Source organism: Nicotiana tomentosiformis, chromosome 11 (genome assembly GCF_000390325.3).
Source record: "Nicotiana tomentosiformis chromosome 11, ASM39032v3, whole genome shotgun sequence".
NCBI classification, from domain to species: Eukaryota; Viridiplantae; Streptophyta; class Magnoliopsida; order Solanales; family Solanaceae; genus Nicotiana; species Nicotiana tomentosiformis.
In genome coordinates this window covers 103014900-103085606 of record NC_090822.1, presented here as the reverse complement: position 1 = coordinate 103085606, position 70707 = coordinate 103014900, and the positions used below count along the sequence as shown (strand labels likewise).

At 37.4% G+C, this 70707-nt stretch overlaps 7 protein-coding genes and 1 long non-coding RNA gene across 14 annotated transcripts in view; 3 read left to right on the top strand and 5 right to left on the bottom strand.

Moving 5' to 3' along the window:
- Positions 1 to 17277: 17277 nt before the first annotated feature.
- LOC104100477 (serine/threonine-protein kinase D6PKL1-like) lies at positions 17278 to 22580 on the top strand. Its single transcript, XM_009607713.4, has 3 exons — positions 17278 to 17550; positions 18548 to 20508; positions 21527 to 22580. The coding sequence occupies exons 2-3, from the start codon at positions 18767 to 18769 to the stop codon at positions 22386 to 22388; spliced, it is 2604 nt and encodes an 867-aa protein (XP_009606008.1). The 5' UTR covers positions 17278 to 17550; positions 18548 to 18766; the 3' UTR covers positions 22389 to 22580.
- A 415-nt stretch (positions 22581 to 22995) lies between these two features.
- On the top strand, positions 22996 to 28699 carry LOC104100476 (uncharacterized). Its single transcript, XM_009607711.4, has 5 exons — positions 22996 to 23407; positions 24077 to 24212; positions 24572 to 24639; positions 24727 to 24813; positions 28158 to 28699. The coding sequence occupies exons 1-5, from the start codon at positions 23039 to 23041 to the stop codon at positions 28224 to 28226; spliced, it is 729 nt and encodes a 242-aa protein (XP_009606006.1). The 5' UTR covers positions 22996 to 23038; the 3' UTR covers positions 28227 to 28699.
- Positions 28700 to 29221: 522 nt separating this feature from the next.
- LOC104100474 (neutral/alkaline invertase 3, chloroplastic-like) lies at positions 29222 to 35872 on the bottom strand. 6 transcript variants are annotated; one of them, XM_009607705.4, is made up of 8 exons: positions 35635 to 35872; positions 35133 to 35224; positions 34290 to 34983; positions 33148 to 33313; positions 32850 to 33061; positions 31442 to 31935; positions 31294 to 31342; positions 29222 to 29805 (listed from the first exon to the last, which is right to left on the bottom strand). In XM_009607705.4, exons 2-8 carry the CDS (start codon positions 35195 to 35197, stop codon positions 29479 to 29481), a joined length of 2007 nt encoding a protein of 668 aa, XP_009606000.1. In that variant the 5' UTR covers positions 35198 to 35224; positions 35635 to 35872; the 3' UTR covers positions 29222 to 29478. The 6 variants fall into 6 exon arrangements, with proteins under 6 accessions (XP_009606000.1, XP_070044223.1, XP_009606005.1 ...); XM_070188122.1 differs by lacking the exon at positions 35635 to 35872 and adding an exon at positions 35484 to 35628; XM_009607710.4 differs by lacking the exon at positions 35133 to 35224 and having other exon boundaries at positions 35635 to 35869.
- Positions 35873 to 36758: 886 nt separating this feature from the next.
- Positions 36759 to 50035, top strand: LOC104100473 (uncharacterized). The gene is made up of 11 exons (XM_009607702.4): positions 36759 to 37082; positions 44595 to 44789; positions 44881 to 44965; positions 45285 to 45360; positions 45575 to 45748; positions 45969 to 46071; positions 46177 to 46286; positions 47151 to 47240; positions 47370 to 47450; positions 47594 to 48433; positions 49509 to 50035. Exons 1-11 carry the CDS (start codon positions 36794 to 36796, stop codon positions 49599 to 49601), a joined length of 2136 nt encoding a protein of 711 aa, XP_009605997.1. The 5' UTR covers positions 36759 to 36793; the 3' UTR covers positions 49602 to 50035.
- LOC104100472 (uncharacterized) lies at positions 37700 to 41473 on the bottom strand. Its single transcript, XM_018772203.3, has 3 exons — positions 41289 to 41473; positions 40233 to 40559; positions 37700 to 38468 (listed from the first exon to the last, which is right to left on the bottom strand). Exons 1-3 carry the CDS (start codon positions 41328 to 41330, stop codon positions 37968 to 37970), a joined length of 870 nt encoding a protein of 289 aa, XP_018627719.2. The 5' UTR covers positions 41331 to 41473; the 3' UTR covers positions 37700 to 37967.
- On the bottom strand, positions 44595 to 47201 carry LOC138900966 (uncharacterized). The gene is made up of 2 exons (XR_011412371.1): positions 47070 to 47201; positions 44595 to 46540 (listed from the first exon to the last, which is right to left on the bottom strand). It is a non-coding gene; the product is annotated as an uncharacterized lncRNA (long non-coding RNA).
- Positions 50036 to 50612: 577 nt separating the features above from the next.
- LOC104100471 (histone deacetylase 9) lies at positions 50613 to 58079 on the bottom strand. Of its 2 annotated transcripts, XM_009607699.3 has the most exons (14): positions 57886 to 58079; positions 57681 to 57793; positions 57473 to 57590; positions 56861 to 56935; positions 56567 to 56786; positions 55599 to 55662; positions 53980 to 54072; positions 53785 to 53893; positions 53600 to 53649; positions 53426 to 53516; positions 52239 to 52309; positions 51681 to 51779; positions 51108 to 51174; positions 50613 to 51020 (listed from the first exon to the last, which is right to left on the bottom strand). In XM_009607699.3, exons 1-14 carry the CDS (start codon positions 57920 to 57922, stop codon positions 50935 to 50937), a joined length of 1293 nt encoding a protein of 430 aa, XP_009605994.1. In that variant the 5' UTR covers positions 57923 to 58079; the 3' UTR covers positions 50613 to 50934. The 2 variants fall into 2 exon arrangements, with proteins under 2 accessions (XP_009605994.1, XP_033513080.1); XM_033657189.2 differs by lacking the exons at positions 56567 to 56786; positions 56861 to 56935; positions 57473 to 57590; positions 57681 to 57793; positions 57886 to 58079 and having other exon boundaries at positions 53980 to 54155.
- A 10865-nt stretch (positions 58080 to 68944) lies between these two features.
- LOC104100469 (uncharacterized) overlaps positions 68945 to 70707 on the bottom strand; it is a 3677-nt gene continuing 1914 nt past the window's right edge. The window contains exons 2-3 of the mRNA XM_009607698.4: positions 69494 to 69650; positions 68945 to 69410 (exon numbers count right to left, since the gene is read on the bottom strand). Of these exons, the coding sequence (XP_009605993.1) occupies positions 69363 to 69410; positions 69494 to 69649 (204 nt within the window). The 5' untranslated portion in view covers position 69650 and the 3' untranslated portion in view covers positions 68945 to 69362. The remainder of the gene's footprint in view (positions 69411 to 69493; positions 69651 to 70707) is intronic.

Genomic DNA, 70707 nt, shown 5'->3' with positions numbered 1-70707 from the left:
TGAAAGCAACTGCATCCACTACAAGAGAACATGTTTCCATATAATCAATGCCAAGACATTTACGAAAATTTTTGTGTCACCCCACTGCTTTATACTTTAAGGTGTTAGGACTATCATTCCAAAACTTCACGTTTTCCAAGTTAAGTCAATCTTGATTGCGTATTTTTTATTGACCAATCATTTATCTGTCCATATTCTAACAGATTTGAGTTCAAGATCCTCGTCAATATTAATAAAATTGAGCGCTATATTATATTAACAACATCGTCAACGATCATTTTGCATCGGTTCCATCATCACTCAATAAAGACATAACTTATCGAGATCTCATTATTTTCAGGTACCTGAACCTCTCCCATGAGGTCTTATAAAGTTTTATGTCATAGTGCTCTTATAAAGCACTTGTCTCCTTATTATGATCATCTTGAATATTTGCCCCTCTCCATCTTCAAAGAGTTTTATCTTTGGAACCGATTAGTCTATTACGCTTCATGCGTGCCATAAATTCTGTCCATCATGGACGTTATTCTATTTCGAGCATTAGCAGCTGAAATATGACATTTAGTTGGGTCAGTAAATGCGCCTAACAATATTTTACAAATGAATTATCACTTGAACTTTAAATTCACATTTTCTTGTACGAGGATCTAGATGTATTCATAATAATTCATTCCACGTATTACTTTTTTTGTGATGATCTAAAATGTTATCTTTAACTTTAATAATTAATTTTGTGATCTAAGCACTATTTATCATTACTCGACTTACGTGCGCAGTTTGTAAAAAAAATTCGGAAAGTTTTTATGTGAAAATAGATTAAAATATGAATTAGAGCTTTAAAACACAACTTAGTTGACTTTGGTCAATATTTTTAGCAAACGGACTCGGATCAGTGTTTTGACATTTCCGGTAGGTCCGTATCGTGAATTGGGACTTGGGCGTATGCCCGGAATCAAATTCCGAGGTCCCTAACCCGAGATATGAAATTTTGATGAAAAATTTAAAGTTTAAGTTCAAATAGTGATCGGATGTTGAATTATGTGCAAATGACCCCGTAATAGAAATTTGATGATTCCAACAGCTCCGTATGGTGATTTTGGACTTAGGAGCGTGATCAAAATTTAATTTGGAAGTCCGTAGTGGAATTAGGCTTGAAATGCCGAAAGTTGAATTTTTGGAAAGTTTGACCGAGGGATTGACTTTATGATATCGGGGTCGAAATCCGATTCTGAAAATTTTCATAGCTCCGTTATGTCATTTATGACTTGCGTACAAAATTTGAGGTCAGTCGGACTTAATTTGATAGGTTCCGATGTTGTTTATAGAAATTAAAAGTTTCAAAGTTCATTAGGCTTGAATCTATGTGTGATTCGTGATTTTAGCATTGTTTGATGTGATTTGAGATTTCAAATAAGTTCGTATGATATTTTAGGACTTGTTGGTGTATTGGGTTGAGGTCCCGATAGCCTCGGGTGAGTTTTGGATGGTTAACAGATCAAAAATGGGACTTAGCTGCTTCAAAAGCTGCTGCAATATTTCTGCTCGAAATGCTGTCAAAATCGGGTTGCCCGTCAAAATCGGGCTGCCTGTCAAAATCGAACTCCCTGACAAATCGAGCCCCCTAACAAAATCGAGCTCCCTATCAAAATCGGACTCCCTGACAAAATCGAGCTTCCTGACAAATCTGTAAGTTATAAAAACAGGGGACTTCGTCCCATTTGCCTTTTTGACGAATTGGAGCTTGAGGAGAGGCGATTTTGATATATTTTTAAGGAAAAATATTTGGATAAGTGATTCTAACTTGGATTTGGTTAATATACACGAATATATCATTGTTTTCACCATTTAATTAGTGTTTTGAGATTGAAATTTGGAAAATTTTAAAAATCTCATAGAAATGAATTTTTGAGATTTCGGTGTCGATCCGGAGTCGGATTTGAGTGAAACTGGTATGGTTGGACTCGTAATTGAATGGGTTGTCGGATTTTATAAGTTTTGCCAAATTCCGATATATGGCCCCCCCGAGATATGGAATTTTGATGAAAAAATTAAAGTTTAAGTTCAAAAGGTGACCGGATATCGAATTATGTGCAAATAACCCCGTAATAGAATTTTGATGATTCCAACAGCTCCGTATGGTGATTTTAGACTTAGGAGGGTGATCGAAATTTTATTTGGAAGTCCGTAGTAAAATTAGGCTTAAAATGTCGAAAGTTGAATTTTTGGGAAGTTTGACCGAGGGGTTGACTTTATGATATCGGGGTCGAAATCCGATTCTAAATATTTTTATAGCTCCGTTATGTTATTTATGACTTGTGTACAAAATTTGAGGTCAATCGGACTTAATTTGATAGGTTGTTGTTTGTAGAAATTAAAAGATTCAAAGTTCATTAGGCTTGAATCTATGTGTGATTCGTGATTTTAGCATTGTTTGATGTGATTTGAGGTTTCAAATAAGTTTGTATGATATTTTAGGACTTGTTGGTGTATTGGGTTGAGGTCCCGAGGGCCTCGGGTGAGTTTTGGATGGTTAACGGATCAAAAGTGGGACCTAGCTGCTGCAATATTTCTGCTGGAAATGCTATCAAAATCGGGCTGCCTGCCAAAATCGGGCTGCCTGTCAAAATCGAGCTCCCTGACAAATTGAGCTCCCTGACAAAATCGAGCTCCCTAACAAAATCGAGCTCCCTGTCAAAATCGGACTCCCTGACAAATCGAGCTCCTTGACAAATCTGTAAATTATAAAAACAGGGGACTTCGTCCCATTTGCCTTTTTGACGAATTGGAGCTTGAGAGAGGCGATTTTGATATATTTTCAAGGAAAAATATTTGGGTAAGTGATTCTAACTTGGATTTGGTCAATATACACGAATATATCATTGTTTTCACCATTTAATTAGTGTTTTGAGATTGAAATTTGAGAAATTTTAGAAATCTCATAGAAACGAATTTTTGAGATTTCGGTGTCGATCCGGAGTCGGATTTGAATTTAACTGATATGGTTGGACTCGTAATTGAATGGGTTATTGGATTTTATAAGCTTTACCGGATTCCGATATGTGGGCCCCACGGGTAATTTTTGAGCTAATTTCGGATTTCATTGAAAAATGTAATATTTCCTTATGAAATTGATTTCTATAATTTTTGTTGATTGTATCGAATTAATTATGACTAGATACGAGTCGATCGGAGTCGAAAAATCGAGAAAAAAATATAATACTTGGCTAAATTGGAGCAAGTCGAGGTAAGTGACTTGTCTAACCTTGTGTGGGGGAAATTTCCCCTAGAATTGATATTAATGTGATTATTGAAATCTATTTAAAGTCGTGTACACGAGGTGACGAATGTGTACACGGGCTAAATATGAAAGATTATATTTTTAAATTGTGTAGATCATTGTTGCGCATGTATTAAATTATTTTATCTTGTTTATTCTTCATCATTGATCTGAGATATATATTTTAAATTTGTTTGATCTTTTCCTGCTAATTATTTTACCTGTTTAATTGAAACTTGATTTCTTTTATACTGTGCATTATTTGAAGGTTGATTTTATTTAAATTAAATATTATTAATATGAAGTATTTGACATTTTTAAATTTGATATTGAAGCAACGTATTAAAAATTTGAAATATTATTTTTCTGAATTATTTATTCTTGAATATTTTCGTAAGATTTTTTTGGTACTTATTGTGATGGAGCAGTGAGCTATTTATTGTGGAAAAAAATATTATTGTTAGATTATTCTGGCATGAGCCGTGAGCTCTTTATTATTGAAAAATATTATTGTTGATTTATTGTGGAAAATTGAAATATTGGGCACTTGAGGTACAAATTGTGATATATTGTGATATTAATATACATGCGGTAGTATAAGGTCTGGGTATTGAAACGCATGCGGTGAGATAAGGGTGACTTGATACGCGTGGCTAGTAGGGGTGACTACTAGAAGTCATGCGGTATGATAAGGGTGGCTAAAACACGGGATGCTATTTCGGGAAAAATATTTTCTTTAAATAAATCGTGAAGGCTCCCGCGGTGATATAAAAAAATGAGATATTGTGAAATTATTTATAATTTGGGACTACGAGGCGGTACCTCGGTAGTGCCCTTGTTGATATTGATTTATGGCCATAGTTGCCTTCGATTAATTGTTATGAATTTTATAAAGTTGAAAGAAATTCTGTTTTGATTCCACTAGATATTATTTGCAATTATTTGGTGTCATTAAATGTGACATACTATTTGATTCGTTTCCTTAGTCATTTTTTCTCATTATATTGTTTAAACATTTTTTCATGTCATTATCTTTTTTTCAGTAGGGCATGACCTGACCTCGTCACTACTTTACTGAGGTTAGGCTTGACACTTACTAGGTACCGCTGTGGTGTACTCATACTACGCTTCTGCACATCCTTTTGTGCAGATCCAAGTACAACTTACCAGTCTAGACGTCAGCGAGTTACCTGCACACGGAGATTTCGAGGTATATCTGTCAGCGTCCGCAGACTCCGAATTTTCCTTCTATCATTTATTGTTGCTTCCTTATTTGTCTTTAGATCTTGATACATAGAAACATTGAGAATAAATTTTTAGAAGGTTGTGACTTATTTCTACCGGGTTTTGGGAGTTGTAATCATTTGAATTGTAGTTTATTTATTTTCAGATATTTATGATTATTCCGCATTGATAGGCTTACCTAGTCTTACAGACTAGGTGCCATCACAACCTCCTACGGAGGGAATTTGGGGTCGTGACAAGTTGGTATCAGAGCACTAGGTTCATAGGTGTTATGAGTCACACGCAGGTTTAGTAGAGTCTTGCAGATCAGTACGGAGAGGTCTGTACTTATCTTCGAGAGGCTATGGAACTGTTAGGAAATATTCACTTCTTTGATTCCATATTGTGCGCCTTTGTTGATTTCAAAGTTCTAAACAATTGTCTTTCTATTCTCTCACAGATGGTGAGGACACGCCCAACTGGATCTGATGATCAGACACCCGCGCCCCCTGTTGGAGCCGTAAGAGGCCGGGGTCAGGCCAGAGGCCGAGGAAGACTACGTGGTGCAGCCAGAGCACCTGCACGAACTGCTGCACCAGAGCCACCAGTAGCTCCAGTTGGAGAACAGGGACCTGAGACGCCTGTTACTACTCCTGCACTTCAGGAGACTCTTGCCCAGTTTTTTAGCATGTTTGGCACTTTAGCTCAGGCATGATTAATTCCACATGCTCCTGCCACATCTCAGGCTGGGGGAGGAGCGCAGACTCCCACCTCCCGTACTCTATAGCCACGTGCCCAAGTTGACCATGCCCTAGAGGTTATACCAGTGCAACCAGTTATCCCAGTTCGGCCTGATATTAGGATAGCAGTTTCAGAGAGGGAGCAGCTCAGGCTCGAGAAGTATAAGAAGTACCACCCTCCCACTTTCAGCGATTTAGCTTCAAAGGATGCTCAAGGTTTTCTAGAGGAATGTCACAGTATCATTCGTACTATGGGTATTGTGGATTTTATTGGGGTTTCTTTCACGGCATTCCAATTTAGAGGAGCAGCCTACCAGTGGTGGCGGGCATATGAGTTGGATAGTCCTGCTGAGGCATCTTCACTCACTTGGACTCAATTTTCGGATATGTTCTTAAGAGAGTATGTTCCTCAGAGTCTTAGGGATGCATGGCGCGCAGAGTTTGAGCAGTTGCGCCAGGGTTCTATGACCGTGTCAGAGTATGCGGTCTGATTCAGTGATTTGGCTAGGCATGCACCAGCCTTAGTTGCTATTGTTCGAGAGCAGGTTTGCAGATTTATTGAGGGTCATCACCCTAGTATCAGATACAGTATGGACCGAGAGCTAGAGATGGACATCACATACCAATATGTGGTGTCAATTGCTAGAAGATTGGAAGGTATGCAGACTCGGGAGAGGGAAGAGAGGGAAGCTAAGAGACCCCGAGATTCTGGAACATATAATAATTCTCGTGCCCCAGTTGCAGCCCGTCATGGTAGAGGTTATGTGAGCCGTCCTATTCATTCAGCACTTCCAGGTTCCAGTGGTATTCCGACTACTCCTAGACCTCAGGTTCCATATTATGCACCACCAGTGTCTTCTGTACCTCATGTACGGGGTGCTTTCAGCAGACAGTCTAGTCGATCATGCCCGAGCCAGTCCCAACAGCCACGTCCTCCGAGGGCTTATTTTGAGTGTGGTGACACTCATCATTTTATGAGAGATTGCCCCAGATTTAGGAGGGGTGCACCTCCACAAATTTCCCAGGCCCCACCTATTCCACAGGGTCCTCAGGCTTCTCAGGCCATGATTACTGCACCAGTTGCCACTCCACCTGCACAGCCAGCTAGAGGTGGAAGTCGGGCAGGTAGAGGTCGCCCTAGAGGGGGAGGCCAGGCTAGATATTATGCCCTTCCTTCTAGGACAGATGCCGTTGCATCCGATTCTGTTATCACAGGTATTATTCCGGTCTGTCATAGAAATGCATCAGTTTTATTTGATCCAGGCTCCACTTATTCTTATGTGTCATCTTATTTTCCCCCGTATTTGGGCGTATCACGTGATTTCTTGAGTTCTTCTATTTATGTATCTACACCTGTGGGTGAATCCATTATTGTGGACCGTGTGTATTGGTCGTGTTTAATTGTTATCAGTGGTTTTGAGACCAGAGCTGATTTATTATTGCTCAGTATGGTGGATTTCAATATTATTTTGGGCATGGACTGGTTGTCGCCCTATCACACTATTCTTGATTGTTACGCCAAGATGGTGACATTGGCTATGCCAGGTCTACCGCAGCTAGAGTGGAAATGTACCTCAGATCATGTTCCTAGCAGGGTTGTTTCATTTCTTAAAGCTCAACGAATGGTTGAGAAGGGGTGTGATGCGTATCTGGCCTATGTGAGAGATGTTAGTATTGATACTCCTACTGTAGAGTCAGTTCCTGTAGTAGATGTATTTCCAGCAGATCTTTCGGGTATGCCACCCGACAAGGATATTGATTTTGGTATTGATTTATTACCAGGTACTCAGCCTATTTATTTCTATTCCACCATACCGTATGGCCCTAGCAGAGTTGAAATAATTAAAAGAACAGTTACAAGAATTTCTTGATAAGGGTTTCATTCGGCCTAGTGTATCGCCGTGGGGTGCTCCTGTCTTATTTGTAAAGAAGAAGGATGGTTCTATGCGGATGTGTATTGATTATCGCTAGTTGAACAAGGTTACAGTGAAGAACAGGTATCCATTGCCATGTATTGATGACTTATTTGATCAGCTTCAGGGTGTCAGGGTATTCTCTAAAATTGACTTACGTTTAGGCTATCATCAGTTGAAGATTCGGGAGCTAGATATTCCGAAGACTACTTTCAGGACTCGGTACGGTCATTACGAGTTCCTTGTGATGTCTTTTGGGCTGACAGTGTATTTCAGCCCTATCTTGATTCCTTCGTCATTGTGTTTATTGACGACATTCTAGTGTATTCCCGGATTCGAGAAGATCATGAACAACACCTGAGGACTGTGCTTCAGATTTTGAGAGAAAGGAAATTATATGCAAAATTTTCAAAGTGTGAATTCTGGCTTGATTCAGTGGGATTTTTGGGTCATATAGTTTCGTGTGAGGGGATCAAGGTAGATCCAAAGAAGATTGAAGCAGTGCAGAGTTGGTCCAGACCGTCCTCAGTTACGAAAATCCAGAGTTTCCTTGGTTTGGCCGCCGATTTGTAAAGGGTTTCTCTTCTATTGTTGCATCTATGACCAAATTGACCCAGAAGGGTGCTCCGTTCAGGTGGACCAAGGAATGCGAGGAGAGCTTCCAAAAGCTCAAGACAACTTTGACTACAGCCCCAGTATTGGTATTACCTATAGGTACAGGATCTTATATTGTGTATTGTGACGCGTCGCATATTGGTCTCAGCGCAGTGTTGATGCAAGACGGTAGGGTGATTGCCTACGCGTCCAAATAGTTAAAGGTGCATGAGAAGAATTATCATGTACATGACATGGAGTTAGCAGCTATTGTTCATGCCTTAAAAATTTGGTGGCATTATTTGTACGGTGTCCATTGTGAGATCTACACCGATCACCGGAGTCTACAACATCTGTTTAAACAGAAGGATCTTAATTTGTGGTAGCAGAGATGGTTGGAGTTGCTTAAGGATTATGATATCACCATTCTCTATCATCCTGGAAAGGCCAATGTGGTGGTCGATGCCTTGAGTCGTAAGGCGGAGAGTTTGGGCATCTTAGCATATTTACCGGTAGCAGAGAGGCCTTTGGACTTGGATGTTCAGGCCTTGGCCAACAGGTTTGTTAGATTGGATGTTTCCGAGCCGAGTCGAGTTTTGGCTTGCGTGGTTTCTCACTCTTCTCTTTATGATCGTATCAGGGAACACCAGTATGATGACCCCCATCTGCTTGTCCTTAAGGATACAGTTCAGCACGGTGATGCTAAGGAAGTCACTATTGGAGATGACGATGTATTACAGATCCAGGGCAGGCTATGTGTGCCTAATGTGGATGGCTTGCGTGAGTTGATTCTCCAGGAGGCTCACAGTTCACGGTACTCCATTCATCTGGGTGCTGCAAAGATATATCAGGACTTGAGACAACACTATTGGTGGAGGCGGATGAAGAAAGACATAGTGGGGGTATGTATCTCGGTGTCTAAATTGTCAACTGGTGAAATATGAGCATCAGCGACTGGGTGGATTACTTTAGAAGTTAGAGATTCCAGAATGGAAATGGGAGCGGATCACTATGAATTTCGTTGTTGGGCTCCCACGGACTCAACGGAAGTTTGATGCAGTTTGGGTGATTGTGGATAGGCTGACCAAATCAGCTCATTTCATTCCTGTGATTACTACTTACTCTTCAGAGCAGCTGGCTCAGGTATATATTCGCGAGATTGTCAGACTTCACGGTGTGCCGGTATCTATCATCTCTGACCGGGGTACACAGTTTACCTCACGATTTTAGAGGGCAATACATCGTGCGTTGGGTACTCGGGTAGAGTTGAGTACAACATTTCACCCTCAGACGGACGGGCAGTCCGAACGCACTATTCAGATACTGAAGGATATGCTTCGTGCGTGTGTGATAGATTTTGGGGGTGCTTGGGATCAGTTCTTACCACTTGCGGAGTTTTCTTACAACAACATTTACCAGTCAAACATTCAGATGGCTCTGTATGAGGCTTTGTATGGTAGGCGGTGCCGATCTCCAGTGGGTTAGTTCGAACCGGGCGAGGCTAGACTATTGGGTACAGATTTGGTTCAGGATGCTTTGGAAAAAGGTTAAGTTGATTCATGATCGACTTCGTATAGCCCAATCTAGACAGAAGAGTTATGCGGATCGAAAGGTTTGCAATGTTGCATTCATGATTGGTGAGCGGGTATTGCTCCGGGTTTCGCCTATGAAGGGTGTGATGAGGTTCGGGAAGAAGGGCAAGTTGAGCCCTAGGTATATTGGGCCTTTTGAGATTCTTGAAAGGGTTGGAGAGGTGGCTTACAGACTTGCGCTACCACCTAGTCTCTTTGCGGTTCATCCGGTATTCCATATTTCTATGCTTCTAAAATATCACGGCGATCCGTCTCATGTGTTAGACTTTAGTTCGGTTCAGTTGGACAAGGATCTATCTTATGCTGAGGAACCAGTGGCTATTTTAGATAGGCATGTTCGAAAGCTGAGGTCAAAGACCTTTGCTTCCGTGAAGGTTTAGTGGAGGGATCATCCGGTTGAGGAGGCGACTTGGGAGGCCGAGCATGATATGCGCAGTTATTATCCACACTTATTCACCAGCTCAGGTACTTTTTCTAACTCCGTTCGAGGACGAACGTTTGTTTTAGAGGTGGAGAATGTGATGACCCAAAATGTCATCTTTAAATTTGATGATTAATTCTGTGATCTAAGCACTATTTATCATTACTCAACTTGGGTGCGCAGTCCGTAAAAAATTTTCGGAAAGTTTTTATGTGAAAATGGATTAAAATATGAATTAGAGCTTTAAAACATAACTGAGTTGACTTTGATCAATATTTTGAGCAAACGGACTCAGATCAGTATTTTGATAGTTCCGGTAGGTCCGTATCGTGAATTGGGACTTGGGCGTATGCCCGAAATCAAATTTCGAGGTCCCTAACCCGAGATATGGAATTTTAATGAAAATTTTAAAGTTTAAGTTCAAATAGTGATCGGATGTTGAATTATGTGCAAATGACCCCGTAATAGAAATTTGATGATTCCAACAGCTCCGTATAGTGATTTTGGACTTAGGAGCGTGATCGAAATTTAATTTGGAAGTCCGTAGTGGAATTAGGCTTGAAATGCCGAAAGTTGAATTTTTGAAAAGTTTGACCGAGGGATTGACTTTATGATATCGGGGTCGAAATCCGATTCTGAAAATTTTTATAGCTCCGTTATGTCATTTATGACTTGCATACAAAATTTGAGATCAATCGGACTTAATTTGATAGGTTCCGGTGTTGTTTATAGAAATTAAAAGTTTCAAAGTTCATTAGGCTTGAATCTATGTGTGATTCGTGATTTTAGCATTGTTTGATGTAATTTGAGATTTTCAAATAAGTTCGTATGATATTTTAGGACTTGTTGGTGTATTGGGTTGAGGTCCCGATGGCCTCGGGTGAGTTTTGGATGGTTAACGGATCAAAAGTGGGACTTAGCTGCTTCAAAAGCTGCTGCAATATTTCTGCTGGAAATACTGTCAAAATCGGGCTGCCTGTCAAAATCGAGCTCCCTGACAAAATCGAGCTCCCTGACAAATCGAGCTCCCTAACAAAATCGAGCTCCCTGTCAAAATCGGACTCCCTGACAAAATCGAGCTCCCTGACAAATCGAGCTTCCTGACAAAATCGAGCTCCCTGACAAATCTGTAAGTTATAAAAACAGGGGACTTCGTCCCATTTGCCTTTTTGACGAATTGGAGCTTGAGGAGAGGCTATTTTGATATATTTTCAAGGAAAAACATTTGGGTAAGTGATTCTAACTTGGATTTGGTCAATATACACGAATATATCATTATTTTCACCATTTAATTAGTGTTTTGAGATTGAAATTTGGAAAAATTTAGAAATCTCATAGAAACGAATTTTTGAGATTTCGGTGTCGATCCGGAGTCGAATTTGAGTGAAACTAGTATGGTTGGACTTGTAATTGAATGTGTTGTCGGATTTTATAAGTTTTGCCGAATTCCGATATGTGGGCCCCACGGGCAATGTTTGAGCTAATTTCGGATTTCATTGAAAAAATGTAATATTTCCTTATGAAATTGATTTCTATAATTTTTGTTGACTGTATCGAATTAATTATGACTAGATACTAGTCGATCGTAGTCGGAAAATCGAGGAAAAAGTATAATACTTGGTTAAATTGGAACAAGTCGAGGTAAGTGACTTGTCTAACCTTGTGTGGGGGAAATTTCTCCTAGAATTGATATTAATGTGATTATTGAAATGTGTTGAAAGTCGTGTACACGAGGTGACGAGTGTGTACACGGGCTAAATGTGAAAGATTATATTTTTAAATTGTGTAGATCATTGTTGTGCATTTATTAAATTATTTTATCTTGTTATATTCTTCATCATTGATCTGAGATATATATTTTAAATTTATTTGATCTTTTCCTGCTAATTATTTTACCTGTTTAATTGAAACTTATTTTTTTTATACTGTGCATTATTTGAAGGTTGATTTTATTTAAATTAAATACTATTAATATGAAGTATTTGACATTTTTAAATTTGATATTGAAGCAACGTATTAAAATTTTAAAATATTATTTTTTTGAATTATTTATTCTTGAATATTTTCGTAAGATTGTTTTTGGTACTCATTGTGATGGAGCCGTGAGCTCTTTATTGTGGAAAAAATATTATTGTTGGATTATTCTGGCATGAGTCGTGAGCTCTTTATTATTGAAAAATATTGTTGTTGATTTATTGTGAAAAATTAAAATATCGGGCACTTGAGGTGTAAATTGTGATATATTATGATATTAATACGCATGCGGTGGTATAAGGTCTGGGTATTGAAACGCATGCAGTGAGATAAGGGTGGCTTGATACGCGTGGCTAGTAGGGGTAACTACTAGAAGTCATGCGGTGTGATAAGGGTGGCTAAAACGCGAGATGCTATTTCGGAAAAAATATTTTCTTTAAATAAATCGTGAAGGCTTCCGCGGTGATATAAGAAAATGAGATATAGTGAAATTATTTATAATTTAGGACTACGAGGCGGTACCTCGGTAGTGCCCTTGTTGATATTGATTTATGGCCATAGTTGCCTTCGATTAATTGTTGTGAATTTCATAAAGTTGAAAGAAATTCCGTTTTATTCCACGAGATATTATTTGCAATTATTTGGTGTCATTAAATGTGACATACTATTTGATTCATTTTTATACTCATTTTTTCTTATTAAATTATTTAAACTTTTTTCCATGTCATTATCTATTCTCCAGTAGGGCCTGACCTGACCTCGTCACAACTCTACTGAGGTTAGGCTTGGCACTTACTGGGTACCGGTGTGGTGTACTCATACTACGCTTCTGCACATCTTTTTGTGCAGATCCAGGTACAACTTACCAGTCTAGACATCAGTGAGTTACCTGCGCACGGAGACTTCGAGGTATATCTGCCAGCGTTCGCAGACTCCGGAGTCCCCTTCTATCATTTATTGTTGCTTCCTTATTTGTCTTTAGATTTTGATACATAGAAATATTGAGAATAAATTTTTAGAAGCTTGTGACTTATTTCTACCGGATTTTGGGAGTTGTAATCATTTGAATTGTAGTTTATTTATTTTCATATATTTATGATTAATCTGCATTGATAGGCTTACCTAGTCTTAGAGACTAGGTGCCATCACGACCTCCTACAGAGGGAATTTGGGGTCGTGACATTTTCAGCTGCCCATTTTCTCTTTCTAATGTTGGGATCACCAACACATTTTCCAATCTACTTTGGGAACCCATCTTTGTGTATTATGGTGACATAATTAAATCATATAGCATATTCATATTTCTAGATAAAAATTATTTGATTCCTGAACCTGAATCAATTGTAATTGAGAGAATTTATCATAACTTGGCTAGATGCGTACTAGTGCTGTTGTATATTAAATAATACATCTCATACCAAATTTTTATTTGGGAGTTTTGTTCTCATAACCAATGGTTTAGCTATAATTGGCGGCATACAATTGCTGCTAAACCAACTTGAATTTAAGCCAACATTATCAAGATAAATCATCATAATTTTCATTCTAGAATTGCGCTCTAATAATTTGAGCAAGCAACCTTGCAAAAGTCAAGCTGCAAATTGATAACAAGCGCTCATGTGAACGTACAATGGATGCATCTATTAAAATCATATAATAGTAAATAGTGTACATGGCATGGCAATAAATATATCGCCTTTTATTCGTTCCAGAAATTAAGGAATTCAATCCCAACATTAGCTGGTATATCATGAGAATAAGCAGCACAATAGAATTCTTGAAGAATCTTCTATTTCTTCAATATATGCCAATGTGAATTCTCAATCAATTTTTCGCATCATAATTGAACCGGGATGGCCAACTGGTCATGCCAACTAATATTTGTTTCAGTAAACCTCTAGTTTATTTGTGGCATGTGATTTCATCATCATGCTTATACTTGTGTAGTACAAATAGAAGAAAAATTGGGTAACCTTTTATATTTACCCGGTATGATTATAGTAATATAAAAATATGCAATCTTCCTTTCATTTATACTCTCAATATGCCAACCACTTTGGCTAATATATTTGAAACTCAAAAAGTTCCTTTTGAGACTTACTACAATATCAATGTCATGAACAGTTTCATTCATCCGGGTAGTAAAAAAAATAGCTCTTCCGGAGCACTTAATTGATTTTGTACTACAAGACTTTTTTCTCACCATCCATATGGTGTATGTCTTATTCACGGAGAAAATCATATCATAATAATTATCATGGTTAAAATCATCATAAGCAAAATCATTTCTTGCTTAACTTTTTCCTTTAATAACTTTTATAAGCATGGCAAAATAGTTTTGGCGTACCACATGCACGCGACCAATGACATATTCATATAACCACACAATAATGTTCATTATCTTTCTTTCTCTTAAACCTCCCGTAGAGGTAAGTTGTAGTATTTATTCAACCATATATATATATATATATATATTGTAAATGCATGGTTGAATAAATACTACAACTTACCTCTACGGGAGGTTTAAGAGAAAGAAAGATAATGAACATTATTGTGTGGTTATATGAATATGTCATTGGTCGCGTGCATGTGGTACGCCAAAACTATTCACATTCACTTTCAGGAATGAGTCTGCATTTACAATGCTTATCACAAGTCACATTTTCAAGAAATGGACCATAATCATCTGAACGTGCCTCATATTTACATACCACATTAATGGCGAATATTTCCTTCACTTTATGAAGGATTATTTTTTAGAACTCTTATTGTTCCTCATTTTATAATTACCATAATGATGACTATTATTATTTTGGTCTTTGGCCCGTCCGCGTTCATTGGTCAACCACTTGTCTTCATTTAAACTTATTATGCACCGCTATCACATTCACTTCAAGAATGGAGTAAATCAAGTGGGACAAGTTTCATGCCTTTTCATGAAAAATATATTATTTTTCTTTAGTCAGCATTATATTATCAATATGGTGCATTGGGACTCAAACCCAATGCCTTACTCATATAAAGACATGTTAGGCCATAATGAGTTGGGACTCAAACTCGTATCATCATAGCGCATCAGTGGATCCTGATGTCTTACCCTCATGATGTGTTGGAGTTAAACCCATCGTCTTACCCTCAATCAATATCATCACCGTATTCGATCATCATAAAACTTTTAAGTACTATCCCTATCAATGGCTATAAGTATATAGTGATAAATAAAACTTAAGTATTTGCATCACTTTATCACATATTTAATTTGATGCAACCTAAGAACTATATTATCAGAAGAGAAAGCCAATTAGCGGGTATCCATGCAATCTCATATCTCAATCAAGATGTTAAAGCACATCAAATAATCAACCTCGATAGACGATATGTGCATCTAATTAATTATTATGAATCATAATATAATTGACATTATTTTCATGTGCCTAAAGCAAAAGATTAGCGTAATACATTTCCTTTGCCAAAATAGAAAACTAAGTGTAAAGTTTTTCACTCACAAAAGTTTTTCTTTCTCAAAGAAGCAATAGAATCATATCACAAACCCAAACAAAAATCGAAAAGTAAAATTCCAACATAGTATTACGAACAAATTAAAATCCTAGAAGTAATATGGCTACTCCTCCAATGGTCATGTGACATAAGTATTATGAGTTAGAAATCACCATTTCCAGATTAACAGTATTTAGCTCTAATATGCTTGAAATTTAATTTCATGAGAACTCTAAGATATAGTAATTATTACCTTCCTAATATACATGTCTAACTTTTATAGTAATTATGTTATAACTTATAGAACCACTAAAAAGTTATTTAATGGACTAAATATTAGCATCTAATGGTCCTACCTTGTTTCATCCACAACAAACTAATATATAACTCCTGCAATTCATGATAGTAAGTACAACAGTCGAAAGGAATAAATTACATAAAATTTTGAAGGATTTAAGAGTAAGTGAGCAAACCAATAGTTTATTTTTATTTTAATATATTAGTATATCTTCAAGTTTAAGTTATGATAGACCCCAGATGCATACCTCGGATTGCACTATGAATTCACAATATTACCTTTCATTTTCGTGACTAGATATAGAAAGACCATACGAAAATTTTGCTGCAGCGCTTCAACTTGTATGCCGAATTTTGTGGCTTACTTTGAAGTTAAAGAAGACCAAAACATTGTTGAAAAACATAACGTGACTAAAATGGTCAATATAAGCAAACTGATCAACATGGCATATGAAATGCCGAAGGTATATAATGGCTCAACAATCATCATATATCAATGATTCTGGATAGTCCACTTTCCGTAATTCCACCATAAACTTAGTTATCTCTGTCCTTTAGGGATGATATAAATAAAATATCAGAGAATCGTGCTGATAACACTTAACTCAAAGTAATAATATAAAACAAGAAATAGACAAGAATGTAGGGAGAAAGAGATGAGAGGTTCTTATTTCTTCTATGTATTAGTGTGTATAACATCACTTCTCATCCTCTATTTATAGTATTACATGACATTGAGAGGTCCTACCTTATCTCTGCTCCTTTAGGGGATGATATAAATATGACATTAAACATTTGAGATCATGGAGGAAGATCATGGGGAGGTTATGAAGATATGAGAATTACAACCATAATTCCATAAGTATTGGAGTAGTGAGAGTTATGGAGATAATAAAGAAGAGTAGTGGGTATTACTCTTTTATGAGTTATGGACCTCCACCATTAGATAATTATTTATAACAAACATTTAATATTAAGCAAAACTAAAAAAGAGCAAGAACAAACACATAAAAAGGAAAAGAAGACATTTACAAACAAATAATTCTAGTAACCTCCCTATGTCTCCTCGTTCAAACCCACTCTTTACCCCAAATTAAGGCAGACCAAACAACATATACATTCATCATTTTAATCCGCCGTTTGAAGCTAATTCAAGTTTAAATGAATTAAAAAAAACTACATGTTCAATTTTTGTTCTTATATTTTGAAAATAAATTTAGCTGCCCCAAAAATTCATAGCGCGAGCGTGCAGCTGCTTCAGCGTATCGAAATCAATTTTAAGGATAATTCCAAAATTAGTATAGTAGGACGTCAACTTCTAAGAAGCTTGCTTTAACAGTACAACATTTTTATTGTCAAAGGTAAATAAATCAAAAATTGGGGAGCTCTCCTGTGTAAAGACGGAGCTAAAATTTGAAGTTTATGGTTATGAATTTGTTATTAAATTTATACGGTCAAACTCCTCTATAACAGTTTCATTTGTTTCAAATTTTTTGGTTATTATAGTTAAACGATGTTATAAAGAACATATATTATAACATAACATGAGAATTGGTTCCATAAAAAATTTAACTTTTATAACAAATGATTGTTATATCATGTTGCTATATGGAGGTCTGACTGTATTTGTATATATTTTATAATTTTAAATATAAATATAAAATTTAAGTAAAAATTAATGTGTTCCTCCAAATAAGAAGCTAGTGCTTTCCCTCAATGCATGCTCCCATACAAAAGAAAAATATGAACAGTGTGACTTCTCGTGAATTTTCTTGCCAACATAACTCTTTTTGTTTCATTTCCTCTCTTTCCTCATTCAATTTCACCCTCTTTCTCTCGTGCTCTTCAAAGCTTGTTTTTGGTAATAATCGACTTATCTTCCATTGTTTTCTTCTACTTTATCCTTGTATTTCACTTCAACCTTCTCTCCTTTAAACGCATAATATACAGTTGAAATAAACCTACTTATCTTCGGTTCAATGAAATTTTCAGCTCTCCCTTTGCTTTGATCACTTTTCAGGTTGCTCCTTCATCCCTTTCTATATGTATATTTTTTTTTTTCATTTTCTGAATTTTTGCACCTAATTGTTTTGGTTATGCATGACATATTGTGGACAATAACAAGCTTAGGTTGTTTTTTCTTTTCTTTTTTTTAAAAAAAAATTGCTTACAAGAAACCTACAAGTTGGTTCTATTGTACTCATCGTCCTAATTTACGTGAGTGTGTTTGACTAAGCACAATGTTTAAGAAAAAAAAAACTTTTAAAATCTATCATAAAAAAAAAGGGTCATCCCGGTTTACTAAGCTCCCGATGTGCGGGCTCTGTGGTCTAAAGCAAATCATAATATTTATGTGACTTTAAATCATCTCATTAAGGTAAAATAAGATGTTTAAAGTTAAAATTATTTCTAAATATGAAGATAAGGGATGGACCGAAAAGTAAAGAGTCTAACCAAAATTTGGACAGAAGGAGTATTATGTTTTTCTTCTGGTTTTTGCTATTTGTTGATGAAGTTTATTTATTTATTTATTTATTTTTGAGTTGTGAGAATAGCTTTGTTGATTTGCCTTGTATTAATTATGTAGGACAAGTTCGTGTTTATGCAATCAAATTGAAGATAATATTTTGAATGTTTTTTGGCATTCCCACTTTTTCTTCTGCTTCTTTTATGTTGTTTTTCAAATGAGTATAAGTTATATACACCGTCAGTATAAAAAATATTTTTACACCATCATTATGATGGATGATAGAGTCAGCTGATCAGGATTGATAAAATATGCAAGAAAAGTTACATAAGTAGGAAATAAACTTGTGCTCTAAATTTGTGTTTAATATGTTCCCTGGAGGTGGTTGTCTTCCTTAGTAGGATGTAAACTAACAAATTTATCAACATTTATTTTCTTTAACTTGTGAACAGCTAGCTGTAATTGCAATCATAAAATTGATCCTTACAATGTCTTAAAGTGTCCAATTTATTATCTACTAATATTTCTGGACTTTCACTGTTTGCATCAGGCAATGAATGCTGGACGCAAGTACACAGTACTGTCTTTGCTCTCGTTCATCATTTGGAGTTGAATATGATCGCTCGCCATTTTGGAGGGTTTCTGATGTACTGTTTGATGTGTGTACTTCTTTCTCTTGATATTGCTTTGCGGGAAATGGGCTAGGTAGTTACCGGTGGACGCATTAAACTGTGTTTTTCTCGGTCTTATATATAGTTTTCTAGGAAGAATGGCTAGGTTGCCTGGTAGTAGTGAGATTACAGAGTCAATGGAGGATCCTGCATCTAAAATGAGTGAAGATGCGCAAATGCATCATCACATGAAGTGTATGAAAAAATATTGTATTGAAGATGATATTAATAAACTGTTTGAGGCGATAGAGATTAGGAATTGCAATAGGGGTGTGAGTAAGTCGAAAAGGGGTGTCAAAGATGTAATGAGTAAAAGCGCGATGAAGAGGCCAATGAGATCTAGCCCCTCTCGTGCATCAGGCATAGGAATTTCTGAGCCTGTAAATTTGAAGCAGGCCTTGAGAGGATTATGCATCTCTCAGGCATCAGAGCTGGCTGCCGTGAAGAAGCAATTGTCAAACGCATCCAAGTTGTCTACAGTCCCAGAAATGGGGGCTGTCAAGAGACTGTACAGGGCTGTTTTGGTTGAGAGCAAAGGCCCTAATCATCATGTTGATGGAGGCGTAGGGAATTTGATGCAGATATCGCTCGTCCTAGAGAGGAGGATGTCAGATTCTTCAGTTAAAAGTCCTGAATCTGAGAATGTGCCAGCTCAAGAACAATCTACTTTTGTCACTTATACAACCAATCTGCCCGAAGATGCAATGAAACATAAGGCAAGTAAAATACAAGCAGAAAGTGAGGCTTTTTGTCCGGCAATTGATATTGGTTGCGATTACCTGAAAGAAGTGTCTGGCCAGAAAAAGACATTGGAGTTACTACATTCTTCAACTGCCAGTTGTACTGATAAAATGGAATTAGTACAAGATCAGGTGGTTCCTGCTGTAGATGAAGCTCGAACAGCTGCAATTGTAGCTGACAGGGAGCACGAACGAGATTTAAAGTTTTTGTCTCGCTCATCTATATTTAGTGCAGGAAATAAAGTCATCAAGCCTACTTCTAGCAGCCCAAGTTTGATGAACCCAGTTTTCAGAAGCAAAATGTTTTCTAAGAAGAAAGTCTTATCTGCTTTTGTCAGCAGTTCCAAGCAATCTAATGGTGGAATTGATAGTGATTTGGCTTGTCGTACAAGTGAGTTTCCTTGTGAGACACCTGAATATGCTCCGAGAAATAGTCAGAAAGAAGAGGATAAGGAATCTCCAGCTTCCTGTGGTGTAAGTAGCATAGAAGTTAGTTCTTCTGCTCTGAAGTCTGGTGTTGCTAAACTAGTTGTGAGCTCAAGGAGTTGTAACAGAGAAAGAAGTATACTTACAAAAGCTGATGAAAGATCGGGGTCAAAGATAAAGGGGCAGATGTCTCAAAGTTCGAAGAGTAGTATTGGGGATTATAGCAGCACCACAAGCCTTAGCGATGAAAGCTATCTCAGTGGGTCTAGTCGCAGTGGTTATCGGCCTCATATGTCAAAAGATTTAAGATGGAAAGCTATTATTTGTGTTCAGAAGCAGCATGGAAACATTGGCTTAAGGAATTTTAAGCTGCTCAGAAAACTTGGAGGTGGGGATATTGGGAATGTTTATCTTTCTGAGCTAACGGGCACAAACTGTATCTTTGCTGTGAAAGTTATGGATAATGACCTCCTGACCAGCAAGAGGAAGATGACGAGAGCTCAGACTGAAAAAGAAATTCTTCAAATACTCGATCATCCGTTTCTTCCTACACTCTATGCCCATTTTACTAATGAGAAATACTCGTGTTTAGTGATGGATTATTGTCCAGGTGGTGATCTGCATGTACTCCGACAAAAACAACCAAGCAAGAATTTCTCTGAACAAGCTGCCAGGTAATTTTTCTGGCTTAGGGTACTTTAAAGAGGCTGAAGACTTATAAGAGTTAGAAGTGCCTTTAATAAGGGGAAAAAAGTTCTCTTAAACCTCAGGGTTTAAGAGAAAGTGATAAGATATCCTCTTTACCAATTTCCAGGTTAATCTATTAAAGTTGTTTTTATAAGATAATTGGCCAACCAAAATAATCAATTTGCATTACAGCTGTTTGCTTTTTTCTGCTATTCAGTTGAACCAAAAATTGATTTCTTGATTGGACCATACCATAAAAATTGAGATGAAGATTTTCATTCCCTATAACTTTGGATCTTCACACTAATTGTGACTTGGTCAAGGGAGGTAATGAAACTACTTGTTCTAATGAGTGAGTTTCTGTATCTTTAAAGGGTCGGCGTGGCAATTTTTAGAAAACTTCAAGGGATCTAATCTGCCAACCAAAAATTTGCTGCTCTTTCCTTGATGTTTTAACTTCTGTTTCTTCTCCTTTTTGGTCTTCCCATTTTGCCCCATTAAGCATTGGTCTTGTGTCTTTGGCAGAACTCTGTGAATTTATGGCAAGTGTTGCTTTCAGGGGAAGACAATCAATAATTAGATTGCTAAATAGGAGTACTAGCTAATATCAAAACATTTAGCAGCAAAATGATAGAATGCATGTCAGTTGATTCAGTTCAATGTAAAGAGGGGAAAGGAGAAAAATATAGCATCTTAGGAATACAAATGCTGAATTTATGTAGTGAATAGGTGGAAGTAATGAAAATGAGCTTCCATTTCTCTTGCATCCCTTCTTATAACATTACCATGCTTGCATGCCATATCCTAACTGGATACCCACTATATATGGAGATTATTTTCTGGTTAATTAATTTCCAAAGAAATGAGTTGGGATATGCAACCTGTGTTTTGAGCCTTTCATCTCTCCAGATTTTAAGATGGCTTCTTGTGATTTTGTTCAACATTTTAAGGTGAGACATGGTAAGTTATATGTTTTAACTTTCGACTGTTATTTGCTGTGTGCAGATTTTATGTTGCTGAAGTTCTTCTTGCATTGGAATACCTTCACCTGCTTGGAGTTGTCTACCGTGACTTAAAACCCGAGAATGTATTGGTCCGAGAAGATGGTCATATCATGCTCTCTGATTTTGATTTGTCTCTAAGATGCGCTGTTAATCCTACCTTGCTGAAATCATCTTCTCCTGTCATTGAGCCTTCAAAGAAGTCTAGTCAGTGCTCAGTATCCAGCTGCATTGATCCCTTCTGCTTAAATCCATCCTGGCAAGTATCCTGCTTCAGCCCCAGGTTTTTATCTGCTGCAGCAAAGACGCGTAAGCTAAAGGCTGATCTACCTGCACAAGTCTCACCTCTACCGCAGCTTGTTGTAGAGCCAACAAATGCTCGATCCAACTCATTCGTAGGAACGCACGAGTACTTGGCTCCAGAGATTATCAAAGGGGAAGGTCATGGCAGTGCAGTAGATTGGTGGACCTTCGGAATCTTTTTGTATGAGCTTTTATATGGAAGGACTCCTTTCAAAGGGCTAGCAAATGAGAATACACTGGCCAATGTGGTTTCTCAATGTCTTAAGTTTCCAGAAAGTCCTACTGTTAGTTCTCATGCAAGAGATTTAATCAAAAGGTTGCTGCAGAAGGAACCTGAGAATAGGTTAGGAGCTGTGAGAGGGGCAGCAGAAATAAAGCAGCATCCATTCTTTGACGGACTCAACTGGGCGTTAATTCGATGCTCACCACCTCCAGAAATACCTAGATCCTACGACTTGGCAAATGTCTTCCCTGATGCAAACCAACAACATAAGGAGAGCAGTAAGTGTCAAAATGAGTTAAAAAATATAGGTGAGATCAATATTGAGTTTGAGATGTTTTAGCAATACTGTAGGTTTGAAAAAGTATAGGTTTGGTGTTCCATTTTAACATAATGTGTGTAATCTAAGTAACTAATTGATATAGGTCATATAGTGTACATGTTCCACAATAGGTAATGTTTCATAAACTGTGGTATGTATCAAAGCAATGTAACCTGATGCTCAATTGGAATGGAAAACTGAAATCTCTAGCAAGGTATCAAATTTTCCTAGTTCCTCATTAGACAAACCGCGATTGTTTCTATATTTTGTCTCGTTTTAACTTTCATTTGCAAATAAGTGAGAATGTAGGTATAATGTATTTGTTTCAAACAGAAAGTTAACTCTGTCATAACTCTAAATATTTTTTCAACAACAAAAAAATAAATTATGTCTAAAAAGATTAGCAGAGTATCAAGAAGAACAACCTAATAATTAAAGGAAAGAAAAAAAAGTGCGAGACCAACCTAAAATTCACAAAAATAACAACACTTCAATCCCAAAATTAATTGTATAGATTTTTTATATTTATTCTAATTTTCAGTCTAAATTCTAAAATTTGCCTTTTAAAATAATTTCTCATTTCTCAAATATCTTTAGCTTTATTTATTCGTACGTTACCAGAACTTTTGTCCAAGACCAACCACCATTGCAAACATCCAAGGAGCTGAGTGATGAGTTCCTTATTGTATACTACGCTGACTATCCCAACAACCTCAAAATTACCAAACTACCACTACTCTCACTCTCTGAAATTCCCATTTCTAACCTTTCGTCTTCCTTCTAAATACCCATTTCTTCAAAACTCAGACCCTCTTGTAAAAAGCCATAAAAGACTAATAATCAAAGCTTCAATGGCATCCCAAGAATCAAACACAGAAGCAAATTCACAGCAGACTAAACCATTCTCTGTCCTCTTTGTGTGTCTTGGTAACATATGCAGAAGCCCAGCTGCTGAAGGTGTCTTTACTGATTTGGTCAAAAAAAGAGGACTTGATTCCAAGTTCAAGATTGATTCTGCTGGTACTATTAATTACCATGAGGTATTGCAAATTGGGTGTCTGTGAAATTTGTATATTTTTTTAAAAATTTAAAGTTTGGAACTTTCTTGAAATTGATTGTGCTGGTACTATTAATTATCTTGAGGTATAGCAAATTGGGTGTCTTTAAGATTTATAGAAGTTTATAAAGTTAGGAACTTTCTTGGAATTGATCATGTTTAAGATTGATTCAGCTAGTACTATTAATTTTTTTTTGATTTGCACCGGGTGTCCGAGTCTCTTTGAGCCCCGACTAATCCCGGGGTGCACAAGCCCTCGGCAAGGAGTTTTCCGCAAGTGCACCACGGTTAATTCAGGTTTTACCCAGTCCGATGGCCCTCAGAAATTGTTTGCACCCAGTGGGTTTCGAACTTGAGACCTTGAAAGGGAGCAAACCCCAAGGCTCAAGTCAATTGTTACCAGGCCAACCCTGAGGGTTCAGCTAGTACTATTAATTATCATGAGGTTTGGCCAATTGGGTGTCTGTAAAAATTGTAAAATCTAATAAAGTTTGGAACTTTCTTGGAAATTGATCATGTTTTAGATTGATTGAGCTGGTACTATTAATTATCATGAGGTATAGCCAATTGGGTGTCTGTAAAAATTATAAGTTTTTATGGTTTTGAAGCTTTCTTGAAATTGATTTTGTTTATTCTGTTCTTGTTTTTTAAGGGAAATGAAGCTGACCCAAGAATGAGGGCTGCTGCTAAAAGGCGTGGAATTGCGATAACTTCTATATCTAGGCCAATTAGGCCTTCTGATTTCAAAGATTTTGATCTCATTCTTGCTATGGATGAGCAAAACAAAGGTAGGTTTTTGCACAATCCTATGTCAAATTCTTGGAGATTTATTTTTTAGCTTTTCTTTCTTATTGGTTCTTTTCATGCTTTGTTCTACCCTTTGGGGTTGTTTGGTACGCGGGATAAGGAGGATAAGGTGTGAGATTAAATTTATACCATGTTTGGTTGACGGTATAAGTTATATCCCACCTTATCCCATCAAACTTGGGGATTATATTATTCCACCTTCCAGGTGGGGTATAATCCCGGGATAATTTAGTCCACATACCAAACGACCCCTTTATGTTAAGCTACACAACTTCTTGTGATAATGTTGATTATTTGAACATATGTACTGTATCAAGAACTGATATTTTTCCCCTCATAGCTGATATACTTGGAGCTTTGGAGAGGTGGATCCATAGAGAGACATTACCAGCTGATGCACCTGAAAAGGTTTGCTAATATATAGATCTTACGCTGGTATTCGTTATCAAGTGCAATTCTTAAGTCTGTTGTCCTCAAAGTGCATTTAACGTTCAGGTTCGCTTGATGTGTTCCTATTGTAAGAAGCATGAAGAAACTGAAGTTCCAGACCCTTACTATGGTGGAGCTCAAGGTTTTGAGAAGGTAATGTTTGATAATCCGTCTTTTCTTGTTAAGGCATGAGAAATAACCCAAAAGCTGCCTGATTTTCACATTTTAGATGGCTATACAGGAGAAACTCACTAGTGCTTATTTTGTTAACTTTTGGAGCATTATGATATCTAACATAGAAGGTTATGTTCTATTGGCTTGAATTAGGAAGTTAATTCACAAGACTATGCCAATTTATACCTCAAACAATGCAGCAGCAAAAATGAATCATGGATAATAAACACAATTGTTAACTACATTTTCATGGAAAGAATGGATAATAAACAGGAGACATCATTGAGTTTGTTCTCAACGCTTTAGGAGAATGAAGAGAAAACTTAAGTTTTTGTGTTTTCCTAAATTATGAGCCTGACCTACTATACTTAGTTTATGTGTTATCTATAATACAGCCTGCTGTCATTTTCTTATGGTAGAAGACTATTCTCGAAAAACTAGTGCTATTTGAAATATGCACACAATACTTATCTGCACATGCATTAATACCCAATGCAAAAGCAATTTATCTAGCTTCTCACCTCATATTACCTTTCATCTTAATAGCTTAGGCTGCACGGAGAAGAAAGAAACTAAAGAATGTCTCTTGAGTTATATCCCGTGTAGCTAACTATCCCGTGAATTCATTCATTAACTCCCTTATCCTGACATCAACCCTCCCGAACACCTCCTTGTTCCATTCCCTTTTAAGAGCTTCAGTTTGTTTGGTAGACGAAATGACTCCAGTGACTGATAACTTCCTCACCACTGTGACTTCCTACCTCCAAAACCCCTCTTTCAACTACGTGTCAAACGTGAAAGGAGACTGTGTTCTTCTCATTTTGGTAGAGTCTAAAATGATGGATTATTGGTCTGAAACAAATCTGAGGAAAGGTACTTGAACCATGTTTGGCACCATCTCCTCCTAAGTGGTGGGAACCAAGAATCTGTCATCCTGATTTTGACCTTGATCGGTGTTATCAAAGGCGCGCTTAAGCCCTGAAGTGAGGCTCAAAACATGTTGAGCGCTTCACCTCGCTTAGCGGGCACTTTAGTTTTGTCATTGAGGCTCTAAGTCATACTTTTCCTTGCCAATGAGCGTAATCCTGAAGAGGCGACACTAAACAATTGATATTTCACTTTATCGTGAATTTTCTTCAATTTATTTATCCATATATTTGGTATTCATGCTTATTTAATATATTAGTCTTGGACTACACATATATATTTGTAGTTTTTCTCCATTTGCGTCTTTCTCCGTTAAAGCCCATGCTCTATTTGCGTTTTGCGCTTAAAGCCCAACAGACCTTAGAACTTTTTTGCGCTTTTCGCTTTTGATAACACTGACCTTGATTCGTCCACCCTGGTCCACATGAACTTTGCACCTTACGATGGAAGGTCTACAATCGGAGGCACTGAAGTTTATGTTATATACGCTCGAATGAAATCAAGAAACTTGTATATCCCTCTCAATAGTCTTGCACTTCTTCTACTATTGTTGTTCTTTTGTTTAATTTCGTAACAATTTTTAATATGTCAATCTGATTATGCCTGCTATGATCGTTTGCCATTTTTAAAAGAATTTAGTTTTTTTTTATCAGCAGACTTCAGCACAAGACTCGAGACTTTTATCTCCAGGATATCTTTTCCAGCTTTTCCACTTCTTTTAGCTCCATAGCAGCATCAACTTTCTCTGCCATTTCTCAGTTTGATATATCCGTTTCCTCCTGATATTACCAAAACCATTATTTTATTCAGCAAATGTGTAATCTTCTTCTCAGGGCATCCAAAAGGAATTAGTGTTTTGCTCCTCAGTTTTAACTTAGTAGCTTCAGTGTCCTAGCCAAAACATTATCAGGACTCTCCTATCTACAAACAAGTCCCACCAACCGTTAACCATGTGAGCAAACCCCTCGGATTCCACCCTCCATGTTTTAAAATCTAAAGTAGGACTTTTTCCTCTGTCAGATCATACCTCATTTCTCTTCTTGCTTTTCATAGAACCTACATGTATTATGAAATAAGTCCTACATATGCGTCCTGATGCTTGTTTTGTCATCCCATTTTCATAAGCCTTAGTTGCTTATAGGTGTCTTCAAGATAGAATACAGGACAATAGAGTCCTAAAATATACGCTATTGACAAGAATCATTTTGAAATATTTGGTTAGGAAAAATCCAAGGAGGTATTTTGGCGAACTTTTGCGAAGTCCTTGAATTTGTGAAAAGAATTGAAAAGGAAATTTAGATACGATTGTAGTTTCCCAAGGTCTTCTCAATAAGCCGGGAACAATTTTCTTTTCTTCCTGTTGAATGATTTCTAGAGAAAGTGACAGGAAAATAGGCGGATCCAGAATTTAAAATCTATGGGTTCAATCTTTAAGGTTCCATTTTTTTTTTTTGGCAATTAAAGATTTGTCTATTAATTACCAAGAAACAGTACATATCCAAGGGTAAACACCAATTTCCCTTTCCAGTTCTTAGCATTCTTAGCATTGAACCTATTGTACTTTAAACATTATTTGGGTTCAGACATACCATTTCTTGCAATTTTGATGATTTTTTATATATGAATTTATGCTCCGCGCCGAAAGCACTGGGTTCGGATGAACCCAGGGCATCGACTCTACAACCGCTCCTGGCCAGGAAAGCCTTTTCTTTAAAAGCAAAAGCTCCTTTGCAGTGATAAGAATTTCTGCAAGTGGACACTTCTGAAGCTCTTAAAAGACCCTATTAATTTAATATTATGGTGTTTTGTTGCTACTGCCTTTATATTATGTGTCGACATAGTCTATGTTGCTGGGGACTCTTCATTTTAGCATCCAAACCCATGTCGACACGACACTGGTACTAGTAAGGGTGTGGGATTCGTACCAGGTGTGGTCGATCGAGATCTGGTACTTTGACCACAATCTATGGACAAATTTGAGGAACAATGAAAAATGAAGATTGAATTTTAGCTGCTGCCTGCAGTGTATAGTGCCTACAACTTGAGAAATTCTCAAATTGAAAGATTATATTATTGACTGTACTCCATAACCTATAAGTTTCCCACAGAATATCTCTCATAAATTAGGATATTTTTATAGATCAATTTTTAGAATTTTAAATTATTTTTAGCCGAATTCCGTCACTCGTATCCATACCTGGATCCACATCCCTGAATCTTAAAATTTTAGATTATGAAGGATTCGACCTCTAGATATGCACTCGGATGGGATAACCCGCAATCGAGTCCGAACAACATAGGGCAAAGTTTGCTTTTGTTAGCCATTGTTCTTGTGGTTGATGCTCACTGCCAGCAACAAGCATCTAATGCTTAACCCCGCCATTTCTTGCTCACAGGTACTGGATCTGCTCGAAGATGCTTGTGATTCACTGTTGGAAAGCATTGTGGCTGAGAACAAAATTTAGGTTCATAGGTTTATTTTTATCACCAGTATTCTTACTGCCAACTGGGCAGTTGGTTATTCAAAGCATATAGTATGCACTATTTGCTCATTGTTTGAACTACAGGGACTTGTAAAGCCAGATTCCAGTATTCTGGGTATGCAATGTTCTGTGTTTATTGTTTAGATGACTAGGTCAAGCAAAGATCTGTACAAATATACAGAGGTGAATCTTGACACTACTCATGTACTTTGTCCTGTTGCCCACCTCTCCCCTTGGCTCGATCATGAAGAAGTCTTGTAGGAAAGATGATGCATTATCACATGCCAATTCTGCTTCAGATCTTTGGTCAAGAGAATTTTCGTCTTTTGCGCATGCTATTTTGTTCTATAGACATGCTGTAAAACTACTACATCAAAATTAAAAGAGCAAATGTATCTTCTTGACTGTAGCAGAGCATACAAGCTAAATACCATGGTCATGTGCATTTTTATCAAGTCCCAACTTCCATGAAGTGCTGGTGTTAATTTGGTGCTTGCATTTTTTTTTAGCAATTGGTGCTTGCATTTCACTTCCAATATGAAACTTTTTTTTCTTGTCAAGAGAGAGAAGTTTGACAAAATGCTTCTTTTGTTTAACGATTGACCATGCATTTTTATGGTAAAGGGGTTCTTAATGACACTTGTTTAGGTTGAACTTGAGCACCCTAGCATACTTGCCAGTTGGGAGGTCCTTATTCCACTTCAAATACTCCCCGAACAAGTTTTTCAATTTCAAATCCTCTATTTCAAGTGAAAGTTCAAAAAATGGACAAAATTGTAAAACATACATTGACTTGCAAATAATATTTCAATATCAGATAATACATGTGCAAGTGCATACTTAAAAATCCCTGTAATCTGCCATTGGTAAATGTTACTGATTGCTGCCGCGGAAAAGAAAGAAAAAAAGGTTCCCGGTTACTATTGTGGAGATAACTGCTCCAGCAGGGACAGGGAAGTGAAAATGGGAAAAGAAAATCAGATACAATGTGCTGGGATTTTGATGAATTTACAGAGGGAAAGTTGATACAGGACAGCACCTTCATATGCCATGTTGCCACAAATTTTCCATTATAGTAACTATACAAACGCTTTAGGACACATTTACAAACTATGTCTCAATCCCAAGCTGAGTTGGGATCGGATATATATGAATCTTCACTAACCATATCGTTACATTTAAGCTCATCTTAGACCAATATCACACAAAAGCTTAATTAACAAAAAGAAAATTTTCATATGATGAAAGACTGCTTAACTCCTTTTCGTGAACGTTTTCTCCTTGGGTTTGAACTCAGAATGCTTGAAAAGGCACTTAGAAGTTCTGTATCCTCCACATTGATTAAAATCTTTGCAGCTTCTGGATTGGCAATAAGTTGCTTTGCCACTAGATATCCTGCAATAGTCCACGTCTGAAAGAGACGTGCCTGTTTTCCGATGAACCCTCCTCGCCTTGTATCATAGTATTCCGGCCACCTGTCTCTCGCTAAGCGTCTCTCAGCAATCATAATTGCCTTTTCAGATATTTCTGGCCTCTTCATTTTTATGCATGCCACAGTCAACTGAAAACGGTTCACATATAAAATAATCAGCTCATCTTTACTGTGTTCGGATGAATCTCTTCCATGTTCGATTCTACTATATGTTAAAAACATTTATGTGAATGCTCAAATGAGATGACAGAATACTATTGCAGCTACAGTTATATACTTCTAATTTGCCTAGTTCTTATATTACGTCTAACACATGTATAACTCATGTGTTGCACACAGTTAAAAAGCATGACTTCAGTGCTAAAGATACATTTCTTAGTAGATAATCCAAAAAGACATGACAGCAATAAAAAGGGAATCAGTTTTCAAATATTTATGTTTCTTCTTATGCGTTTAAGGTAAAGGCATCTTCAAAGTTAAACCGTAAACAAACGGAACAGACACTTTTCCTTAATTACTGCATTATATGTCACCCTGAATTTTAAATTTTCCTTCCAACACAATGCAGTAAATCAAGCTTGTGAACATCTCTCATACATTTGTGGGTGAAACTCATAGTGGTCAATCTGTTAATCGGAATAAATTGACGGACTACTAAGCAATCATCGGGGCAAATATCTATGATGTTATTGCCTCAACAAGGGGGCGGGGGAGGGATTCACCTTTTACACGTGCATCGAGGCATCTGCCCCATCAGAGTCGGACTCAGGATTTGAAGGAAATCTGTTTTGTATATAGGGTGTCACTACTAATATATCAGTATTTTCTAAAAACATATACATGTATTCGTAGAAATTTTGCCGAACTTTCCTGATGCCGGTGACCCCTCTCTTGATAACATAGGTCTGCTAGGTCCGCCTCTGTGCCCCATGCGCCCATATCAATTTTCTCTCTTAAATTTTTTTAGTAAATATTTGACCCCACACACATATTTGTACAGTTACATACATATAATATTTATACATACGTACGTACGTACTAATATTTATACATACATACGTACGTACGTACATACATATTTAACTTTATATGTACATATATTATATTACATAGATATTTATACGCACACAGACACATACATGCATGTGTGTATAATATATTTTAACAAGATTATGTAAGATCTTGTGACGTACTATGATGTATGTATTGAATGTATGTTGTTAGATTCAGATATTTAACTTAGGTTTCGTACAATTTTGAATTTTGTATGATATTTTTGATGTATTTCCTATTTTTGCAAAATCAGTTTTAATTTATTATTAAATACCAAAAAAATTCATGGAGTTAAACCCCCTGCCTTAAGACTAATACTGCCCCATGATAGGTAAATCACTCCCTACCCTCTCCTTTTAAACAATGATTACCTCTGTTATTCAATAGACTAAACATCTGCCTATCACATGGGTTTGAAGTGAACAGCATTTGGTCAATCACAATCATTTCTGAAGGGAACTTCTCAAAATTTAGTCCCCTTCTTTCTCAGATAGGAAGTGATGGCAGCTATAAGTGCTGAAAGCATGAAATCAGAGGTAAGAATACTGAAGAATGGTAACTTACCTGCCAGAGCAAAGTTGGCCAGGATCCTCCGTTATGGTAAGACCAAGGCCTGCACCACGAGTATAAGAAAAAGTATAAGCGAGGAAAATTACAACGAGGATAGAAAACAATATGCACAAAATAAATAGAAAAGAAAATAAGGCATTACGTGTTTTTTGGATCACCGCCGGTAATAATGCGCCATTCCTGGCCCTCAAGAGCAGGATAACATATCTTCAGTGGCATATCAGCTACTAAGTCTTCCCATTTTGCTTCAATAAGATCTAAAATAGCATGTGACTGATCTATAGTAGCAAGACTGCTTACAATGGACCATAAGTTCCCAAGTGCAAAGAACCGGAAATCCATGTGAGCTGGCTGCAAGTTTCCAATAAGATAGCCTCCTTTACTAGGCATCCATTCCACCAGCCAGGGAGGAATTTGATCTGGATATATATTGAACTTGTTGATCGCATCATATGAATATTCCTCTGTTTTGTATCTATAAATCTCGTTCAATTTTTTCACATCGATCCAGTAGTATTCCCTGATATGAAATGACAATGCAAGCAGACGATTGTTAAGTGCCCTAACAAGGTCTGTTGATACCTCCTCTGGAGCAAGCATCTCTCGTGCGCAAAGTAAGGCTGAATAATATAACGCCTGCAAACCATGAAACATCACGCACATAGCTGGAAGAAGCAATGAAACTGAAAATAGAGTTTGTAACATGTACCCAACATATGTACAACCAATAGGCATGTCTGTAGTTACAGCAAGAAAAAACCTATTAACGGGATATTGACCATGTATTATGATTAGCTTAGAACCTGTAACGAGTATATAAACATGAATAATATGACAATTCCTTTCGTCTCCTTCTGGCCTATTTGTCAATAAAGGTAATTGTATCTGGATATTTATTTCTGGTGATAAACCTGCACTTTTTGCTGAGATCATTCAAATGATGGTGCCACTAACAGAGATTAAATATTGGGGAGGTCACTTACAATGGCATATGTAATCAGAGAGAACATACACCTTTCTTTTTAGAAACTAGAAGGTGAATATCATCCTCATATCATAGCAAAAAATTAGATGTTAGGTCTTTGACATGATTAATCAGAGAGGTCAGTCAGGCCCGACAGGTAAAATGTCAATAACAATGTTTCCAGTCCCAAGAAAGAGGAAAAAGATAAAACAAGATAGCAGCATACAGCTTATGGAGGAAGACAGTAAGGTAACAGCACTTTAGAGTTCAATACATCAATTAGAACTGATATCCTCTCTGTAAGCTAGAAGAAAAGTCATGATAGGAGGCTGGCGCATCTACTAATTTGAGCTCGAAAGAATGAATGAATGACATCAGATAAGTATGTAAAGCAACTTCAGATGACAGAAGTAAGATTTACCGGGAGAAAGAGAGGATAAAGAGAAGAAAAGTAAAACTCAGCCATCACTCCAGGGGAAAGTATAAATTTTTTTTAAAAGAAAAATCAGAATGAAGAAAGAATATATCTGAGGTAAAAATATCACAAATGACAAGCTTGCTTGCAGGCAAGAAAAAAAGGAAGGACCTGAATTTCCAGAGGGTGGCCATGGATTCCCATACGGCGATCTATCATGCAAGAACCATCGGTCACCAACAAAGTTGGAAACATATCAAAACCATCTGCAAGACATAACTTAAGGATCATCTTCATTCCAGTTTGGACATCAACCCTCTCCTGAAGAGAAAGATCTCCAGAGCATTTCCCATATGCTCGTAGCAGTATAATCCACCACAATCCTGGAGTTAATTAATAGAGTAAAAATATTCAGATAACCTTAAATTTTCTATACAAAATACATGCATCAAAAGTTACAAAAGGTCACCTGAATCAACAGGTGCAACTCGACCAATTGCTGCCTCACCAAAGTCTGGATCCAATACATCTTCTGTTGCAGATTCGTCATTATCAAGTGGAACAGTACGCACTTTGAAGCTGGCGGGCATCAGTCCTTGACCTGGACTATAGCAATCCATTGTTTTCTCCCAACTCTGTTTGGAATAGGACGAGATGCTTAGGGCAAAAAACTTATGAGAGCTAAACTTTTTCAACTTCACCAAGTTAAGTAAAGTGAATCTCCTTAATGAGTCTCACACATGTCCAATAGCATTTTTCTTACACATCACATGGGAAAACTACTTCTAACTAATGGCAACCTAAGGCCACATTTCAGGGAATTACTAAATCTATGTGACATCCTAGGAGAATCTCACATCGATAAAACACGGGAGATATGGTGGGTATATAAGTAAACATGCCTTAGACCCTAGTGACGCGTTTTAAAGCCGTGCGGGCCTAGGCCCAAAGCGGATAATATCACTAGTGGGTTGGGCTGTTACATATGATATCAGAGCCACTCCGCGTGCAACCTTGAACGATGGTGGGGCAAACCTCAGCGAGAACGCTGAGTCCCTAAAGGGGGTGTATGTGACACCCTAGGTGAATCCCACATAGATAAAATACGGGAGAGATGTTGGGTATATAAGTAAATAGGCTTTAGATCCTAGTGACACATTTTAAAGCCGTGCAGGCCTAGGCCCAAAACGGATAATATCACTAGTGAACTGGGCTGTTACAATCTCATTGCAGCTAATCGTACAACATGCAACGCCATGGAAGTTAAAGATAGATTATGCATGTTAGGAGTAATTGGTACATACATGAACAAGGAAAATTGCAAAAACTCAGTAAGTAGGGAAAGCATAAATAATGAGTTCACAAAGTTAACTTGGGCATAAAATGGCCAGCAGACCAGCAGATATTACATATAATTGCTTAATCCGAAGGAAATTTGCCAGCAGAATTGGCAATGTAGAGACACTATCTTCCATAGTAAGGAGACTAGTTTGGGATCAGGACGAGCCAAAATTGTCTTTATGTAACAGGCAACACACATCCTGAATCACCATAAACAAGTAAATATGACAAAAGCGACACGTTCCAATATGAAACAGGTAAAGCTGAAACCTGCAACTGAAGTGTGTGAAGTATGAAATTCCTCACGATATCATATTCTCCTTTTAGTAGGAACGCTATCCCAGAAGGTATAAAATCACGTATAAATACTTGATCATAGTTTAGCATAGTTGCTTCACTTGGATCATTAGCAGCTATAGTTCCAACTGGGGTGCCACAGTAATAAACCATGGCTGCTCGCAAGAAATGCCACGCTTCATCTTCAATAGAGTCCGTGTTGGTCCTAGGAAAAGCACTATTAACCGTGGCAGCAGTTTTCAAACCTTTACTGAAAAGCTGAGCTCCATTTTCCTGCTTAATCATCTGTTCATCTTGAGCATGATTTGGAATTTTTGAACTGATTGCGTGAATTGACCTCCCATTTCCATTCTTAATGATTGCCTCATTGAATCTTTCAGGTTGTTGGCAATTGCAGATCAATGATTTGGAGCGACTACGAAGCTTTTCTCCGCCAAAAACACTATGTATGCCGCGAAAAGCATTTAAACTTGAGCATTTTTTCCACTTACTTAAACCCTTGATCTGCTGATACCGCATGTCCCCAAAATTTCTACTTTTTAAACAATGCTCATAGCAAAGTAGAGAACTCGACTTCGCCAAGATTGAACTTGTTCGGAATTGACATGAAAACTCCCCGGATAAAAAGTGAAGGGCTGCTTCTGAAGCCCCCATTTTTAGTAAGAATCTGAAATTGATGATGCCTTCAGCTTTGCAACTATAGTAATAACTTCTGGATTTAATCAGTGCATTTGCATAAAATAGCATAATTTAATTCAGAAAAAGGACAACTTTAACATGAACCAATAAATTGCCTAAAATTGGTGACAAAATTACCCGGTACCTATGTTGGTGAGAGGTAGCCGGTACTCGGTGGAATAGTCGAGGTGCACGCTAGCCATCCAGACACCACTTAAAAAAACATGAACCTATATATTCAAATTGGCAAGTTCAAGAATTAAACAAGCTAAACAGACATATAAACCAATTCTTGCTGTCACAGTTGTTGCTTTTCTAAATAAAATCGGAGTGACAACTGCAAAGGGTCAATACCCTTAAACACAAAGACCCCTTTTAATGGACATTTCAGCAAAATGATGGATAAAACTGGAACCATCATATCAGTTTAAAAGCCAAGAAAACTTCAATAAGCATAAGAAAAGATCACAGTTTTCTCAAAGATCTAACCTTTGGAAACTAAAGAGATATTCTTAAACATGCTCAGTGAAGCAGTCAGATAAACACTGTGATTTTTCAGAAGGGAAAGGTGGAGGAGAAAAGAAGAGAGCACTAATACAAAGATATGTGGTGACAAGAAAAAGGGGTTGAATTTGCTTACCTAGTTTACAAGATTGGAATATGATTATAAAGATGTTTGCTTTATTGGTTAAAGGTAAAATCTTCCAGAAATATATCTTGGGGTTTTCTGAAATTTCTGGGGAAATCTTGAGGCTTAGTTCTCCTTTTCAGTGAATCCAGTAGCTGGGAAGTTTATAGTTTATTTGTTTGATTTTACCGTGAAGCCCACGTCAATTAGCAAGAGGACACGTATAACCATTTACATTATTTTCGATTTGCAAGAATTTTGGGTTTTAGTGTCAATAAATAAGAGAAAATCCTACTGAAAACATTAGAAGTATGAATGAAGGAGAATTACATCAATGTTGCCAATTGACAAATTTTGTTGTGGACCATACAATTGTTTCCAGTGTCTCCTTGACAAAGCTATAATCTTTTTTGGCTTATATAGTTTGGTGAAATTTGAGAAAAAAGGAGAATACATTTTTTGTTTATAACTTTATATTTTAGATATGCAATTGGTCATTTGATAAACCAATTATGTGTTGGCTAGTGGTAGGGTAAAGGTTGTTGGGATTAAAAAAAAGCTGTTTGGGGGGGGGGGGGGAGGGGGGTATAGGATCTCATGGAGGTTTATAATGTTTTAGTTTCTTCATTTTTCTATTTACTTTTTTTTTTTCATTTCCTTCAAACTAATTTATAATGTCATACTTTTTGCATTTAAATGGAACAGAATGTTAAAACTCATTACATGAATATTATTTACTCCATTATTTTACATAAATTGATGTAATATTGTTTTACGAATTAACTTTTCGATCACAATTTTAATATTTTTTGTTACTAAGATATATACATAACTAAATTTAGTAGTGTATTTCATCTTTAATCAAATAAAATCATATAAATAGAAGGCGAAAGTTAAAAAGTCTAAGAAATGTAATATATTCATATTAGTAGAGTAGTAGCATTGACTATGATAATCCACTATTCTTTAGTATATTTTAGGTTGCAAGATTTCTATAAAGTACTTCCTGATGTGAAACGATAAATTCTCAAATTTGCTAACTGATAAAAAAGTTACAATATTATAAATAAAAAGGGGGGGAAAATAAAACGACACCGTTTCCTCATTTTTATCAAGTGTACCTCTCGGCCTGTCGTCTCAACTCTCAACTCTCAACCGCAAAGCTTAGCTTATGTCAATGGCGCGAGGCTTCTTTGTTTGTCCACAGACTAAAAACTCTTCACAGTTACTCTTAACTTCCATTTCTGAAGCTTCACGCTTAACAAAATTCCTAAATTACCCTTCTTCATCTTCCACGACTCACCTCCATTTCTCTCTTTCCACTCCCTCTTCTTCTCGCTTTCTGTGCAGCCGTTGCAGTACTCACCGCCAAGAAAATGTACCAATCGACATGTCAGCATACTCAGACACATTTGCAAAACGTATGGCTATGGCTGGTCTCAAACCCCATCATCGTATTGGTCAGTTTTGCTCCCCTCCCTTCCTTCCCCTTTTTACTTCGTGGGTATTATTAAGAAAGAATAGGCTAAAGTTGGAAAAAATGCAGCTTTATACATTTTCCTTTTAGGGTGTGTTTGGTATGAATCCTTGAAAATATATTTTCCTGGAAAATCAATGGTGTTATCACTTTATTTTCTCATGTTTGGTCGGTGACCTTAAACCTTGTTTCGAAAAATATTTTGTAGTATTTGGTTACAGAGTAGAAAATCTTTTCTTAGCATACTCTCCTCACCCCCACCCTCCCCCAATTCCCATGTTTCCTAGGCTCTCCTCCCCCTTCCAACAATTACATTTTTCTTCAAAAATTCAATTATTCTTCTAAAATATTCACATAAACCCAAAAAAACTAATATGCTTATTTACTTTTTCACACAAGAACGTTGAAATTTGAGCTCTATAGCTGAAAAGAAAATATTTTTTCTTGTTGAAACAAAATGAAAGTACTCTTTCTACAACACAAAAAGAAAGTACTCATTTTGTTGAAATGAGAGAAAATACTCTTTCTATATTATGAAAAGAAAATACTCATTTTGTTAAAATGAAAAAGAAATTATTCTATCTACAACATGAGAAAAAATTACTCTAAACAATATTTCTATTATATAATCTCTTGCAACATATAAGATTCAGGCTAACAACGATAAACGTCTGTACACAGATAAAAGAGAAGAAATATGAGCAACTCCATAATAACCATTCTCAATATAGGAGTACTCAAGAAGCAAGTAGACATGAGAAAAAACATCACACAAGTATCACAGACCATATTAGACAAGCAACAAAATATTTTCCTATAACAATTGCTTCATATTCTAGCTTTGTTCTTCCAACCCCATTTGTGTATTTTAGTGTTGTCGCTTGAATCTTTCCAGCCAAACCTTGCAGAGATTCTGATTTTTTGCCATGAATGCTGTAGCTAACATATCACTTTGCACCAAATAATCAAAAGCTTCACCTAAGAACTCTTCTTCATAACCTTCTGTTGCCATAGTTTCTTCGTACAATCTTGTCACATCTAATCGACTATCAGTTATCTTACTGATTGCCGCTGCCACTTCTCCAAGCTTTGTTGATATATCACCGACCACATCTTGCACATCAGAAGAACGACTTCGTTTACGACTTGCTTTGACTTGAGAAGTTTCACTTACTACGTCTTGCACATCTTTTTCCTTTGATGGCCCTTCAATGTCATTATCATTACCTTTCTCCGAACTACAATCCAAGCCTATATCATCAAACGACTTAGCACAATCACCCCTAGCTCGATCATTCCCACACATGAGGGACATTTCTTCAAACATTTCAATCTTTTTGTTAATGAAGTTCTCATGAGTAGGATGAGCCTATAATACAACGACAAAGCAAAAAGTATAAGAAACGGGACAAGCAAGACAGTAACAGACAACCACCAATATAGCAGCTAATCCAGCTAAACAGACAGTAAACAGGACAAGCAAGGTAAATGTACTACTTCACATGGTAGGGAAAATGTATAAAACCAAGATGACAGACACCATAAATTTAGAACCCCAAAATTGTTACCTTTAAATATAAACATGAATAGTTGTGCTTTCCGACAAGAGAAATCATTCTTGATACCACTTCGCAAGGGGACATCACAATCAACTTGGTATGTGATCACAATCAACTCAAACTCCTCTCACGACTATCTACTGTTAATACCATAATATCTCAACAACAAATGCAGTTCCAGAAGAGCTAAGAAAAAGTGAACGCCTTGGCTTTTTTAATGATGGAGAAATCTGTCTAGGGCCAACCCTTAGGATCAACCCTTAGGACCAACCACGACTATCGTAACTCAATCTTTGCCACTTGAATGCCTTGTTAATATGAGCAAAAAAGTGTTTATATATAAAATTCTTACAAGCAAGAAGTTCCTGTACAAAAACCATGTATTTATTGCCCAATGAAACATAAGGAAACAAAGAATCTACAGGAAAGACTAGCTCCAAACTTCAATCCATCAAATTTAGAATGTAAATTCTAACGTAACAAAATAATCAAATCCAATGCAAGGCTATGTGACCCAACAAACAGACACATGTATTAGGATTAATAATGTTACTCTTTATTAGGATTAATAATGTTACTCTTTATTCTTATCAAGCTAACAAGAAGTTACTAGCAGATTAAAGGAAAAAATTACAAAATGGATAAAACAAAATAATAGTAGTAGTAAGTTCTCATTGGTTGTGTTCTCAGGCAATGTGTTAGCTTTCTCAGCATACTGCTCGAACTCCTCCTGAAGGCGCAAATACATGAAACATTAGCAATTTGATGGGTAACACTAGATACAAATTGCCTTTTCACATAAGACACACTGCAGATAGGGTTCTAAATGGCACCATCATCACAAACACAAATGGACAAATTGATTATGCCATATATACACCAGAGAGGCAGCAGTGTGTAGAAGCAGCTCTGGATTGGATTTGATTTTTCCTGCCCTTTCATAGAGAAACAGATTCCTAGATTCCTTAAACATCAATTATTTACTTTAAAAGGATACGGAATGACTTAATGATATCAAAGTAAAGATAGAGCACTTCCTGCACAAAACCTCACTACCAAGTGCCAAGCATGAAAGTTATCTACCTAGTAAGTAGTAATGCGCACCAAATATTTCAAATTCTTGAATTGAAATTAGCCAGACAAAGACACCATCAAGAGATCACAAGCTCATAAATCAGGATGTCAATCTTGAAAGAGCCACTTAAAGGAATACAATCAATGACTCGAGCTCGAGAATAGGGATCTTCAGATCCATTGGAACAGAAAATATGAATGTTATTGTCATTCAACAAATACTTCAGCCTTGGGCAAAAATACTGCCTATAAACCCAAGAAGCCTTTTTGACTTTTGGAAATTGTTAGTATCACAATAAAGAGAAAGTAATACCATGACTTTGGGATTACAAATTCACGAATAACTTAACAGAATATAAGAATTACTTAAAGTAGTAGTATGTGTAGTCAACAGCAAATTTCATTTCCTATAGAGCTGAGAAAACTATCAGAAGAAAGAGTAATTATTACTACAACTATGTAATAACTATAAGGAAAGTATATATATAAAAACATTTTACCTGAACGTGTAAAGCATAAACTCTAGGACTGGCAGTAATCATCTTCAAGCTATCATCCCATCCAAGACCACTTTTATTTAGTAGAGTTTGCACTGTATTCCATGTACTTCTTAGTGTTTTGAGATGATTCTCCACATGCTTAGGTGTACACTCCTCCATTCCTAGTTGTTGCTTAATGGCATCCGAAACACGATTGAATGAGATGGCCTTAAACTGATTAGTTGATTTATTCCCTTGTTTCACTTCATCATCCAGGATCTCCAACATCAAATATTGCATTGGTTTTGACCACCTAAACTGTTTATCTCCTTTTTTTACCATTGTTAACTGTTATAGGAAACATGCCAAACATGAAATTTAAGATAAATAGAGATAAGACAACTGAATCATACAGAATGTAAAGTCACTATACATAAGAGTATATGGAAACACAAACAATTAAAACCAAGATGACTATAAAAAATCTATTTCTTGATAGACTAAATTCATCTATTCCTCCTCCGATCATAGTTTGTAAACATGGCATGAGCAATATCATCTCTTTTTAATGACCATTCCCTAGCTTCTTCACGTCTTTCTCTAGGTGTCTGATAGGTTTGACTCCCTTGAGAACTGTGAGTAATTTGAGCATTTTGTGTTTGAACTTATGGTTGCCCGTCTACTTCTTGTATTATTATTGGGTCATTTGGCTCCAAATCGATTATGTGATTATGTAAAATGCATGATGCTAACACCACATCCACTTATGTTTTAAAGTCCCAAAAGGGTTCATTATCAATCACACGAAACCGTCTCTTGAGAATAGCAAAAGCACGTTCAACATCAGATCTCAATGATGCATGACGGAGGTTGAACAATTCTTTCTCATTTTGGGGAGGACAATCACTATACTGTTGTAAGTGATAGCGTACTGCATGATAGGGAGGAATAAACCCCTTACAAAGGCCATATCCCGCATCCAAAATATAATATTTATCTACAAAGCAAAATCAAAGTTAATTAATATACATATTTATTTTTTTCTTTTTATGAACTACTTTAGGTTGAATAAGATACCTTGGGGGACTTGAAACCCCCGTGGTCTCTCCAATGCATCATTTAATATGCGCGAGTCATGAGCAGATCCTTCCCAACCAGCAAGCACATATGTGAACTTCAAATAAAAGCTGACAGCAGCCAAGACATTTTGTGTTGTTGTGTCTTTGCGGCCACGATACCTATTTTGGTGTTCGATAGGAACAGATGCAAGCACATGTGTGCCATCTATTGTTTTTACACAATCCTATATGTACAACTAAAGTTAATAATATATACTGATGTTCAAAATTAATTAAAAACTTAATATTTAATATGTTACTCACAGCAAACCAAGGGTAATAAGGATGGTTGTTCCTTATCTCCAACTGGATAGTATCATTCGATAATTTCACAATGGTTGGATAGAGCTTCAAAATTGCTTGAAGTGCAGTGTGGAAGCATCGATGAATAGATTCAAGCGACCTATAAAAATGCGACCCTATCTTGCGAAACCGTTCATTAAAACCAACAATTTCTAAGAAAATTAGTACTTGTTCTTGCACAGACATATTTTTGATTGATCTCAAGAAATTATTTCTTCTAAGAGCATTACACAATTCAAAAAATACGGGTTGGCTCATTCTTATCTGACCTACACAATGAACATTACTTCCATTCAGAATACTATTTATGTAAAATTCCCTCTCTTGGTCCTTATTGGTATAAGGTGCTCTAGGAATGTTACTTTGATTTTCGTAGGCTAAAATAATTGCAGCCCAACAGCTAAGATAGATGTGGCTGCCGCTCCAACTATTGCATCATCTTCGTCGTTCTCAATCGAATCCATCTGTTGCAACCCAACTTTAGAACTTCTACTCATAAAAATGGATGGATAAAAACATTAAAGAGCGTAAAAGAAATCGAACTTGGAACTAGTAAATCACTCAAATAGCCCAAAGATATAAGAATCTGTAGGTTTTTCGTTTCTAGTATACTGTCCATACAGATCCTTTACTTTCATTGGTGTTAACTAAAGAATTACAACCAACTTAATACACATCATACAATCATTCGGAGAAGATTAGGATTAATGTGGGATTAAAGCTGTCACTGAAGAAAAAGTACTGCAAAATATGAAAAGAGTGGATTAAAGGTATGTAACTGACTCTTCAAGAAAAAAGAAGTACCAAAGCCAATTTGCATTTGTACCATTAGTACGAGCAACAGATGCTAAAAATGGTACTACATATTAGAAACTTTAATCTTTCTACACACTATAGAGCAACCTTTCTTTGTTATTATTAGAAATCATAAGAAGAAAAGGAGTGGGTTGCTCTAGTGGTAAGCACCCTCCACTTCCAACCAAGAGGTTGTGAGTTCGAGTCACCCCAAGAGCAAGGTGAGGAGTTCTTGGAGAGAGGGAGCCGAGGGTCTATCGGAAACAGCCTCTCTACCCCAGGGTAGGGGTAAGGTCTGCGTACACACTGCCCTCCCCAGACCCCACTAGTGGGATTATACTGGGTTGTTGTTGTTGTTGTTATATAAGAAGAAAAATGGAGGAAATTTTTTTTAACTTCTAACATTTACTATAGTTTACCAGAAGTAGAGAGATCGACAAATCAGAACACAAAAGCACAATCAAAGATCACAAAGCATTTAGGAAAATAAAGATGAAACAACAGAAAACCAAAAACGAAAAAAACTACATTGCAAAGCATCGACGAAAAATACCGTGTTGTTGCCGGAAAACGGTAGATTAGCGCGGCGGCGAACGGAGGAGAACAGAGTAAAGCTTCGCCAAAACCCTAGATTGGTGTGATGGCGGAGGATCTTAAAACCCGAGACTGAAGACAGAGAAATCGGAGAGAAGCGAGACGCGCGTTTTGTTTTCAGGAAAATGTTTTCCCTTAAAATTTTAGGAAAAACATTTTCCCCCAATTAAAGAAAAATATGTTGATAGGGAAAATATTTTCTAAACTATTTATGTCAACCAAACATGGGAAAATGGGAAAATATTGAAAAATATTTTCCTCCCTACCAAACACACGCTTAGTCTGTCCGAAAAAATGTCACCTTTTTATATTTAAAAATAATTTAACTTTAAAATTCTCATTTTACCCTTAATCATATGATTTATAGTCACACAAAAAAATCAAACCCTTATCGTGTTGAAGATATAATTAAGTAAATAAAAATGTACCCTCTCTAACAGATTTTACATGAGATGACTAAGAAGTTCAACATGGTATCAGAGTCTCATTGCCATCTATTATCAAAAAAAAAATTCACGTATCTATTATCAAAAATAATTAAAATGTTTTCCTCCCTACCAACACACCTTTAGTATGTCCGGAAAAAATGTCACCTTTTTATATTTAAAAATAATTTAACTTTAAAATTCTCATTTTACCCTTAATCATATGATTTATAGTCACACAAAAGAATCAAGCCTCCATTGAAGGGCGTGTTGAAGATATAATTAAGTAAATAAAAATGTACCCTCTCTAACAGATTTTACATGAGATGACGAAGAAGTTCAACATGGTATCAGAGTCTCATTGCCATCTATTATCAAAAAGAGTTTTCACGAATCTATTATCAAAAATAATTTTCACGGGCATGTCTAATAAAAAATCAGGGCCGTACATGGGAGGCGTGAAGACGTAATTAATGCAATAAATGTGTGGTTTCATTAACAATTTAAGCTTTTAAATGAGATAGTGACATAATTCAACAGTGGTATGGTTTGTTGTTTCCTTATATGCTTGGACAATCCTCACCTCATAAGAGAATAGTCTTTTATCTTTGATCGCTTTTTGGTGCACACATATAGCCCATACTTGTGTAGAAGATTGGATGTCATTTGTAGAGAATCATGTTCTGATGTAAATTCTCTACTCTTTTGTATACTTCTTGTATGCTGGAGTTTTTTCTCCCTTTTGATTAATACAATTTACCTTATCAAAAAAAAAGCCTCACCTCATAAGCTAGCATTTGGGTTGCGTTAGGCCTAAGATTCATTCTCTTTACACGGTTCTGGCTTATCCCTATTCTTGGTTTACCAAATGGTGGGCTCTCATGTTATGTTATCTATGCTCCAAAATATCCAGCATTGGGTGGGCAGGAGGTGCTAGAGTTCCACATTGATTGAGGATATGGTTTATTGTTTCCTTATATGCTTAGACAATCCTCACCTCATGAGCTAGCTTTTGGAATTGAGTTAGACCCAAAGATCATTCTCTTAACACTTCTTAAAGAAGACTTTGAATACGTGCCACTCAACAATTTCCAACTAATTACCTTATCGTGACCATGGATCTGAGCTTTCTTCAACCTTTTCTGTAGTTTTGGGAGTCTCTGGTGGCCCTGATAGCATGGCCCTCTGTGTGTTAACTGCTGCATGGAAAACCAATAGCCTTGGTATTGCTGCTCAAAAGAATGAGTTCATTGACGGGCTTTTGGCAGTGGTAGTTGATCATGGACTGCGTGCTGAGAGTAAAGATGAGGCCAACCTTGTTCACCGTCGAGTCACAAGCATGGGTATATATTCCTTCAACTTCTTTTTCTCGTCTTGAATTTAATAGCATTGCTTAACACCTTTTAATAGAGATATAATGTAGGCCTTGTATAGGGATCAAATGTGAGATTGCTTGCTGTGAATGGTCAGAAGGCAAGCCGAAGCAGGGTCACTTGCAAGAAGCAGCTCGCGAGAAGAGGTGATTACAAGAGTTTCAATTTTTCTTCAGCTAAATGCTATTCCTGAGCCTTGTCATATCTGTGCATGCTGGTTTCTTTATTGACTATATGTTATCTACATTCATCCTGATGTTAACAATTTTATCATTATTGTGAGTAAATAATTTTGTTCACTATTTTTTTGAGAATGATAACCTATTATATAATTGTAGCACAAAGGCTGTGCTAAGGCCATATATACAGATATCGAAAAGAGCAAAAACCAGGGCTATAAAATAAATAAATAAATAATTTTGTCATTATTGTGAGTAAATAATTTGTCCCTTGTCATTTGTTCAGGTATGAAATTCTCCAAAGTGCTAGCATCCGGCATCAGATTGGTGTGTTGATGACTGCACACCATGCAGATGACCAGGTATGCCATTACAGCTTCTACTCTGTGTATCCTTGCATGTTTATATTTCTGAATTAGCACTTTATCAGATGCTATCTGTTTAAGTCAATACATCGAAAAAGAGTTATGCTAATGTTATTTGAATACATTTGATGTTGCCTCATCCAAATGTTAGTTGAACGTTATAGATTTTAACACAGTAGACTTGGAAATCGCTAATAGGAGTACTTTACAGGCGGAACTATTCATTCTCAGGTTATCTCGTAATAGTGGTGTGCTTGGACTTGCCGGAATGGCATTTGTTTCACAGCTGTTCTGTACATGTCCAGATTTAAGTGCTGAAGCGAGTGGCGATGGAATTTTATTGGTGAGACCTCTGCTGGAGTTCTCTAAAGAAGATATGTATAAGGTTAGTTTTTTCATTTGGCGTTTTGGAGGATTTTCATAGTAGTCTTTGAACTCTGAATGGCTTTTTCTGAATCTGTATGTAGAATTTTTCAGGTTAATGTTTCATGAGGATCTTAAAATGATTAAACTGCATCTGCTGCATTTTGCTGAAAAGATTGAGTGGGTTATTCCTTTTCCTAGTTCATTGGAAGCTTCTAAAGTTGCATTACCTTGTATTGCAGATATGTCTAGGTGCCAATCAAGAATGGGTTGAAGATCCCACAAACAGAAGCGCATTATTTACTCGTAATAGAATTCGTATGACATTGACTGACCTGGCATCACGTGAGTTGTTTTTCGTGCATTTGACTTGATTTATGCACCCAGTATCTTAGAGAATCCTTGTTAACTGACCTATATTTACTGTATTTTGATCTTTTTTTCCTGCAGCTATCTTCAGATCCGAATTGCAAGCACTTATTGCTGCTTGTCGGAGAACAAGGTCGCATGTTGACAAAATGTGTTCCAACCTGTTGCATCAAGCTGTGACCATCATGCCTGTGAGTTTTAGAATTTAGCTGGGAATGCATTATAACTAACATGTCATTGTCCCTCTATTGGTACTTGATAGTCTTCGGAGGTGTACTACCTGTTTGAGAAATGACATCTATCTGCATTTGCTCTCACTTCGTGCCCTTTTTCTGGGTATATTGGTTGTCAGTTTGCAGTTCAGCACCATTTTCCTTACATACACATTTCACAGTCCATTATCTGTCCAAAACAGAATCACTAACATTTTATTCAACCTTATTTTCTTATTTTCAATGCAAAATGAATATTGTGGTTACTGTGTCAAATGCTCTCTTGTAGGTAGTCAAGAGGGAAGCAGTAATGAATTAAACTAAGGTATACAGTTTCCTACTTGGACTGGGGGAGATTGGTAATTTCCTGTTTTCTTTCTTTGGACTTATGGTTCGTCATATTGACCAATTAAAATGTTACTATTTTTTCCCCGGGGTTATTGAAAGCAAGTCCCAGAGCATTTTAGAAGTCATAGTTCTAGGCATGCTCCTTGCATTCTGTTATTAACTGTGTGCACTTCTTATTTTCAGAATGTGAATTATTAAAATCCTTTAATTAAATAACAGACATTCAGTGAAGTATTATGGAAAAGATTGATGGATCAATAGATAAACTAATCATTTAGAAGAGAAACATGGAATGAAATCCTTCAATGGTTACTGGTACTGTTGGGAAAGGTATTTTGACTAGGACTTATCCGTTTAATATTTCCTTCGTAATGATTTTCATCTGGTTAAGAGAAACACTCTGCATATCTGCACCTTGTCTATAACCTGATGTTCCTCTCTCTTTCTCTCTCTTTCTCTGCCTCTACTCCCTAATTTTTATTTTCTGGAAAGCAGGAAGGGTATGCAGTGATTGATTTAGGAATCCTCAGGCCTTCAGATTTAAAGGACATAGTTCTCTCCAAGTTTATTGCTTTGTTGTTGCAGGTACAGCCACTTTTAGCTTTTACTTTCTTTAATCAATTATTTTCAGACAATATTTTGTTGGAGAAAGCTTTTCTCACCCTGTATCTAATGATACATACCTACTTATGCCTCTTGTTTCTGGTATGATAGTTTGTTTCACAAAGGCAAAGACCTGTCAGAGGCAGAGCATCAAAATTAGTGTTAAACTACATTCGGACTTCCCCATGCAAGGTGAATATAATCCAATCTGACTCAGTTTTTGCGCACACAAATGAGATATAACAATTGTGGACAAGAATTTCCTTTATCTTGAAGTTAGACTGATGATTTTCAATACCCTATTGTTGAATATTATTACTTATGGCACCTTGCAGACTGCTGTTACTGCATCTGGTTGTTACCTTTGTCCTGCTCCCGGCTCCAGAGGCACTCAAGTATTGGTTTGCCGCTCTACTGATGCTGATTTGACTCTAGAGTTCCTAAATCCATACTTGACTGAAGGAAAAAACTGCTCTATTTCAAATGAGGTAAAGCAAATTGTAGCAAATGGAAGGTCATACTCGGATCAGTTCCCTCAAAGTACACTAGCAATGCAATTTTTGGACCTAACATCTTCTGATTCCATTCTAGCTGAAGCCAAAAGGGAAGGCATTCTTAGTGAATCTACCTACAAGAGCATTATTTCTCTACAGAGAGAGGAAAGCAATAATTTCGTGTCTAAAACTAATATTGTGCTTGAAAATAAGGTGGAGCACAAAGTAGAATATGCAGCTTCTGCTCCAAGCAAAGTACTCCGTCCTGAAAAAGTTGGCTACTTCATGAACAGATTTATAGTGAAGTGGAATCTGAGCAAGCAAAATGCTTGCACTTCATTTTCCACGAATAACTCCAATCAATTCCAAGATTTCAGGGAAGAATGGAACTTTTGCAACTCTTGTGTCGTTGGCTATGATCGGCTGGCCAGTGTCCGTTACATGGTTGATGCTGATTGGTTGTATCTGGCGACGTTATCAAAGAGAGAGGATAGCTGCAGTGTTCATGAAGAACTTTCCCTTTCTGTGGAGTCACGAGTAATGAGCAACATAAACTTGTGTTCTGCTTGTACAAAGAAATCAGCTGAAAGAGCTCTCCTCTTATTGAAGTCCATTCCAGTCGCAGCAAGAAGAGCTTTACCTGTCTTAGTCAATGTGGATGGGGTGTTGCTAAGCATACCAGTAAGTCGATGCCTGTTTTTACATCTGCGTTTGTGATACTAATCTGATAGTATTTTTCCTACTGCTAACAAGCCTTCCTGATAAGCTTTTCTTTGTCATTTAATTCTGTTTAGCCTAAAGCTTGAGGCTACGATTGCCAGGTCATCATTATATGAACCTGATACGAACCTGATAAACGAACAGGCTGGTTCAACCACAAACAAGTTACTCATTTGGTTTAGTTTATTATAGAGACTGGTGAAAAACAGTTTAGACCAAGATTTATAGTTGATCCAAGGGGAGTAGATTAAAGTGGAGATATTCTTCTTTGAACCCTACTGAAATGTCTAGGCTGTTCAGTTCTCGCAGCCTTGCCTCTCAGGCACTGATCCTCTGCTCTGTGCTTCTTCTACATATGACCCAACCATGTTCTATCGCTGTTTCATTCTGTTTTGTTTTGGTTTGTTTTATCCTTTAACTGCATCACTGAACAAGGACAAAGAGCATGACAGCACAGAACTTTTTGGTTATATAACTACCCACCACTGGACAAGATCCTTCTCCTCTTACACTCTGCGAGTCTGCGGCCCTTTGTCTTCCCTCTCTTTCCTTTTTCTGGATCTTTTCAAGATTGAGCGCACTTGATCAGTTACCATGATGTGTGTCAGACAAAGTCTCACCCGAAATAGCACCACATTCGGTAATACAAATGTTTCAGACGTATGTGTGTATATGCATCGATATTTCACTAGCGGCTCACTAGACTGATTTACATGCATTGCAACTGGTGCTGGAACGTGTGTGCTTACTACTCATTAACCATATCTCTTGGATCACCTTATATCTGTGAATGTTATGCTTACTACTGTTCTTGTGGTTCACTGCCAATCCAAAGTAAGGCTGTAGGTAACTAGTTGTGAGGGCATTAATGGTGTAAATTACAATCACAACCATCCCTGAAAAACTTGGTCTTTTTTCCCCACATTTTCCATGCTGGCTTTTGAGATGTCAATTTCTTATTTCTCCCTCAGTTTTTTATCTTCTCTATCAACTGATAATAAGGACTAATTATTTTCTTTTGCTTTTGTTTTATCAGAGTGTGGGCTTCCAGCACTGTCCTTGCTTGGTGGCATCAGCAACGTATAAGCCAAAAATACCGTTGGGTGGAGGTTACAATTCATTCCTCTAGTTGTTTCACAATGTAACCGATGTGATCTTGTTCGGGAGTCATGATTATTTTAGCTGGTCCTCTGCAGTACCAGAGGGGAAACTTCTCTACTGGGGAGAGGTAATCTGAATTTTGGACGTTGTTCAATTAGGGTGCAATGCACATGTCTAAGATGCAGACATTTGAATAGACACAAGAATTTTATGAATCCTCTTCCAGTGGAGATTCTCTTGGATTGGTAGGATATGAAGACCAACTTAGGGTTTAGAGCTTAGGGTTTAGTCCCGTTAGAGCACATTATAGCCAAGAGGCTGTTTGCAACTATTTTCTTGTATAACAATAGCTCAACAGGAACATGAAATGTTGCAAATCCTTTTAGGTGGCAATTGTGTCAACGAGAAAGCTACATTTGGATGTGTAGTAATTAACATCTGTTGCAATTCTCGTGGCTGACATCTTATGTCTCTTTTCTTTCTTTCTTTTGGGTGTTACTAAGAACAAATATAGAAGAACTGGGTTTCAGGTAAAGTTACCACTAGGCACCAATGGCAACATAAGATTATTTCAAAGTCGCTATGTTAGGTGTCATTTGAAATCTATAGCATTGCAATAACGTAACTGAGAATAAACCAATTTTGAATCTTGTGCAAAGTCAAGCTTAATAAGACATTAGATTTCCAATTCATAACTTCAAATCTTTGGGTCATGTACCCTCTAATAAGTGGTAGACTGAAATAAAGATATGATTAAACTATAGGAAGCAAATCACTTCTAATTTTTAATCATCAACAACGACTGACCCAGTAAAATCCCGCAAGTGGGATGGGATTTGGAGAGCGTAGTGTGTACGCAAACCTTACCCCTACTCCGAGGGAGTAGAAAGACTGTTTTCGATAGACCCTCGACTTAAGAAGACGAAAAGAGATAACATATCAGTACCATTATCAGAAATCATAGAAATAATAACAGCATCATAAGAACCAAAAAATAGATAAACTTCTCAATTATAATCAGATTGTGAAATAAGTATCCTGAAGCGAACCATAATCCTTTAAGGAGTTGATAAAAATACTGCATATTCACAACTTACCATGCCATAACACCGTTTACTTGTTCAAGACAGCCTCTAAAATGGAAGATAAAAGCATATACCTCCATTGTCAATCTAAACCCAACAAAGACTATAGCTGCAACGATACAATTAAAATCCTATCACATCCAGTATATTTTACATGAGGGGGAATTTAAATGCAGAATCAACATGAGGCAATAAACTAGAGTTTTGTATTGCCTTTTCTATAATAGACAAAAGAATAGACACATAGACGAACCTAACTACATCATACTCTAGTATTTAAGCATCATCCATGTGGTTATCATTGTCATGGTCGCCTTCATAATATTCATCGTCACGCTGGATATGCTTATCTTGGGTGTGCTCTGTGAATACAAGGCAGGGTAAAGTGTTAGATCACGATAGTTCCGAATTTGAGCATGTTATGTGCTTAAAGTCACATTTCTACTTACGATCCACACGCTCGTCTGGATTTTGCTCATCTTCATCAAAATCAGGAATATAGAAGTCGGGTGGTACCTACAAAAATATGAAAGTTTTCAGACTCCATGCAAGTCACTATCTTTCCCCAGATTCCTTCAGGCATCCATCACAATCATGGTTAGATCCATTCCATGCGCTTTTGATGACAGTTACAGCACAACATTAGCAAATGCAGGATGCTCTTTTTTTATGCATTGGAGAAGCATTCTCACAATGATTGTGTGAATGATTGTAGAACCACAGTAGAAGCTGAAACTTCCCTTTTACATGATTGTGTATTTTCAACGGAAGGATGATCAACATAAGTCGTCAAGAGGCAATCACTTTCAAGGGCAAAATGTATCTCAAGTGCAATGCCACGGCAATCCGAACAAAAACCGACAATAAACAACCTTTTAACTGTGCAAGGCAAATTAAAAATTGCAAGTTGCTCAAGTCGTATAAACACAAAATATAGCATGCAACTATGTAAAACCAAACACATGTAATTATGCGTTCTTGATTAGTTGGAACCCAAAATTATAAAGATGCACTTGACTTACTTCTTGCATTTGTACACCAGGAGCATGCTGGATGCAACGAAGATTTTCCATTACTTGCATTTTTATGGTGCCAATGTATGATTTGCTATTCAAGTTCTCCTGTTCAATCAATGAAACAACAAGTTGAGCTAGATTACGATGCTAATTTGTTATCCTTTTTTACTATTTTCTTTTTATGACCGAGAAGTCCATCCGGAGATTATGGGCCAACCGCATCTCCAACCACAGCCTTTGAAACTCGGGGATGATGGGCCCGCCCCTCTACCTTCTCCACTTAAATTCCGGACTTAGTTCGCTTGGCACAAGTCTCGAACTTGCAACCTAAGACACAAGTCCCTGAACCTTTGCCAGTTGAGCTAACCCCTAAGGGCTTATCCTTTTTTACTACTTGAAAACGCTCAATGAGACATGGCACAAAGGATCAAGCAATCTGATCATCTTATGGTTCATACAACTATGGTGTGCCAGATGAATCTAACTGGAAAAAAGACTGCAAACCTTGAGTAAGATGAGGACGTGTTGTGTAAGGAAAAACACAACAAAAATATTTCAACTTACTATGTGCCCGCCAGGAAGCTTCAATGAATAATCAGGGCCAAAATATTTGATGTAATCATTATCTGGAATTTCTGCAAGACGAAGTATACAATTAATTAGTCAACCAAGCCTCTCTATAATAAAGAATATAAAACATTCAGCTCATCCCTAATAGCATCGTATAAACTGATATTTTACCAATCTCATTCAAAGTTGAATTCAATGTTAAACAGCACAAACCCAAAGCAAGGCGTCAAATTTCAAAAACTCCAGTGTCCACATAAACCTCGCGAGATTTTATCTGGTCATAATGCGACAACTTTGACCAAACAGTAACGTGAATGGTTGAAAGTAATAAAAGGTTTTCTAATTCGCACACACAAGATAGATTCAGTGTTAGAAGACCAATCCACCCTTCCTTTCTGTTTTCGCTGAACAATTGCCAAAGACTAAGCTACCAAGTTACTGATGAATCCACAGGAAGTGCTAAATGATTGGTATCAGAACAATTTACTTAATATCCGTGTTAAGTGCTAAACCAATAACTCAAATACATCAGACAACAGATCTGTACTTAGAACGATGTTCAATCAATTAATATATCAATCAACTACCCCTCAATCCCAAAAAAAGTTAGGGTTGGCTATATGACTTGCATCTACAATATTGGGATGGAATTCACGATACACCAAATTAACCTTCACGGTCAGATAGTGCTTCAGTGAACATCAGTCAACTATCTAGCTCAAACCTGGACTAAAAAATTCCTCTCTTCTGTCTGCGGTAAAGCGATTCCAATGCTCACAGCCAGTTAGAGCTATAAACATTCTGCTCCATTCAAGTCCAAATCAATCTAGTACTACTTTGCTTATAGATAATTTGTCTTTTAAGGTCAATTATGAGTTCTCAGTTTTCTAAAACCAGAGGTTCTAAATCTCATACTTATTCCTATACCTGCATACAAATCTCTAGCCTGGTTAGAAGAACTTCCGGATAATGGACATAATGCAAGTGGAACAATAATAACTAAAACTTAATGCCAAGGATATCTGTAAACCAGCATTCCTTGTTGCATGAGCACAAAAAGGAGTATAACATTTTTGCATTTTGCATCCTAACTAAGCTGTTGACAGTCACCAGAAATTACTGAAACAAGAATAAGAAGCAGTGTGAACGCATCACATAAAATAGAAGTCTGCTCAACATACCATTGGGAAGTTCTGTGTCTAAAAGAACTCCAGTTTCCAGTGCCCAACATCGGGCAACGTTCTCTTTTGTGTATCCCCCACCTCCAGTTACCTGCAAAAGGTCCCGTGCAGTTAAACACAGACAGGTAAAATGTTATGAACCAGAAATGAAATTTTAATTTGAGAAACACCCACCAGCAACGGCAAATTAAATTTCTTCACAAACCTTACGCATTCAGCATGCCCTGTAAGAAGCATCCATTGATAGATATAGATTTAAAATCAACAGAGGAAATCCCACCAAGAGCTGAATAGTGAGGTTGAACTAGAATGCTGAAAGTGTTTAAAATAAGATTTTCCAATTACAAGTAGAATAGCACCATCAATGGAGAGGTTGAAGCAGCCCAGACGATCACCAGCTAGTGAATCTGCCCCACATTGCAGAACTATCGCACCAGGTGAATATGTTTCCACAACCTTTGCAATAATCTATGAAATGACATGTTCCAAAAGCTTTAATAAATCAGCAGAACACGGTAAAACTAATATTGCATAAAACTTTCTTCATGACTTACTGTTTTGAAGAGTCTAGTGAAGATGCCATCATCTATTCCATCCTTGAGGGGCACATTTATGGAATAGAATCTTCCATCTCTTTCCCCTGTATCCTTCAGAATGAAACCACAATAAGCATAGCTAATGGTGTTCATAAGAGGGGTCTTCTCTGAATGCAAGGGGTAGGAGTTTCATCCTAAATGATGAATTTACATCATCAAGAGCAAACATAAACTTTAGACGCACATGTAATACAAAAATGATTCCATATTATCACTCTCTTCCCATTACTGAAAGGCAGCACATGTGCTTTCTCAAGGAAAACCCATGTTAGTTATTGGTTTAAAATTTGACATTTGCAGACAAACTCTGCTGGTCAAACCTAAGTAAACCAAATGTTCCATTTTTCTAATCTTCCCTTCTTTAGCACTTTATGATAGCACAAAGGGGTGGTACTCCACTCAAACAGCAGTACACAACAAGGCATAACCGAGCAACTTATAATAATGGGAAGTTTGGCATGAACGATGACATAAAAGCTACATAACTTCAGAATTTTTAAATGAACTAATAATTTTATTAATGCGAAGGCAAAACAATCCTGCATGCAAGGTGTACACAGAGCTACACACCTTGACAGGATTCAACCTTTTCTCTGCTTTCAAACCTTACATTAGCTCTAAGCTTCTAATGATAGCAATGATTGATTTTTCATTCCAAGAGGTCAACCATAATGTACACCACCTCCCCCTTCCTCCTTCTTATTTGATCTAATTTCCTTATCAATTATTCTCATTTTCTTTACTCATTTCTCTAAATGGCTGAGTTTCCCAAAAATCGGAATAGCTACTTTGAAACTTTTTACCTTGATATAACACTCTAATGACAAGCTACCTAATGTTTTATAGCAACTATTCCTTCACCATAAAACATTCGACCTACTTTACTTCTCTTGCCCACCACAAATAATGTCACCTTTTTTTCTGGAAGGAAAGCCCAAGCTATCAAACTAATACATACTAACTACGATATTTCTTGATTTTGACGTGACATCTTTTTTTATAACGTAGTTGTCTGAACCAGTTTTCACACACCTCGATATCCACAGGGTACAAGATACCTCCAATCAGTACAACCATCAAGGCTAAGGCAAACATAGATAATTCGTCTTTTCTCACCTTTAGTGTCCCCTTTTATTAGGATCCAAACCTGCATCCCCAAGGTTGTTACTAAAGTTCTTTGACTGCTAGGCACACCTTTGAGATATAAATCCCCCTTTTTTCTACAAGTATTGAGATATAAATCCGTTTAACTATTTCACTATTTGACAGTTCAAAGATTATTCTCCTAAGTTATCCTAAGTCCTAATATCTAAACTAGGTAATCTCTTTGAAATGGAGGAAGTAATTTTTTTAAAATAAATGGTGGTTTTTGGATCATTTTTCTCTTGCCTCTACTTATCACAGGGCCTGCTTGCTCCCACCAAGACAAGTACTTGGAGTAACGGAAGTAACAAAATAGCACGAAAAAGTCAACAAAATTCAAATGAACCCACATAATATTAGCTCATGCTAGACTGTCAAAGTTCAAAGAAAATCTAGAGAACAAAAAGAAGAATAAACTGTGAAGATAAGAGTACCTTCATATCACCAGTTCCAGGAAAGAACTTATCTCCATACTTGTGGAAACTAACTGTCATAACCCTGCAAAGAGCTCTAACATTAGAAACTTAAAGATTCCAGCACATGTGTAACATCTTAGATTGCAGTAAACTTAGCAAATATTTATCTCTAGTAGAAACACCTCATGAGAAAGAGTGCACTTTCTACACCAAAAAGATTATATAAGGCTGTCCCTTAATGAGCACCTAGCAAACCATTAATGCACTTACAAATATATGAATCTAGAAAGTTTAACACTAACATTTTGAGTAAAAATGTCAAAGCAAAAGAACTTAGTAGCAAGCAGAAATCATTCCAAACAAAAATGTTCAAACTGCGCATTAACAATCAAAAAGAAATGTTCAAACTGTGCATTAAGTGAAACAAATCAAACAGTTGGAAACCACAATCTGTCAATACTTGAAGTATTCAACTGGTGCCTAGGTGAAAAGCGCATGCTCACAGCTACTGAATAGATAAGCAATTCAACAATCAAGTGAAATATTGCAACTACAATCTGCTAAAGTATTCACCTGGTGTCTAGGTGGAAGTTGCATACTCACAGCTACTGATAAATGAGCAATTTAATAATCAAGTGAAATGTGAACTTGAAGTTCTAATTTATTCGTAGGCGTGACACAAGATAAGTTATATGAAGGAAAGTTTAAAATACTTCTGAGGCCCCATCTACAGTATAGTTAAGAAAAAAAACTTGTCTACAGATTTCACACCGGAGAAGTTCATCGTCATTTGGCTTCTTGAGTCACAGTCTAGATTCGTAGCTACTACTATAAAGTTTCATCTGGGTTTATCATTTATCCTCAGGTTTGACACTAGCTCCAAACAACAAAGAAAGCAACCGCAGAAGTTGAAAACAAAAATTTTTGGACAAAAACTACAGAAAGTAATGCCACCTGACAGTACTTATATAAAAAAGTAATCCCACCTGTCAGTGAAATAAAAGGCCTCTTCTACACCATCACCGTGATGCACATCAATATCAATATACAGCACCCTCGCATGATACTTCAGTAGCTCCAATATTCCCAGAACTAGGTCATTTATATAGCAAAATCCTGAAGCAGCACATTTCTTGGCATGATGCAATCCACCAGCCCAATTTATAGCAATGTCACAAAGCTGATTATTCAATCTGCGTGCAGCATCTGCCAGCAAATGTTTGTTAGAGAGTGAATATGAGACTTCAATGGAAATACCACGCTATCAATGTCAAGTTTACCTATTGTTCCGCCAGCATAAATTTGGCAAAACTCGAATAAGTTGTCAAATACAGGGCAATCTTCTCCAAGATTATCTGATAAGTAACAAAAATTAGGAATAGTTCAACATCACATTACTCAAAATAAATTGGCTAAAATGACATTATGCTAAAAAGCATAGTAGTTCTTAGAAAAGATAATGAAATGTTTCTAGTTTGAAATCTGGTCTTATAGTGAGTTGCTAGGGGAATCTTAATAGTCCAGTTGGTTGGCTATCTGCACTTTCACCTTGTTAGTGAGAGTCCAATTCCGTACCTTGCAACCCCCTACCCCCCAATTTCCCCTTCCCTTATGTATAATAATATTTAAAAAAATAGTTAGCTGGTAATTGCACCTGTATTAAATGTAGAAAACAACTTTGTTAGAGAACCTAAGTTTTTTAATGTTCAAACCAGACAGGTCTAAGTGGAGTGACATGGACGCTGGATACCTATTTGTTGTTGTTGTGTTGGGTTTGTTTCATGGAAAATGACTAGTAATGTAGTACTACAGCAGCAAAACAAATAAGTATGCAGCTCAAAGATAATATTTTAACGGAGAAGAGATGAAATAAGTCAAAGTTCAAAACTTACATCTAGCCATTTCACTAGGGAACAAGTGCTGGGTATCAGGGGTAATTCGGTTCAAGAACTCAACATAATCAGCTGAATGAAACTGCGCTAGCTCCACTGGGTATGCTTTATGAGGCCTCTACATATTGCAATCGAAAAAAGGAAAACCAAATAAAAACGAAAAACTTCAAAAAAACACAAAAAAGGAAAAGTGGAAAAAGTTACGAACATAGACTTCCATCTTGTTGTGAAGACCATAGGCTAAAACCAGATGATGAGTCATACACAACCTGTGCGGCTTCATTGGATGGTTCGGACCGAAGTACACGCTTCCGACATCGCCTGCAACAAAAATTCAGCTTACGTAAACAATTATCAACGCTTCCATATAAAATGAGCAGGACCTAGGGTTTGGGAAGAAGAGAAAACTGTACCGTCGTAGAAGTAGGAGATTTTGTCCTTGGACCGCATTTTGTAGAGGGAATAGGTGCTATACAGAGAGGAAGCTGAGACTCCCGGTGTTGTTTACGGGGACTTTGCCGGCGGGAGAGGTTTCCCGGCTTGCCGGCGGCGATTGCTGTGAAATGAACAATGGGCGACTCGTGGATTTATATATCTTTAACTGAAAAACTAAAAGAGACTCTGCCAACTAGTTATACTGTTAATTCAGAATTAAGAAGTTTTTAATTCAAAATTTATTTTCCAGCTTATTTTACTTCAACGAATTAATTCTTTGTTTAATCAATAATTGACTAATCAAACACTATTTGATTTCTTCTCATTTGCATAATTATTAGTGAGTCCTTGTACTAAACTACTAATAGCAAATGACAGATGTGTGCGAGTTAGACCTGAATACTATCTTGTTACTATTAAAGAAAGAAAATTGACTCACATAAATAATATTATGAAATCACCGCCCTTTTTAACCCTTTTTCCTGCTATTTTTTAATATTTCAGTACCACAATATATTTGGATAAAATTCATAAATAACTACTTTTCAAGTTTTAAAAACGAACGTAGGAAAGATGACATGTTAAGATACATGTGCGGGCCTACCAGAAGAGATAAAATTAGGAATAAAATTATTCGGGATAAAGTGAGAGTGTCATCCGTGGAGGATAAGATGTGTGAGTTTGTCACGACCCGAAATTCTCACATTCGAGACCGTGATGGCGCCTAACATTTCACTAGCTAGGCAAGCCAACATTAGAATAATTTTAACCATCTTTAACAATTCGCCTAAATTAAATAGTAAAGAAATCAACAACCGGAATAATATCTGAATTTAAATGAACAAATCAAAATGGATACGATATCTAAATACCATCCCAGAACTGGAGTCACAAGTGCACGAGCTTCTAGAATAATACAAACAAGAGTCCGAATAAAAATAAAGTCGTCTGAAAGAAAACACGCAGCTAAAATAAAGTAGAAGGGAATTTCAGAGCTGCGAACATCATGCAGCTATACCTCAAATCTCCTCTGATAGTTGAATCCGAGCAAATCTACATTACGCTTCTGGGACCAACTCCGGTATCTGCACAAGAAGTGCAGAGTATAGTATGAGTACAGCCGACCCCATGTATTCTGTAAGTGTCGAGCCTAACCTTGACGAAGTAGTGACGAGGCTAAGGCATATGGCTTACATTAACCTGTACGCAATAACAATAATAATAACAGGAATAGAGGTAAGAAAGTTAAATCATATCAACAACTAAAGTCAATACAACAGTCATAGCCAAAAAAAATTTTATCATTCTGTTGCGGCGTGCAACCCGTTCCCACAATATAATCCTTCAATTAATTTTTGCTGCGGCGCGCAACCCGCTCCAACAATATAAACTTAAAATTATATTCCGTTACGGCGTGCAACCCGATCCAATAATATATTCTTTCAAATAAATTCAGTTGCGGCGTGCAACCCGCTCCAACAATATAACTTAACAACACTCATGTAAAACTACTTCAATAAATTCACCAATTAATACGTAAATATGTGGCAACAAAGCATACAATAATTATGATCTACTTAGGAGACAAGTAATGACAAGTAGCAATTAATTGTGAAAATTAGAGAGAAATAAACAATTTAATATTTAATATGCTAAATGTCAAGTAGCAATTAAGACACATAAGTCAAATAAACATGTAGTAATTATAGCACGAATTCAAGACATAATATTGGGCAAAGAATATGAGAAAAAATAATTAATAAAATAATTAATTCATGATTTAAAATAATTTATGATTTTTAGATAAAAGTGCAAACAACCAATTTGACGACGTATAAGCACTCGTCACCTCGCCTATACATCATTACACATGAAATTCACGTAACATATAACTCAAGGATTCTATTCCCTCAAGTCAAGGTTAACCACGACACTTACCTTACATCGCAATTCAAGTGATCACTCGACCACAGCTTTTCCTTTCGAATTATTCTCCAAACCAACCAAACTTAGCAAATTATTTATCAACAATTAAATTTGAGCTTTAGAAATTATTCATAATTCAAAAGAGACTTAATTTAAGTCATTTTCGGAAAAGTCAACATGGGGCCCGCCTATCGAAATCGGACAAAATTTTTACGAAATTCGAACACCCATTCCGATACGAATCCAACCATACTAGTTTCACTCAAATCCGACTCCGAATTGACATTCAAATCCTAAAAATTCGTTTTATGAATTTTCTACAATTTTTTCCAAGTTTCTATCTCAAAATACTAATTAAAGGATGAAAACAATAATATATTCGTGTATATTAACCAAATCCGAGTTAGAATCGCTTATCCGATGAATTTCTTAAAAAATTCACGAATAATCGCCTCAAACCGAGCTCCCAAAGTCCAAAAATGAAAAATGAGATAAAACCCTCGTTTATATGGTACCAATCTGTTCTCTCAATGTATTGATCGCACATTTTTTTGTGCGGTCCGCACATTCCAAGTTCCGCGGCCGCAATCCAAATTGTGCGGTCGCACTTGGGCAGTGACTGCACTGCCAGATTTCAGTAAATTGGTAATAACTTTCGGTACAAATGTCCAAATGATAAATGGTTTACCTTTTATGAAAACTAGACTCAAAGGGCTACAACTTTCATTTTTGATTATCTCCAAATTCTTTGTATGTTAAAAGATCTAAGCTTCCGAAGTCAAACTAACAAACGTGCAGATTCCCCTTTTTGCGGCCGTAAGAGGATTTCTGCGATCCGCACATTTTCTCTGTTATCCGCAATTTTCCTCTAAGGTCTGCACATGAGGCTTTGTCTCATGACTCCAAAATGCGCCCCCCCCCCCCCCCCCCCAAAAAAACCACTCTAAATGTTCCCAGAACATTATCAGAGTGCCGAAATGCCCAAACTCGTTCAAAACTCATCCCGAAACATACTCGAGGCCCCCGGGACCTCAACCAAATATAACAACAAGTCCTAAAACATCATACGAACTTAGTCGAAGCCTCAAATCACATCAAACAACGCTAAAAACGCGAATCATATCCCAATTCAAGCCCAATGAAACTACTTCTACATTCAACGCCGAAACCTATCAAATCAAGTCTGATTGACCTCAAATTATGCACACAAATCATAAATGATGATACATACCTATTCCAATTTTCCAAAATCGAATTCTGATCCCGATATCAATAAAAGTCAATTTGTGGTCAAACTTTAAAAAATCTTTAAGCCTTTAAGCTTCTAGTTTTCGTCAAATGACGATAATTCAAGCTAAGGACTTCCGAATTTGATTCTAGGCATACGCCCAAGTCCTAAATCACGATACGGATCCACCGGGACCATCAAACATTGATCCGATTCTGTTGGCTCGAAATATTGACTGAAGTCAACTTAAGTGAGTTTTAAAGCACTAATTCACATTTTTATCAAATAATTTTCACATAAAAGTTTTTCGAAAAAATATACGAACTACGCACGCAAACCGAAAAATGCTAAATGATGCTATTAAAGGTCTCGGAGCACAAAATATAAGGTTAAATTTAAAGATGACCTATCGGGTCATCACATTCTCCACCTCTAAAACAAACGTTCGTCCTCGAACGGAATTAGAAAAGTACGTGGGCTGGTGAAAAGGTGTGGATATCTACTTTGCATGTGTGACTCGGACTCCCAGGTAGATGCTTCAATCGGCTGACCTCTCCATTGCACTCGAACTGATGGATAACTCTTAGACCTCAACTGTCGGACCTGCCAGGCTAGAATAGCTTCGTAAGTCAAATCCTTGTCCAATTGGACTGAGCTAATATCTAACACATGGTACATATCACCATGATATTTTCGGAGCATAGACACATGGAACACCGGATGAACTACTGATAAACTAGGTGGTAGTGCAAGCTTGTAGGCTACTTCACCCACCCTTTCAAGAATTTCAAAGGGTCCGATATACCTAGGGCTCAACTTGCCCTTCTTTTCGAACCTCATTACACCATTCATAGGTGAAACCCGGAGCAATACTCTTTCTCTAACCATGAATGCAACATCACGAGCTTTACGGTCGGCATAAATCGTTTGCCTAGACTGAGCTGTGCGAAGTCGATTTTGAATAATCCTGACCTTATCCAAGGCATCCTGTACCAAATCGGTACCCAACAACCGAGCCTCTCCTGGTTCAAACCAGCCAACTAGCGAACAACATCGCCTCTCGTATAATGCTTCATATAGAGCCATTTGAATGCTCTACTGGTAGATGTTATTATAGGCAAACTCCTCAAGTGGCAAGAATTGATCCTAAGAACCTCCGAAATCCATAACACAAGCGCGAAGCATATCTTCCAATATTTGAATGGTGCGCTCGGACTGTCCGTCCGTCTGAGGATGGAATGTTGTACTCAACTCAACCCGCGTGCCTAACTCATGATGTACAACCCTCCAGAAGTGTGATATGAACTGCGTACGTCAATTAGAAATAATAGACATGGGCACACCATGAAGGCGAACAATCTCACGGATGTAAATCTCCGCTAACCGCTCTGAAGAATAGGTAACTGCTACTGGAATGAAATGTGCTGACTTGGTCAACCTATCCACAATGACCCATATTTAGTTTCACTTTCTGAGTCCGTGGGAGTCCAATAACAAAATCCATAGTGATACGCTCCTACTTCCACTTAGGAATTTCTAACTTCTGAAGCAAACCACCAGGTCTATGATACTCGTACTTGACTTGCTGGCAATTTAAACAATGAGCCACGTATGCAACTATATCCTTCTTCATTCTCCTCCACCAATAATGTTGCCGCAAATCTTGATACATTTTGGCGACACCCGGATGAATAGAATACCGAGAAATGTGGGCCTCTCAAGAATTAATTCACGAAGCCCATCCACATTAGGCTCACAGATACGACCAATCATCCGCAGAACTCCATCTTCCCCCATAATAACCTACTTGGCACCACCATGTCCTTAAGGACAAACAAATGAGGATCACCATATTGTCGCTCTCTGATACGCTCATATAAAGAAGACCGAGTGACTGTGCAAGCTAGAACCCGACCGGGATCTGAAACATCTAACCTCACGAACTGATTAGCCAAAGTCTGAACACCTGCGGCTAACGACCTCTCACCAACCAGAATATACGCAAGGCTACCCATACTCACATCCTTTCTACTCAAAGCATCGGCCACCATATTGGCCTTTCCGGGGTGATACAAAATGGTGATACCATAGTCTTTCAACATCTCCAACCATCTTCTCTGCCTCAAATTGAGATCTTTTTGTTTGAACAGATACTGTAGGCTACGATGATCAGTAAATACCTCACATGAGACACCGTAAAGGTAATGCCTCCAAATCTTCAGCGCATGAACAATGGCTGCCAATTCTAGGTCATTAACAGGATAATTTTTCTCATGAACTTTTAACTTCTGCGATGCATATGCAATCACTCTGCCATCTTGCATCAATACTACACCAAGCCCAATGCGAGATGCATCACAATATACCGTATAAGATCCTAAACCTGTGGGTAATACCAATACTGGCGTCGTAGTCAAAGCAGTTTTGAGCTTCTGAAAGCTCAACTCACACTCGTCTGACCATCTGAATAGGGCACCCTTCTGGGTCAATTTGGTTAGTGGGGATGCTATGGATGAAAACCCTTCCACAAACCAGTGATAATAACCTGCCAAACCCAAGAAACTCCAGATCTCTGAAGCTTAAGTAGGTCTAGGCCAGTTCTAAACTGCCTCAATCCTCTTAGGATCCACTTTTATGCCTTCTGCCGATACAACATGTCCCAAAAAGGCAACTAGGTCTAACCAGAATTCACATTTCAAAAATTGGCATATAACTGATTATTCTTCAAAGTCTGAAGTACAATCCGAAGATGATGTTCATGCTCATCTCAACTGCTGGAGTAAATCAAGATATCATCCATGGATACCATCACAAACGAATCCAAATAGGGTTTGAATACCCGGATCATCAAATCCATAAATGCTACTGGAGTATTTGTCAGCCTAAATGACATCACTAGGAATTCATAATGTCCATACCGAGTCCAAAAAGTTGTCTTAAGGATATCAGATGCCCTAATCTTCAACTGATGGTAACCAGACCTCAAATTGATCTTTGAAAACACCTTGGCACCCTGAAGCTGATCGAATAAGTCATCAATTCTTGGCAACGAATACTTGTTCTTGATAGTGACCTTGTTCAACTATCGATAACCTATACACATTCTCATCGACCCATCTTTCTTCTTCACGAATAACACGGGCGCACCCAGGGCGAGACACTAGGTTTAATGAATCCCTTGTCAAGCAATTCTTGTAATTGTTCTTTTAAATCCTTCAGCTCTGGCGGGGCCATACGGTATGGTGGAATAGAAATGGGTTGGGTGTCCGGAGCCAAATCAATACAGAAGTCAATATCTCTGTCGGGTGCCATCCCCGACAAATCTGCAGGAAATACATTTGGAAACTCATCAGACAACTGGGACTGAATCCATAGAAGGAACATCTGCACTAAGATCGTAAATATAAGCCAAATAAGCTAGACACCCCTTCTCGACCATACACCGAGCTTTCACGTAAGAGATAACCCTGCTGGTGGAATGGCTAAGAGTCCTTTTCCACTATATTCGAGGTAACCCCGGCATGGCTAGGGTCACCATTTTGGCGTGACAATCCAATATAGCATGATAGGGTGACAACCAATCCATACCCAAGATTACATCAAAATCTACCATATCAAGAAGTAGAAGATTCGCGGTGGTCTCAAGACTCCCAATAGTAACCACACACGAATGATAGACATGATCTAAAGTGATAGAATCTCCCACCGGTGTGGACACGTGCACAGAAGCACTCAAAAAATCATGAGGCACAACCAAATATGAAGCAAAGTAAGAGTACGCATAAGAATAAGTAGATCCTGGGTCAAATAGAACTGAAGCATCTTTATGGCAAACTGGAATAATACCTGTGATCACGGCATCAGATGACTCGGCCTCATGCCTAGTTGGAAAAGCATAAAATTGGGGTTGGGCCCCACCACTCGGAGCTACATCTTTGGGGCGGCCTCTAACTGGCTAGCCTCAACCTTTAACGACCTGACCTCCATCTCTAGCCGTCTAACCTCTGCCCTTAGCTGGCTGGGCGGGCGGTAGAGTAACCGGTGCTGATATGATGGCACGAGAATCCTACTAGGATCTGTTGCTCGACAACCTAGAGCAATATCTCCTGATGTGACTAATGTTCCCACACTCATAACACCCTTCCTGCTGCTGTGGTCGCTGAAGCTGACCCGAACGGGCCGAATAACCGCTATAGTAACTCTAGAGCGGTGGTGCACTCATAGGAGCTGAATGTGCACTAAATGCTGGCTACCCAGAGTAAGGCATAATAAGACCATGACTCCCTGAAGCATCGTGAGATGCCTAAAGTGCTGAATAAAATGGCATGGGAGGATGGCCCCTACCATAAGTACCCCTACCTCCAAACGAGGCACCTCTGAAATTACCGAAATGACGGGGCCTCTTATATAACACTGGCTCTCTCTCTTGAGCACGAACTAACTCGATTCGCCTAGTAATATTCACAGTTGTCTGGAAGGAAATATCGCTCCCTGTCTCCTTCGCCATATGAAGCCTGATAGTATAAGTGAGTCCATCAATGAATCTCCTCGCTCTCTCCTTTTTAGTAGGAAGCAAGACTATGGCATGACGTGCTAAGTCCATAAACCGAGTCTCAGATTGGGTAACAGTCATACTACCCTACTGGAGACACTCAAATTGCATACGGTATTTCTCCCTCAGTGTAATAGGAATAAACTTCTCCAGAAATAGCTGCGAGAACTGATCATAGGTAAGTGTAGGTGAATTCGCAGGTCTAGCAAGTATATAATCTCTCCACCACCTCTTGGCGGAACCAGTCATATGAAACACAGGAAAACCGACCTTGTTGCTTTCAACTATTCCCATGTTCCGCAGCACCTCATGGCAGCGGTCAAGATAATCTTGTAGGTCCTCAGAATGTGTACCACAGAAGTGAACTGGAAAGAGCTTAATAAACTTGTCCAATCTCAATAAGGCCCGAGAAGACATGGTAGACCTATCACCGGCATGTGTTGTAATAACTGGTTTAACTACCCCAACTGGCAGAACTGTTGGAGCCTGATTCTAGGGAGCCATATGCTCCGGAGAGGGAGTAGTGGGAGTCTGTGCTCCTCCCCCAACTTGTGAGATGGTTGGTGCCACTAGAAATGCACCATTCTGGGCCATACCCTCCATAAGGCTCACCAAACGGACTAGAGCGTCCTGAAGTACTGGAGTAGCTATGAATCCTTTCGGGACCTGAATTGTTCCAACATGTATATTATGAGCTAGAACCTTCGCTTCCAAATCCATCTGAGGTTCTACAACAGGTGTGCTGCTCGAGCTCTAGACTGAGCTTTACCTCGGCCTCTACCCCTGGTCATAACTGCCACCGGGGGGTCTGCCATGTCCGTCGGTATATGTATTACGTGTTCTCTCCATATGCGAGAGAATAAGAATAGAATGGTTCAATCATCGATTACACATGAAATTCACGTAACATATAATTCAAGGGTTCTATTCCCTCAAGTCAAAGTTAACCACGACACTTACCTTGCTTCGCAATTCAAGTGATCACTCGACCACAACTTTTCCTTTCGAATTATTCTCCAAACCAACCAAACCTAGTAAATTATTTACCAACAATTAAATTTGATCTTTAAAAATTATTCACAATTCAAAAGAGACTTAATTTAAGTCATTTTTAGAAAAGTCAACCAAAAGTCAATGTGGGCCCGCCTCTCGAAACCCAATAGAATTTTTGCGAAACCAGAACACCCATTCCGATACGAGTCCAACCATACTAGTTTCACTCAAATCCAACTCCGAATCAACATTCAAACCCCAAAAATTCATTTTACGAAATTTCTATAATTTTTCCCAAATTTTCATCTCAAAATACTAATTAAATTTTCAACCATACTAATTTTCCCGATGAATTTCTTGAAAATCCACGAAAAATCGCCACAAACCGAGCTCCTAAAGTCCAAAAATAAAAAATGAGATGAAACCTTCGTTTATATGGTACCAATCTGTTCTCTCAATGTGATGACCACACATTCTTTTGTGCGGTCCGCACATTCCAAGTTACGCGGTCACAATCCAATTTGTGCGATCGCACTTTGGTAGTGACTACAATACTAGGCTTCAGTAAATTGGCCATAACTTTCGGTACAAATGTCCAAATGATGAATGGTTTACCTTTCTGAAAACTAGACTCAAAGAGATACAACTTTTATTTTTGGATCATCTCCAAATTCCTTGTAGATTAAAAGATATAAGTTTCCGTATTTAGACTAGCAAACTTGCAAATTTCCCTTTTTGCGGCCGCAAGAGGATTTCTGCGGTCCGCACATTTCCTCTGAGGTCCGCAATTTTCCCCTAAAGTCCGCACATGAGGCTTTGCCTCAGCACTCCAAAATATTTCCCCGCACTCCAATTATTCCCAGAACATCATCAAAGTGCCAAAATGCCCAAACTCGTTCAAAACTCACCCCGAAATATACCCTAGGCCCCCGGGGCCTCAACCAAATATACCAACAAGTCCTAAAACATCATACGAACTTAGTCGAAACCTCAAATCACATCAAACAACGCTAAAAACACGAATCATACCCCAATTCAAGCCTAATGAAACTAACAAATTTCCAACTTCTACATTCAATGCCGAAACTTATCAAATCAAGTCAGATTAACCTCAAAATTTGCACACAAGTCATAAATGACGATACAGACCTATTCCAATTTTTTAAAATCGAATTCCGACCCCGATATCAATAAAAATCAATTTGTAGTCAAACTTTGAAAAATCTTTAAGCTATTAAGCTTGTAGTTTTCGTCAAATGGCGATAATTCAAGTTAAGGACTTCCGAATTTGATTCCGGGCATACGCGCAAATTCCAAATCATGATACGGGTCCACCAGGACCGTAAAAATACCGATCCGGTTCCGTTGGCTCAAAATATTGACCAAAGTCAACTTACGTTAGTTTTAAAGCATTAATCCACATTTTTATCCAAAAAAAAATTTCACATAAAAGTTTTCCAGAAAAATATACGGATTGCGCACGCAAGTCAGGAAATACTTAAATGATGCTATTCGAGGTCTCGGAGCACAAAATTGAAGGTTAAATTTAAAGCTGACCTATCGGGTCATCACAGAATTAAGGCTGAAATGGTTCGGGCACGTTAAGAGGACAAGCATTGATGCTCCTATTAAGAGGTGTGAGAGGTTGGTCATGGCGGGTTTGAGACGAGGTAGAGATAGGCCAAAGAAGTACTGAGAGGTGATTTGCTGGACATGGTGCTGCTTCAGCTTATTGAGTACAATGATATTTGATAGGAGGACGTGGAGTCGAGAATTAGAGTAAAACAATCTCTCTACCATCACTAAGTAGGAATAAGATTTGCGTACACACTACCCTCCCTAAACTCCACGTGGGAATTAAACTGAGTTGTTGTTGTTGTAACTTCTGTAATTAAAAATAGTTACTGTCCTAGAATTTCAAGGAGCTTCATTGTAAATTTGAAACTCCAAGACATTGGTTATTTTTTTAAAAAACATGACCAAAAAGTGGCAAGTGAACCCTATTTCTACAACACGTTTTAGTCAAACATTTCTATTCTCTTTTTAGGTGGAATCTAAGAAATGAGATATTGCATGGAATCTTCCCTATGAGTTTGTATTCTTATACTATGTTTAATGTTAGATAGGTAGGCCATCAATTCATGTGACAATAACACAATTTGTTGAGAGGGAAATTCATTAATAGGCTTCTCGTTGTGGTTGTCTACATCCATGCCCTGGTTAACACAAGAAGTTCGAGCTTAACACAAGATCAAAGTAAAACAAGCTGTCAGCTCCTTGTCTTTATGTTTGCAGTGAAAATAGCTTAGAGCAAATGTAACTTATAAATACGCACACATGATCCAATATTGCTAATATCTTCATCAATTGTTGACATCTACGATCTAACACATCATAGACCTATAATTATTTGAGATGCATATCCTATAATAGGATTTGGAAATTGCACTTTCCGCATTGACTATCTCTCAAAGGAAAAATACAAGTGCAACGTTTCAAATGGTGGCAGTTAATTGATGGAAAAGAACTGATTTTTAACACCAACCAAATAAACGCATTTAAACCCCAAAAAGAAAAGCAATGTGTTGAGCAAGTGACCGCATAGGCCATATGTCTGCAGGCTGTGTTTTCTGCATCTAACCAATTATTAGCTTCAGAACATCAAGAAATCTCAAAGTGAAAAAACACAAATAATGTTCCAAAAAATCTCTTTTATGCTTGAGCTTCCATAGGAATGATGGCGCAGAAGCCACCATTTATTCCTTCTTGCCAATGCCATGGGACATATTGTAGATCCCCCTGCCCTGAAACGTCATCCGAGAACTAATTACAGTTGATGCTTATAAACAAAGAAAAGACTCAACCATTTAATCTGACAGAAACTCACGATCATGAAGGTTAATGTGGCTGCCAAAGCAAGTGGAATCGCAACTGAGGTAATCTTGTCTACGGGGCCTTTCAAGTGTGTATACTTATGAACACTCTGGAAATACTTTTGCTTCTCAACAAGCTTTTCGCGGGGATAGAAGGGTGTTTCTGACATCCTGCGTCATTCAGTAACTTTAAATGTAAAAGCGCGTGACAAATAAAATACCATGGGTCTTTAATTAGGGCGGCTAATAAACATAGAAGAAGTTTTTCAGCATGCATCTTTTCTCTTTGTAACAGGCACAACCTGTCACTTCCTATTCTTATTTTACCATTCAAAGACAATTGTTTGATCTTTCATCACGTTTATGGCACACAAAGAGGGAAGTGAAAAAGCGAGGTTTTCCTCTAACTCAAGAAAGATGTCAATCAGACAAATAGTTGCGAAAGAAGGTCAAGATTCAAGACTATGACAAATCAATCAGAAAGTAGAAAATGAACCACATTCCAATTGTTTTGAAGTACTAGTAAAAGACCTTTCAATTTAAATGTGCTAATAGAGATATCAACCAAATAAATTTCAACAGTACAACTGAGAAGCAATGATAGTCAGACCCTTCTTTTTTCCCTTTTTTCTTTTATGGGTAAAAGATCTTGTATTAAGAAACATTACAAAAGAGATGATTGCCTTGTACAGGACGTAAGATAAAGAGACCATCCAAAAGGCAGAAGAGAAAAAAAAAAACATACACAGAAGAGAGGATACCCATGAGTTCACACAAAGATACACTGACTTGAGTGCAATATGCACATATATTTAGGCCCTATATATTTCCACAACTATGAGCTCAAGATTTTTCCATCCTTTCATCATATAGGTTTATGCATCCACAGAGAAAGAAAGATATAATAGCAAAAATGCATACATCCTGCATTTTGAAACATGTCTCAAGAATATCCATATATTTAGGCCCTATATATTTCCACAACTATGAGCTCAAGATTTTTCCATCCTTTCATCATATAGGTTTATGCATCCACAGAGAAAGAAAGATATAATAGCAAAAATGCATACATCCTGCATTTTGAAACATGTCTCAAGAATATCCAGTATACCAACATTATTTACGAAGCTTGCTGATCACATTCAGTCCTACAATTAGTTTAAGCCTAATAAATATCTGATAGGAATAGAGTGGTCGGAAAGAAGTCTGACGGGCACAGGAACTACAA

Coding starts and splice junctions, on each gene's coding strand:
- LOC104100476 (XM_009607711.4), top strand. CDS start 23,039: ATGAGTTCCTTATTGTATACTACGCTGACTATCCCAACAACCTCAAAA. Junction 24,640..24,726: donor CAGCTGATGCACCTGAAAAG/GTTTGCTAATAT, acceptor TTTAACGTTCAG/GTTCGCTTGATGTGTTCCTA. Junction 24,814..28,157: donor GAGCTCAAGGTTTTGAGAAG/GTAATGTTTGAT, acceptor TCTTGCTCACAG/GTACTGGATCTGCTCGAAGA.
- LOC104100473 (XM_009607702.4), top strand. CDS start 36,794: ATGTCAATGGCGCGAGGCTTCTTTGTTTGTCCACAGACTAAAAACTCT. Junction 46,287..47,150: donor AAGCTGTGACCATCATGCCT/GTGAGTTTTAGA, acceptor TCTGGAAAGCAG/GAAGGGTATGCAGTGATTGA. Junction 47,451..47,593: donor TTCGGACTTCCCCATGCAAG/GTGAATATAATC, acceptor GGCACCTTGCAG/ACTGCTGTTACTGCATCTGG.
- LOC104100474 (XM_070188121.1), bottom strand. CDS start 35,063: ATGCTATTTTATGCAAATGCACTGATTAAATCCAGAAGTTATTACTAT. Junction 31,936..32,849: donor GCCACCCTCTGGAAATTCAG/GTCCTTCCTTTT, acceptor CATGGTTTGCAG/GCGTTATATTATTCAGCCTT. Junction 29,806..31,293: donor GGCCAACTTTGCTCTGGCAG/GTAAGTTACCAT, acceptor AACCGTTTTCAG/TTGACTGTGGCATGCATAAA.
- LOC104100477 (XM_009607713.4), top strand. CDS start 18,767: ATGGCTAGGTTGCCTGGTAGTAGTGAGATTACAGAGTCAATGGAGGAT. Junction 20,509..21,526: donor TTCTCTGAACAAGCTGCCAG/GTAATTTTTCTG, acceptor TGCTGTGTGCAG/ATTTTATGTTGCTGAAGTTC.
- LOC104100472 (XM_018772203.3), bottom strand. CDS start 41,330: ATGATGCATTGGAGAGACCACGGGGGTTTCAAGTCCCCCAAG. Junction 40,560..41,288: donor GGGGTTTCAAGTCCCCCAAG/GTATCTTATTCA, acceptor TTCCTATAACAG/TTAACAATGGTAAAAAAAGG. Junction 38,469..40,232: donor TTTATGCTTTACACGTTCAG/GTAAAATGTTTT, acceptor GTTGTATTATAG/GCTCATCCTACTCATGAGAA.
- LOC104100471 (XM_009607699.3), bottom strand. CDS start 57,922: ATGCGGTCCAAGGACAAAATCTCCTACTTCTACGACG. Junction 56,936..57,472: donor CCCTAGTGAAATGGCTAGAT/GTAAGTTTTGAA, acceptor GTTACTTATCAG/ATAATCTTGGAGAAGATTGC. Junction 51,175..51,680: donor CTGGTGTACAAATGCAAGAA/GTAAGTCAAGTG, acceptor ATATTTTTGTAG/GTACCACCCGACTTCTATAT.